Source organism: Prionailurus viverrinus, chromosome X (genome assembly GCF_022837055.1).
Source record: "Prionailurus viverrinus isolate Anna chromosome X, UM_Priviv_1.0, whole genome shotgun sequence".
Lineage (NCBI taxonomy): Eukaryota > Metazoa > Chordata > Mammalia > Carnivora > Felidae > Prionailurus > Prionailurus viverrinus.
Window position 1 is genome coordinate 82,599,155 of NC_062579.1, and position 67,380 is coordinate 82,666,534.

Below are 67,380 nucleotides of genomic sequence, written 5' to 3' on the forward strand. Positions count from 1 at the left end.
TATCCACAAGCTCAGTCTTCTTTCTCACCTGATCACTGAGAACCTCCTCTGGACAAATGCCCTCTGGCAGGCATTTATGTAGGGCATAACCATCTTCACACTCTGTGCCCATTTTGAGAGGTCCATCTACATTTCTTGTCCCTAAATCTTGTGTCGTCAGTTGTCCAGTTATGGTCTTTCCACATCCCTGACCAGCAAGTACATACCTCCGGCCATTTCTCCTTCCACACCAAGGGGATAACTTGGTGCTTCACTGTATTTCAAGGCCACTCAGAGTGGGCTTATAGTGCAGTGATATCCACTTCTAGCTGGTGATGTCCTACTGTGCCGATCCATGCATAAATCAGGCTTGTACTTCCTCTTTGACCTTTACCTGTTCGTAGGGAGCTCCCCATGAGGCCATAGGAAGGGCTTGAAGGGACATGGTGAAGGAGTGAAAGCAAGTACCATAGGATTATTGGATCACCTGCTCAAGCAGTTGCCTTTCAGACCTGATTGTGTTCAGTCCTGTATATAGCGCATCAATTTTATGGTGGAATACTGATGCCTATATTCATTTTATGATCCAGTGAATCAGTTAAATATGATCCAGTGAGTCAGTTAAAATATCCAGTTCATGATGGGAAATTTCAAGTCACATGATCTCCGTGTGCTGCATCATCAGGACTTCAGTCCCTCCAGGGCTTAGTAATGAGCCAGGAGCTCCCTTTCAAATGGGGAATTTTTGTCAGTCAGGGAGATCATGGCCTTACTCCAAACCCTTATGGTCTGTGATGTGATTGTATTTTTTTTTTCAAAAAAAGTTTTATTGATTGACATATAAGCATTATATATATTTAAGGCATGCAATGTGATTTTTTATATATATGCATTGTGAAATGATCACCACAATCAAGCTAATTCATATATCTATTACCTCCTCATAGTTACAATTCTGTGTGTGTGTGTGTGTGTGTGTGTGGTGAGACCACTTAAGATCTACTTTGTTAGCAATAGATAATACAGTATTGTTAATTATAGTCACTGCTGCATATTAAATCTTAAGAACTTCTCGTCTTGCGGTTCATGGCTTCGAGCCCCCCATTGGGCTTGGTGCTAACAGCTCAGAACCTGGAATCTGCTTCAGATTCTGTGTCTCCCTCTCTCTCTGCCCCTCCCCTGCTTGCACTCTGTCTCTCTCCCTCTCAAAAATAAATAAACATTACAAAATTTTTAAATTAAAAAAGAACACATTCATCTTGCATTACTAAAACTTTGTGCTTTTTGACCAACACCACCCACTTCTCCCTCCCCACCCCCCAGCACCAGCACCTGGCACCCACCATTCTACTCTCTGCTTTTTATGCGATGTGATTTTCTCTTTTTCTAATGTTTATTTATTTTGGGGGATAGAGAGAGCACATGTGGGGGAGGAGCAGAGAGAGAGGGAGACAGAGGATCCAAAGCAGATTCTGCACTGACAGCAGAGAGTCTGATGAGGGGCTCAAACCCACAAACTGCGAAATCATGACCTGAGCCAAAGTCAGACATTTAAATGACCAAGCCACCCAGGTGCCCCTGAGATGTGATTTTCTTATTGGTACTCGCCAGAGGCTTCATTCAGAAATTACATTTTCCACAGCCCTTCCTTATGACCCTCTATTTGTCATAAGGCCAAAGTGGTGGACAGCTTACCCCACACTCTGGACCCTTTTCTGTTCTGGGACCTACCTCCAAATAGGCAAGAATATCATACTCAAATATAGTTGGTGTATATTGCCTTCAAAATCCAAACGGGCCCACCAAGCACTGAGCCGCTTCCTTTAAGATGGACATTGGGAAGTACAGCAACTTTTCTCTTCTTTTAGAAGGATCCCTCAAGATGCACCAGATTGGATCCCTAGAAACATAACCTATTTGGCAGGATCCTGAGCCATCTCCCACCCTATCTATGGATATGTCTTCCCTAGGTATCTATGTTTCTTTCTACCTAGCGATCATCACATCTAATAGGTATAATATTGGCAATTTAATGGAACCGCGTGATCTTCTGTGAGATATAAAGATGATCAACCTCCCCCCCCCAAAAAAAACTATATTGTGACCAAGAACAGGAAAATTAGATTCACTCTGGGGTTAAGGCAGTAAAAATGCATAATCATACCTACTTCTGATTTTCATCACTGAGAGGATGGGAGGAAGAAGCATTTTCCGGGTCAATGGCTGGATACAAAGGGCCCAGAGTTGTGTTCATTTGCCTTCGCAAAAACACTACATGCAGAACTACACCTGTGGTTGATATGACCAGTAGATTAAGTTTGTAATCATTTGTTGTCATTCCCCTGAACCTGACTTTTGTACTGGTCAAGCAGGTAAGTTAAATGGTGGTGCGGTAGACATCACCACAGCTGCTTCTCTGTACCCTTATCTCTGCAAATCCTTCAGGGGTGCAGTATTGCTTTTGGTTTAGCCTGGATGTGGGATGGAGGAAACTTCCAGGGGCTTTTACTTGGCTACTTCCTAGCATAAGAGCGCTCATCCCTCAGGTCAGTGAACTAATGTGTGGATTCTATCAGCTACTAGGTATATCTAGTCATACTCTACATTCTGTGGCTATGGGAGAGAAAAAAAAACACACAGAATGGATCTCTCGTCCCACTGTAGCAAAGCCAGTATTTAATAGACAATCCAAACGTCGGGCATTTTCCCTGTCCCACTGCACAGTCACTTCCCCCCTGGGGAAGGCTTAGGTAAACACTGACAGTATATAACTGTGGTCATGTTGTGGGGTACCTTTTCAAATGGGTCCAACAGCCTCCTTGGTTGAGAAGCCCTAGGTCTATTAACAAGTGTAAAAACTGAGTAAGAGGTTGTGATTCCCCACTTTGGTGACTCGTGTTACATTTTTTTCCAACAGATCTAAAATTTGTACACCTATATAGAACCAGAAGCACTATAGTAAGCTGTCCATATATTTCATTTTGAGGGATCCTATTATCAATTAGCCACCACCACATTTCCCTCCATTCCAAAACACTCCAGTTGCCATTCCATCCCTGTGGCTCTCTGTAATGATCTGTTTCTGGTGGTTGTTACCATTAGGGATCTATCACGCTGGAAATCCATTATTCCCAATGTTATCAGGGAATCCAGCTGCACACCAACTGGACTCCTTCCTCTATAGTGCATCAAGGAAGTTCAAATGTTTCTACCTTAATAATTAGGCCATCATTGAGACATTGAGACCAAGGCTTGATTAGTAGACTACTAGTGCCAGTCCCCAGTACTTGAGTCCCATTCAATCTTGAATCCTGGGAGAGTGCACTTCCATCGATATATTTCCCTCAACCAATCTTAGGTTTCCTCCTCTTTTTTTTTTTTTAAATTTTTTTTTCAACGTTTATTTATTTTTGGGACAGAGAGAGACAGAGCATGAACGGGGGAGGGTCAGAGAGAGGGAGACACAGAATCGGAAACAGGCTCCAGGCTCTGAGCCATCAGCCCAGAGCCTGATGCGGGGCTCGAACTCACGGACCGCGAGATTGTGACCTGGCTGAAGTCGGACGCTTAACCGACTGTGCCACCCAGGTGCCCCGGTTTCCTCCTCTTTGATCTAACACATTTGGCAAGTGGTAAAGGGGTGCCTGGGTGGCTCAGTTGGTTAAGTGTCTGGCTTCGGCTCAGGTCATGATCTCACATTTTGTGAGTTCGAGCGCTGTGTCTGGCTCTGTGCTGACAGCTCAGAGCCTGGAGCCTGCTTCGGATTCTATGTCTCCCTCTCTCTCTGCCCACCCCCTGCTAATGCTTTGTCTCACTCTGTCTCTCTCTCTCAAAAATAAATAAACATTTAAAAAGGGTAAATATGTGAGTAAGCCAAAATAAACATGGACTCCATAAAACAATAATAATGTCTGATTTGTGGTATCAAAAAATGATAAATAATAAATATATACAAATAAGAACAGAGTGATCAGAGTTATAGTGTTCTATGCTCCTTGGGGGGATGGAAAATATATTGATTTACTTTAAACTTTATTAAATAAGCATGCTAATATTTCTAGGATAAGCATTAAAAGAATAGAAACATGGCATTTAACTTCTAAAGAGAAAAGGAAAAAGTGAGACAAACAGACACATATTTTTAAATATCAATACAAATGGAAGCAAAAAGTGAGGTAGAGGAAGAGAAACAAGAGAAGTAAGATAATGAGAAAGATCAAAATTAGATGTTATAATGTAGAAGTAAATCCAAATATACTAGTAACCACAGTAAACATAATAGACTAACCTCTTCAGTGAAAGCCAAAGACTGGATGTGAGAAAAGACTTCCAATTCCAGGTGTAAAGGAGTAGCATTTAGCAGACTAATTCTCCCCCTGGAAAAAGTTATAAAAATTACACAAAATATATACTTTAAAAAGTGTTTGGAGATACTAATAAGCAACCAACAAGAAAGTGTCAGCAGTTCTGGGATAAAGAGACCGATGTAGAGTTCAGGGCTACCCAAGTCTCTGAAATTTGGGGAGAAAAATCACAGAAAGAAAGGACTCACAGAGAAATGAGTTCCAAAATATGCATACGAATTCCCCTCAAATTGTTGGGAGACTCCTAAGCTACACATGTGCAGAGGGAGACTCCAAGAAACAAGAGATATTTTGGAGCCAATTCTCACCAGATGTGTGATTGTGCACATATCTTCCCAATTTCGCATTCCACTATGTCACATTGGTAACTTCACATTACCCATGGTGGGTGTATGTATGCCATGTAAATCAGAAAATACTACAAATCAAGGTTTCTTCAACCCCTGGAGAGCTGACTTCTCAGAACACAAAGGCATCCAACAATATATAGCCCTCTGGTAAAGATAAATATGTGGACAGGGGCGCCTGGGTGGCTCGGTCGGTTAAGCGTCCGACTTCGGCTCAGGTCATGATCTCATGGTCCATGAGTTCAAGCCCCGCGTCGGGCTCTGTGCTGACAGCTCAGAGCCTGGAGCCTGTTTCAGATTCTGTGTCTCCCTCTCTCTCTGCCCCTCCCCTGTTCATGCTCTGTCTCTCTGTCTCAAAAATAAATAAACGTTAAAAAAAAAAAAGATAAATATGTGGACAAATACAGAATCCTGTAATACTGCAATCATAGTGCAAAAATAACCTTTAACTCAGGTATGGAATTTAAAAGATAAAACTATAAAACATAACTATAATTATAAAACTATGTTAATGGATACAAAAAATAAAAAGATATATTTTATGGCATCAACCATAACACAATAAAACTAGAAATCACTACCAGGAGGAAAACTGAAAAATACACACGTATGTGGAGATTCAACAACACATTCTTTTTTTTTTTTTCCTGTAACTTTTTTTTTTAATGTTTATTTATTTATTTATTTTTTTATTTTTTATGAAATTTATTGACAAATTGGTTTCCATACAACACCCAGTGCTCATCCCAAAAGGTGCCCTCCTCAATACCCATCACCCACCCTCTCCTCCCTCTCACCCCCCATCAACCCTCAGTTTGTTCTCAGTTTTTAACAGTCTCTTATGCTTTGGCTCTCTCCCATTCTAACCTCTTTTTTTTTTTTTCCTTCCCCTCCCCCATGGGTTCCTGTTAAGTTTCTCAGGATCCACATAAGAGTGAAACCATATGGTATCTGTCTTTCTCTGTATGGCTTATTTCACTTAGCATCACACTATCCAGTTCCATCCACGTTGCTACAAAAGGCCATATTTCATTTTTTCTCATTGCCACGTAATATTCCATTGTGTATATAAACCACAATTTCTTTATCCATTCATCAGTTGATGGACATTTAGGCTCTTTCCATAATTTGGCTATTGTTGAGAGTGCTGCTATGAACATTGGGGTACAAGTGGCCCTATGCATCAGTGCTCCTGTATCCCTTGGATAAATTCCTAGCAGTGCTATTGCTGGGTCATAGGGTAGGTCTATTTTTAATTTTCTGAGGAACCTCCACACTGCTTTCCAGAGCGGCTGCACCAATTTGCATTCCCACCAACAGTGCAAGAGGGTTCCCGTTTCTCCACATCCTCTCCAGCATCTATAGTCTCCTGATTTGTTCATTTTGGCCACTCTGACTGGCGTGAGGTGATACCTGAGTGTGGTTTTGATTTGTATTTCCCTGATAAGGAGCGACGCTGAACATCTTTTCATGTGCCTGTTGGCCATCCGGATGTCTTCTTTAGAGAAGTGTCTATTCATGTTTTCTGCCCATTTCTTCACTGGGTTATTTGTTTTTCTCAACAACACATTCTTGAACAACCAATGGATCGAAGAAATCACAAGCGGAGTTAGAAAATATCTTGAGACAAAGGAAAATAAGAACAAAACATATCAAAACTCACGGGATGCAGCAAAAGCAGTGCTAAGAAGAAAATTTATAGCATTAAATGTGTACATTAACGACGAAGAAATATCTGGTCAATATCATAACTTTACACCATAAGGAATTAGAAAAAGAAGAACAAACTAAACCCACAGCCAGCAGAATAAAGGAAATTGTAAAAATTAGAGTAAAAATAAATGAAAGAGAAAAATTAGATCCGAAGAAAGCTCCAGGCTCTGAGCTGTCAGCACAGAGCCCGACATGGGGCTCAAACTCAAGAACTGCAAGATCATGACCTGAGCCGAAGTCAGAGGCTTAACCTACTGAGCCACCCAGGCACCCCAATAAGGGGAATTAAACTAAAAAGTTGTCTCCTCGAAAAGAGTGATAAAATTGGCAAATCTTTAGCTAGACTGACAATGAAAAAAGAAAGAACAAAGGTCTACTCTCATAGCAACTTTCAAGTATACAATACAGTATTGTTAACCAGAGTCACCATACTGTTCACTTTTAAAATGGTTAATTTTGTGTATGTGAATTTCAACTCAATTGAAAAAGATATTTTCTTTTTTATAATTTTAGAGAGAGAGAGAGCACATGTGGAGGAGAGGTGCAGAGGGAGAGAGAGAATCTTAAGCAGGCTCCATGCTGAGCAGGGAGCCCGACATGGGGCTCAATCCCAAGACCCTGGGATCATGACCTGAGCTGAAATCAAAAGTCAGACGCTCAACCAGCTGAGCCACCCAGGTGCCCTGCAAAAAGAGATATTTTCAAATAAATGGGTTTTTGCTTGTTTTGGTTTGGTTTTGCCAGCAGATGTGCACTACAAGAAACATGAAGGGGGACAACTTTAGGCTGAAGAAAATGATCCAGATGGAAGCAGGAAACTGCAGGAAGGAACAAAGAGCACTATTTACAGCAACAATAATAATATCCTGTAGGGTTCTTTTATTGTAATATAATATACATAACATAAAAACCAACTCCCATACAAATGTAAACACACATAGAAATACAATATATAATAATAGCACAAAACTTGAGAGATCAGAAAATGGAGTGAAATTGTTATATGGTTCTTACATGTTCAGGAAATGGTGAAAGTATGAATTTAAGATGAACTGGAATAAGTCGAAGACACATATAATAATCTGTGGGATAACCACAAAAGGAATTTTAAAAGAATGAATAACTAAGAAGTTATACGTGATAAAATGGGGTAATAAAAATACTTGAATAATAAAAAGAAGGCAAGAATGGAAAAATAAAGGATATGGCAAATGAACAAGCAGCAAGATGGTAGCTAGAAACCCAACTGTATTCAAGAGTTACTTAAAATGTAAATGGACTAAGCACTTCAACTAAAATTCAGAGACTAGGGGTCCCTGGGTGACTCAGCCTGTGCTATCAGCACAGTGCCTACTAGGGATTCTCTCTCTCCCTCTCTCTCTGCTCCTCCCCCTCTATCTCTAAATAAATAAACTTAAAAAATAACTAAATAAAATAAGGGTGACTGGGTGGCTCAATGAGTTAAGCATCTGACTCAATTTCAGCTCAGGTCATGATCCCACAGTTTGTAGAATTGAGCCCCATGTCCGGATCTCTGCTGACAGTGAGGAGCCTGCTTGGGATTCTCTCTCCCCGTCTCTCTCTGACCCCCTCTGCCACTCACGTTCTCTCTGTGTCTCTCAAAAATAAATAAACATTAAAATAAATAAATAGATAGATAGATAGATAGATAAAATACAAAGATTATCAGACTAGTTTTTCTTTTTTTATTTTAGAGAGAGAGAACATGACTGGGGGAGAGGGGCAGAGGGAGAGAGCAAGAGAAAGAGAATCTCAAGCAGGCTCCATGCTCAATGTGGAGCCTGACTTGGGGCTCAATCCCATGACGGTGGGATCATGACCCAAACTGAAATCAAGAGTCAGATGCTTAACCAACTGTGCCACCCAGGAACCCCTCCTTTCTTTTTTTTTTTTTAATGTTTATTTATTTTGAGGGGGTGGGGCAGAGAGATATGGAGAGAGAGAAACCCATGCAGGTTCCATGCTGTCAGTGTAGAGCCCAATATAGGGCTCGATCTCACAAACCGTGAGATCATGACCTAAGCCCACATCAAGAGTCTGACGCTTAACTGATTGAACCACCCAGGCACTCCCTGCCATTTTACTTTTATAGAAAACAAAATGCAACTACATACTGCTTAAAACTCAAATTATGGGCACCTGGGTGGCTCAGTTGGTTAAGCATCCGACTTTGGCTCAGGTCATGATCTCACAGTTTGTGGGTTCCAGCCCCATATCAGGCTCTCTGCTGTCGGCACAGAGCCTGCTCAGGATCCTCAGTCCCCTCAGTCTCTGCCCCTCCCCTGCTGTTCTCTCTTTCTCTGTCAAACAAATAAATACACTTTAAAAAACCTCAGATTAGGGGCTCCTGAGTGGCTCAGTCGACTAAATATCTGACTCTAGATTGTGGCTCTGGTCATTATCTGATGGTTTGTGAGTTCTAGCCCCGCATTGGGCTCTGCAATGGCAGTGTGAAGCCTGCTTGGGATTCTCTCTCTCTTTCTCTCTACCCCTCCCAGCTCGTGCTCTCTCTCAAAAAAAAAGTAAATAAAAATAAACTTAAAATTTTGTTTAACTCAGATTAAATAAAAGGATACAGAAAAGTTGAAAGTAAAAAGGGTATTACTATATTGTATATATTATATGTATATACTATATATTACTATATACAATGCAAATAGTAAAAAAGAAAGCAGTGCAGTTATATTCAAAGAGGCCAGCAGAACCCTAATACCAAAGCCTAACAAGGATATACCAAGAAAGTAAAATTGCAGGCCAATGTCTGTCCTGAACATAGATGCAAAAATCTTAAACCAAACACTAAGAAATGAATCCAGCAATGTATAAAATGAATTATGACTAAGTGAGGTTTAGCCCAGTAATGGAATCTTCATTAAATATTTGAAAGTCATCCAATGTAATTTATTATATTGGCTGAATAAAGGAGAAAGCTGCCAATAGATGCATAAAGGACATTTGATAAAATTTGACACCTGTTCATGATTTAAAAAAAAAAAAACATCAAACTAGGAATCGAAAAGAACTCCTCTAATCTAATAAGGGATTTTTTTTTTTAAGCTAGGATCATACTTAATGGGGAAATAGTGAATTATTTTCCCCTGAGATCAATTTATTTGTTCATTATCCCATTGATTGACATGTGCATTGTTTCCAGTTTGCAGCTATTATAAATAAAAAATGCTTAAAATGCTTAAGCCAGGGGCGCCTGGGTGGCTCAGTCAGTTAAGCGTCTGATTCTTGGTTTTGGCTCAGGTCATGATCTCTCAGCTTCATGGGTTCGAGCCCCACATAGGGCTCTGTGCTGACAGTATGGAACCTACTTGGGATTCTCTCTCTCTCTCCTCTCTCTCTGCCCCTTCCCCACTTGTGCTATCTCCATCTCTCTCAAAATAAATAAATAAACTTAAAAAATAAAAAAAATGCTTAAAGCCAGCGCTACAATGCAACAATATGGGTGACTCTCACACTATTTTTGAGTGAATGAAGGCAGATGTTAACGAGTACATACTCTATGAATCCTTTTATATGAAGTTATATAACTGACACAAACTATCCATGATCTTAAAAGTCATTATAGTGGCTACCTTTTGGGAGTACTGACCGGGAGAGAATAGGAAGGAGCCCTCCGGCACAGGAAATAGTCTCTGTTGCGATGCAGTTAGTGGTTATATGGGTGTATACTTTTTGAAATCCATCATGCAGTACACTTAAACTTTTTGGACATTAGGTAAATTATATACCATTAAAAAAATAGATATCAGGGGCACCTGAGTGGCTCAGTTGGTGAAGCGTCTGACTCTTGACTTCAGCTCAGGTCACGATCTCACAGTTCATGAGATCAAGCCCTGCATCGGGCTCTGCTCTGACAGCACGAAGCTTGCTTGGGATTCTCTCTCTCCCTCCCTCTCCCCTGAACTCTCTCTCATTCTCTGTAAATAGGCATTTTTAAAATAAAATACAAATACAAATATTAAAAAAACAGATACCAGGCCAAAAAAAAAAAAATCCACCTACATACAATTTACAAAAGACACAGCTCAGCATAAGAACTCAAAACATTGAAAGTAAAATGATGGAAGGGCACCTGGGTGGCTCAGTCGGTTAAGTGTCCAACTTCGGCTCAGATCATCATCTCACGGTTTGTGAGTTCGAGCCCGGCATCCAGCTCTGTGCTGACAGCTCAGAGCCTGGAGCCTACTTCAGATTCTGTGTCTCCCTCTCTTTCCCTGCCCCTCCTCCACTCACGCTCTGTCTCTCTGTCTCTCTGTCTCTCTGTCTCTCTCAAAAGTAAATAAACATTAAAAAAGGAAGTAAAATGATGGAATAAAAGTTTCACAAAGCAAATACTAGCAAAAAATTGTGGAGATCTATGTTAATATCAGGAAAACATATACATAAAGGTAAAAGGAATAGAGAAAAACTAAATGACTACAGGAAGCCCCTAACATTTTCCTTCTTTTTTTTTTTTTTTTTTGGAGGGGGCACTTTTTGGTTTGCTTATTTTGCTTATTATGGTGGGAGCAGGAAGAAGGTTGGAACTAGATGGGAGGGAGAAGTTAAGGAAGAAATAGATGTTTAGTATGAAGGTGACTTCTCAGATAGAGCCAAGTAAGACAAGGAGATTTTCAGATTTTAGTTTCTCATCTTGCTAATTAAATGTATGCCCCTGCCTGAACCTTACATTATGATGTTCTGACAATGATAACTCACATTTGTCTAAGAAATTTGCCGAGTGGTTGAGCCAGGGTCTTAGTGGAACTTCCCCAAACCTGAGAGTTCAACCAATACAAAAGCCTTATTGTACGTTTTGCTTCTGGAAATAATTACTTAAAGAAAAAGAAGTTTCCAGCAGAGTTGAAAGAATTGTTCTCCCCTGAATATAAGACTTGTGAATACCCCATAGAGGAGGCAATTGAAAAGTAATGAGGTGAAAATGGATTATTTTCTCACTTCTTTCCTGAAAGGAAGAAAAAGTTCCCTTCATAAGAAATTAGTTCACACCTTCACTTCCTTCAGAACTGATTCAGAATGGGGATAAAAGCAAGCTAAAAGGAGGAGAAATTTTCATTTGGTCATTCTCTTTTGACCACTTACTTTGCGTAAGTTTTTTTTACTCAGTGCCAGTGGTATGAGTAAATGTTTAATATATGAGAAGCACATAAAGTTAGCCCCTTAAAATCCAGTAAATATATAAATAATAAAAGGCATACCATAACAGTGTCTTTCAAAAGGTATACCAGAGTGGTATCTAGACAGAGCTCTGGAATGGCAGAGTTGAGGACCTCTGTAAATTCACTCCTCCATAAAAGCAATGAAAACACTGACAAACATTGACAAAATTAAGTTTTTCAGAACTCTGGAAATTAAGCAAACACTTGCAAAAGTGTGAGGAGCATGTATTCAAGAAGGACATCAGGGTTTGTAGTGTTGTAACTGGACCTACGCACCCTCTCCACCGCTCTATGGTAGTGAAAAGACAAACCACGGAATGAGACAAAATATTTGCAAATCACATGTCTGATCAGAGACTTGTATCTAGAATATATAAAGAATAACTAAAGCACAATAATAAAAATACCAGTTAATTTTTTAAATAAACAAAGGATCTGAATAGACATTGCTCCAAAGAAAATAAACAAATGGCCAATAAGCTCAGGAGAAGATGCCCTAGATCATCAGGCATCAGGGAGATACAAATTGAAAGCACAGTGAGCTATCACTTCACACCGACCAGGATGGCTATAATAAAAAAGCTAAGCAATGGCAAGTACTGGTGAGGAAGTGGAGAAATTAAAAACCTGACACATTGCTGGTGGTGTAAAATGGTGCAGCCACTGTAGAAAACAGTCTGGCAGTTCTCTAAAACATTAAACAGGTTTAAAACAAGACAACAGGCCCCAAATGAGTTGCTTATCCTAAGCCCCACATCATCAAACCAAGACTTAATTATGCTTTTGGCTCTCCCGGAACTGGAGTCTCAAGCTAGTCACCAGGAATTGCCTGATCAACTCTAGCTGGGGAACCAGCACCAGGAATCGCCTGATGAGTTACTACTAGCAAGTAACCTTGGAATAACGAACCTGCTTTTTTGCCTAGGAGAACTTCCTGGTTCCTTTCCCTTTCTGCCTATGAAAGTCTTTCATTTTGCACGGCTCCTCAAAGCTCCTTTCTATCTGCTAGATGGGATGCTGCCCAATTCATGAATTGTTGAATAAAACCAATAAGATCTTCAAAATTTCCTCTGCTGAATTTTATTTTTTTAACATATAAGTTACCATATGACCCAGAAATTCCACTCCAAGACTCTCTATCGAAGAGAACTGAGGACATATATCCATACAAAAAGTCGTACACAAATGTTTATAGAAACATTATTTATAATATCCAAAAATTGGAAACCACCTAAATACCCATTAATGGATGAATGGAAAAATAAAATGCGGTAGATCCATACAACAGAACATTACTCTGCAATTAAAAGAATTGGAGTTATGGATAGATGCTACAGCATGGATGAACTTTGAAAACATTATGCTAAGACACATATTGTCTGATTCTATTTATATGAAATGTCCAGAATAAGCAAATCTATAGAAACAAGAAGTACACTGGTGGTTCCAGGAGGTGGGGGGCAAGAGGAGAGGTAACTGACTGCTAATGAGAAGGAAAGGGGTTAGGGGTGCCTGGGTGGCTCAGTCGGTTGAGGGTCCGACTTCAGCTCAGGTCATAGTCTCACGGTTCATGGGTTTGAGTCCTGCACCAGGCTCTGTGCTGACAGCTCAGAGCCAGGAGCCTGCGTCGGATTCTGTGTCTCCCTCTCTCTCTGCCCCTCCCCCACACACACTCTGTCTCTCTCTGTCTCAAAAATAAATAAACATTAAAAAAAATTTAATGAATAACCATTATATAAAAAAAAAAAAGAAGGGAGGGGGTTCTTTCCAGGGCATTGAAAATGTTTTCAAATTTCATGGTGGTGTTTATGTGACTCTGTGAATATACTAAAAACCACTGACCTGTTCACATTGAATGGGTAAAATGTAAGGTATGTTACTTGTATCTCAATCAAGCTGTTTTTAGAAGCACTCTCTGATGTGAACAGGACAAGGGTGACTAGCCAACTTAGTTGGTAGGGCATGAGACTTAATGCGAACAGTCTGGCTGCCAATCAGAGACCGAAGAGGAAGGCCCTGACTGCTCGGATCACTTCCCTGATTGTTCTAAACTAGCCCATCTCAAACTCAGAGCAAAGTGAAGATTCAGATAGGGATGGTAGTAATTCCAAAAGGCCTTAATTCCATTAGGTCTGTGGCTGGCCAGGAAAAATGGCTGCACAGCATAGCCATAAACAATCCAAATCAACCCAGCATATTGTTACTAAAGAGCACCCAACCTTCTCCCAGACTGTACAGGTGCCTCTCAATACACCAAGGCTATCTAATATGTCCCAACTTCATACTCTCGAATAGATGGCTGCATAATCCCTGCTGAGGGTAGAGGAAAATTATATTCCTCGAGCAGGGACTGTATACACATAACAACAATGTTATGAAGTATGTGTTAATATTATTATTTCTATTTTACAGATTGGTAGACTGAGGCATGGAATAGTTAGGTAATTTGGCCAAGGTCACAGAGCTCCTCAGTGTCATGGCGAGCATTTGAACCCACGGTGGTACCAAGAACAGTATGCTTAACTAGGATGCCATTCTGTGTCCCAAGAAAAGCCTTTTCATACCCTTCCTAGTCAATCTCCCTGCTTTTTACACGTGTGCAATTATCTAGTGAAGAGCTATTCCATGTCTTGTTTGCCTGGTTCCCATTTGTCCCCCTAAACATAGTTTTCATTTGGTTTAAATTCACGGTTTTGAGCAACCAGAACCCAACATTGTAGGAAACAATGATGTTTGCCCAGCATCCTGCCCTTGTAACACATCAATAAAAGTGCACACAATTCTGTGCAAACATTCAGGGCAAAACTCTGACCCTTACCACCACCTCTAGCTCAGCTTTCCCCTTTCAGTACTCCCAACACTCTAGTTCCCAGCACTATTGTTCCCCCACCAATAGACAACATGGCCATAGAACAGGCCACAGCCTTTGGTGTTCTGGGGACATGAAATGAAGGAAGGCTTCACGGAGAAGGTTGCATCTTCTCTGGTCCCTGAAGGGCAGGTAGAAATGTAGGGAACAAACATTTTAAAAGAAGCATAGTTTAAGCAAATGCATGACTATCAGAGTGTTCTGAGAGCAAAGAGTTTGGGATCAGACAGCTGTGGGTTGAAAGCTGGGCCATCTTAACCAACTTACTTAACCTCTTTGAACTTCACTTTAAATTCTTAAAAACCTAGATAATAATATGTCTCTCTCCAGGGGTGAGGATTGAATGAACTTATAATAAAAACTAGACACATTCTAAGCTCTCAGTTAAGAAATACAATCACCTATAAAGCAGTAAACATGACATTTTTGGCAAGCAGTGGTAGTTAACTTTGCCAATGTTGGTAAATAATGGCAGAGAAGTCTGGAAAGGCAAATTGAGACCAGATCTTTAAAGATTAGGAAAATCTTGGAAAAACGAAAAGAGTTATAAAGTTTGTATATAAAAGAGAGAAAGAAAGAGAGGAGAGAAGAAGAGACGGGAGGGGAAGGGAAGGGGGGAGGGGAGGGGAGTGGAGAGAGAGAGGTTGCTTGAAAAAAATGACCAGAATCGAGCAAGTTACTTGGAATTCCTCTGCAGTTCATTAATGTTTTATTGTGTAGCCTTCCCATTATATTGTGAACTATATGAGGATACGAATCATGTCTATTTTGTTTACCACTCTATTCCCAGAACCGTGCACAGTGTCTAATCGATAGTATGTGCTCAATATTTGTTGAATGAACAAATGAATTATGATGATGGGGGTGGTAAAAATAAAGATTACAAGAATTTAAGCACAGATCACTAAACGAATGCATAAGATTGGAAGTGCGGAGGAAATAATGAGTTGAAATTTTGGACTCAAGCAGTTCAAGAAGCCTGTAGTGCATTTTGGTGTTCACATCTAGCGAAATTCCGTATGTGGCCCTGGAGATCAGAGAAGAGGTGGGGGCTGGAGATGTGTTACTATGTATGATTCATTAGCATACGAGTAGCAATTGACATCACGCGGGAAGAGAGAAGTTTTAAAACGAGACATCCCCCGGAAGTGACGCCACTAAGCGGGGGGTGAGGGGGGTGCGCAATAGAAGGAAGCTGGTGCGCTGGCAGTTGAAGCTAGTCTGAAGAGGGGAGAGCCGCGGGGGAAAAAAAACACGTTCAAGTATGAGAAGATACAGAAGAGACTGGTCTCGTGAAGATTCACGAAGATACCAAGGAAGGAGGGACTATTATGATGAGGAGCCACAAACCAGTTATGGGTGGTAAGGCTATAGAGATATCTAACTGATTTGATGACCCACAAGTTGTTGGTGTCTTTGAGGTGAACGGTTTTAAAGGATGCCGGAGAGTGTAGGCAGTTTGTAGTGGTAGTTAAATTGTTTGAACTTGAACCCCAACTAGTTTGTGACCCTGAACAGGTTAATCACACTGTGCCTTAACTATAAAACGGAGATGACTGTCTCATATTGTTATTGAAGTAATAAGTGAAGTAATATGGATTAAAATGCTTAGAAAAGTAACTTTGCTCGTGGTCACCACTCAGTAAAATTTTAGCTGTTAAGAGAGTAGGTTGCAGAAGGCGGGTGAGTGGTGGTGTATACTAATCTTCATTTGAGGTCTGAGAGACAAAAAAAAAAAAAAAGCCTCCCAGAATGAAGTAACTTGATAAGCCTTTCCTTATGAATAGCGCAAAATCAAACTGTGAATAATTTCACAAACGCTACAGAGACAGGTAGGATTCAATTCAGTGAGGCTAGATTCTTCCAGAATGTTCCAGAACTTTAAATCTGTCTCCACCAGTCATGCGCGGTGTGATTTCCATCCTTTCCCCAAGCTCCACCCCTTTTTCCTATAGGCTACTGATACAGGTCTCTCCGGGCGTTTCTCGTTGGTCTTCGGCCAGCTTTGGCCCCGCCTTCTGAAGCAAAGAAGTCCTCCTATTGGGCCATTCAGATATTTTTAGCTTGTCCCACGTCCTTGGGAAAATGGATACTTTCTGTCAGAGTATCCAATTAACGAAAGCTGAGTGATTTTTCTTCCCGACGAAGTAGAGAAATATCAAACAAGCGAATACAGGAGACGGATGGGAGGGTACGGTCGGAACTGAAGGGAACTGTACTTAAGGTTGGAACGTCGGGCTGCTTTTAACAACGGACCGAGCTACTTCCGGGAGAGAATGGGCGGGTGGAGAATTCGGCGTTTGGCGGGTTTAGCTGTCTCCCTAAATATTTGATCCTCCCGCAGCCGAGGGAGACGGACACGTGAGGAGGCAGTGACGCCGCCACCGCCGGAAAAACCAGCTTCGAGCTCCCTGATGGCCACGTCTGTGGTGAGTGCCCGGGCCGCGGCAGGGTGCCGTGGCGCCGCGACTCGGCCGGCTGAGGGGAGGGGCACTGGGCCGGGCTGGCTGGTGGTCACGTGGTCCAGTGGCGAATCAGGGCCTGGCCCGCTGGGCCTCGGGGCGGGGCCCGCTCTCCGTAGCCCCCTTGGGTCCCTATTCCCCCACTCCCCCCAACCGCCCGGACTCCCGGAGTCTGTGCAGTTGCTTTGGGTTGCTGGAAAGGACCCCGAGATGAGAATTGGTGGGAGGCAGGAATGTTGGGGTTTGTTTATGGCTTGCGATCTTTTTTCTCCATTATCTTTCCATCACCTGGTAGAGAAATGAAACTTAAATCTTAATGCAAATAATAGGGTGGGTTCAGTGAATGGCTGGGGGAAAAGGTACTTAATCTCCCGGCAGGAGAAAACCCCCGACAACATCTCTCTTCGTCTTTACAGTTGTTTACAAATGCCAGTGAATTTTTACGTAATATGAGGAAGTTTCCTGTCTTGTTTTCAAGTATTTTATTGAACTGTATTTGTACCGTTTTTTTTCCCCACTGAACAACTCCTTGTGGTAACTTCTGGCTTAGAGAACTCAATGCTCCCCCCCTCCTTTTTTAAAGGTTCAGACCACATCATTTTTATTAAAGTGAATGTTTTGTAAAATACTGGAAGCCTAAAAAGCCTTAACAGTACCAGTTACAAAGCAAAGATTGTAAATTCATATTTGAGAAAAACATTCACTAATGAGGGATGAGATGCCCTTAATATATGTATCTTAAAATGGTGAAAAATGTAAAAACTGGAAACTTTTGAGCCCCGAACTTTGCAATGTCCAAATTTATATGGAAAAATGTGAGCTGTGTATAGAGCTACAATCATCAGCTTCTGTTGGTTTTCTGTTTGTTAGGAGTTGGAGGCGGTGGTAATGTACACTTACGAATTTTTTCTTGTAGGATTTTAAAACTCATGTAGATCAGGCATGTAGAGCTGCTGAGGAATTTGTCAATATTTACTATGAGACAATGGACAAAAGAAGACGGGTGAGTGTTAGAGACTCTATTACTCTTTATTAAGTACCAGGTTTTTTGGTCTTTTCTCAGTCAGTCATTCATCTGACTTGCATAAGCGATGATTGTAGACTTGCTCTTTAATAAAGTGCATTGTTTAGGGAAGGATTGGTGTGATATCATGGAAGTGTGGGCTCTGGAATCCTAACTCAACTTTGAGTTGAGTTTACCTAGTTGAGTGACCTTGGGCAAATTGCCAACGTTTCGTAACTTCATTTTACTTTTATGGTGGTAAATGGGAACTAACTTACTGCACTTGACATGGCACCTGACATATTTACTTAAATATGTTACCTTTTTTAATCCCATCATTCAGCCAAGATGGTTAAAATAGTATTATAGTGCTAGTGAAGGAGCTTGGCACTACAGGGACTATTCCTTGATTTGCCCATTTAATTTCGTATATTAATAATTTCTGATTAAAGCTCATGGCTATAGTTGGTACTCAGAAATAGGATCCACATGGTTTGGATACTTTTAGTATCCAACAGTGCAAGTTATCATTTCGTCAGCTTTTTTGTTGTGATTTATCCCTGAGCGGTATCTTCTCAGTGATTTTTTCAGTGTGTGCTCCAGCCTTGCCTAGGTCTTTTATCCACACAGGATTGCCTTAGAGAATGTTCTTTATGCTGCAGATACAGAAGTTAATATCTTATCTCTAAAAATGTCTTTTTTTTAAGACAGAAGATAAAAGAAGTTTCTGGTACTTGATGTTTGATGACATGGACAGGGGCAAGGGACCTGACAATGGATGTTTTTTGTGTCTTGCTGCTTTCAAAAACAAAGTAGCAAAAAAAAAAAAAAGGCAACATAGTTTATTACCAGAGTCAAGATAATGGGCTTGTGTTTTAATCCAAGTGAAGTTATAGAATTAAGCAAATAATGTGTCCTGTGAGACACTAAACTCCTGTGACCAGGGAGTTAACTGTTGGATTTTGCCTTATTTCAGCCTTAACTACTTGACTTATCGAGGACTCTGCTTTACCAAGTACTCGTGATTCCTTTGAACAAAATATGCTGTTTGCATAGTAGTAAAAGGAATTCTTCCTAACCTACAGCAATAAATGGTTCAAACATTAAATGACTCACACTTACAGGAACCCTAGGGTTGGAATGTATGGGTAGGACCTGATTGGCAACTTTGTTAATTCTCAGAACTAGAAAACTGAGGGAGACTAAACCTGGTTTGGGGCTGCGTGTGCTTGAAATTTGTGATGGTTTACTTCATTTTAACACAGAAAGCAAAACTTTACATTTAAAACTTTCTTCCAGTTGGGAGGCCAAGTTTTTTTTGTGGCTAAAGTGAAGTATCTATTCAGGCCAAGAGTCTATAGAAGGCAGCCACCTTGCTCACAGTGTCTTCCAGCAACAGGGGGCGAGAGGAGTAGAGGTGGAAGTAGCACCGTGGAAATGTTTATCTGCCACCTGTAACCCTTCAACCCATTTCTGTAAGATGCTTCCCCAGAAACAAAAATCCTCATCTTTTTTTTCTTTTCTTTCTCTTTAGGCACTAACCAGGCTGTATCTGGACAAGGCCACTTTAATATGGAATGGAAATGTTGTTACAGGGCTAGAAGCCCTAACCAATTTCTTTGATATGTTGCCTTCTAGTGAGTTCCAGGTCAATATGTTAGATTGCCAACCAGTTCATGGTAAGATCATGGTCTTTCTGTGTCTTTTGTCTTCCTCTAGCGAGCACTGAGCTTTAACACCAAAAGCAAACGTGCAACTCTTAGCCACAGAAGTAATTACTTTTTTGAGCAAGTTAAAAATGAAAAATTCAGGGGTACCTGAGTGGCTCAGTCAGTTAAGCATCCAACTCTTGGTTTTGGCTCAGGTCATGATTTCACGGTTTGTGAGTTCGAGCCCTGCGTCGGGCTCTATGCTGACAGCTCAGAGCCTGGAGCCTGCTTCAGATTCTGCATCGCCCTCTTTGCCCCTCCCCTGCTCATGCTATGTCTGTCTCTCTCAAAAATAAATAAACATTAAAAAAATTTTTAAAAGGAAGCAAACTAAGAAACAGCTCTGTTAGAAACCCAATGAAGTATGGATAAATGCAGGAACCAAAGGGTCCTGTGCTAGATATAAGCTCTTCACTTAGAAACTTTAGTGTACCCCAAATCTTTCCGGACTGCAAATAATTTTAATATGCTTTGAAATGATTATTTAGTTTTCTGCTTTTTGAGAGCACAGGTTCAAGATTGTGCTCAAGGTCGAGAAAGTTGATGAAACTCTTTTGCTGTGTCAAATTATAAGCATTGTAGTTTAAGCCTGAAAATCTGTTTATTGAGAGAAACTGTGACCTCTTCTCTTTTTTTTTCCTTAATGTGGGTGAAGAGCAAGCTACTCAGGCCCAGACCACAGTTCTTGTTGTGACCAGTGGAACTGTGAAGTTTGATGGAAACAAACAACACTACTTCAACCAGAACTTCCTGCTGACCGCCCAGTCTAATCCTCAAAACACCGTGTGGAAGATTGCAAGCGATTGCTTTCGTTTCCAAGATTGGGCTAGTACTTAAAGTCCATTCTTCTTTGGTCCATTAGTTCCAGCAACAGAAATTTATGTGAAGTAATTCATTTCATTGTGGAAGCACTAGAAACTAGTATGTGCCGAAACTGTGTTTCTTTAATACTTTTTTTATTCATAGCAGCGCCTTTTCTAGCAGCTGCCAGTTTGGATCGTTGCCCTTAAGAGCTTTAATGCTAGTTTTTTACATGCCTTATATGCATTTCACTCATGACATTCTTACAGTTATATTGTACACATGGTCTCTGTATTAACATACTCACTGTGAGCCCAGCCTATTGCAAAAATGAAATTCTTTTATAATATTATCTATGGGATTTCAGCACAACATAACTCTCTGGGAGAAAGCGGAGTTTTTCATTGTTATTAGATTAAGTTTTTAGTAAGACATAGAGCTATTGCCAGTAAATGCTGGTAATGCAGTTTTAACCTAAGGCTTTTCCAAATCAGTTCAGTGAAAGTATTACTAATACAGGTTTGCATAGCTGCCCTGATGTACTAGCATTTAGAGATGTTCAGTCGTCTTTTTTTCATGTTAAGTATTTGTTTTATGTCGGCATGTTTCCCTATGGAGTGAATTTATTTACTAAAATGTTCCCAGTTGATACTTGAGCATTAGATATACTCAGTGGTTTTCAAAGTAAAACTACTTAAAAAGATTTTTTGTGGCAGCTCCAAGTTTATAACGTTAGGTACCGAATGGTATAGTAGGACTAATATAGCTTTATTGGGAGAATGGGGAGTGAAAAATGGAGAGATCCAAGGTTGGCCAAAAGTTAAGAAGGGTGGCCAAATGGTACATTTTTGGTACTTGTTTTCTACCTCCTGAAAATATCACCTGTTTTTAGGGTTTAAGTCATAAATTGTCCTTGCCAAATGGTCCCGAGTGTCACTTTTGTTCTAAGAATGATTTTGAAAGGTTCTTCCAGTTCGCCTCATACTTCCCACCAATATTTATCTCAAATGTATTCAAGAACTTATGGGGGTTAAATGTCAGCAATAAGCCTGACCCTGCAGGGTCTGACAGGAAAGTGGGAAACAAAGTCATTGCTATATATTTGGGACACTCTTACCTGCTAAGTCTTCCATGTGAACTTCAGGCGAAACGTCTCCTGTGTATTACCCACCCCCAAAGTAAGTGATTTGTTCTCTGTTGTTTACACTGTCGTCTGCATTTTTTTCAATTACTTATTTAAAGTTAAAGTTATTTAATTTGACGCGCTGTTCTTCTGTGAAGCAAATGGAACTATTTTTAAACATGTTCCTGTTATGTGGCTAGGTCTCTGTCTTTTTTAAAGAGAGAAAAGAGGAAGGCAGGTTTTCATCAACTCCTAGGCTTCAAAAGAACAGACTGATTCATGTTGCATCTCGACATCTAAAGAGAAAAGGCTAGCGTTGGTTTTTTGTTACACTTTAACATTTTTTCCATTCTTGTGTTTATTGTTTCAGTGTTTTTAAGCTACACGTGCCAGCTTCATTTCTCCATTGCAACTCAGAGTCCCTGTTTCTCACCACTTACTTTGAAAACAAGCAGTTCATTTACTGTTGCCCCAAACTACTCATTTTACTTCTGATAATAGAACCAACTAGGAGAAGGAGGTGGAACAGAAATTTAGACCACACTCCGTTGTGGTACTGAGCAAAGCTTACATGGTATATTCTACTCAAAGTGAGCTTATTCTAATCTGGGGTTGGCCATTTAACACCTGTATCAGCAAAAGCCAGTGCCCAAACACTGCCCTTTCCCTTGTAGAGAACAGTCTCAAGTAAAAGCTGCATATAACTAGCAATAACTGAATTGAGCAGTTATACTGTATTGTTTTACGATTCCTATATACATTGATTTTTCCTTCTGTATAACTTTTAAATGGCTGGAACTACTCTTCTGTGGACTAAGACTGTATTTTTGACATGCACATATTTTTGTAACTTGAAAAAATAAAATAAAATTTTCCTTGTGACAGGTTTTCTCAAGCTTGTTTTAAGGTCTTTTGGTTTTTCTTTTGAAGACTCCAGAAATGACTACCTGTATAATATAAAGTTTCTGTATGATGCAAAGTTTTCAAATTAAACATACACACACACACATTAGAGTGTTGAAAACAATGGTTGACAACCTGGATTTTGTCTCTTCTCTAACCTGTGTTCTTTTCCTACCAAATGTTCACATCCTGATATCACCTGTTTGAGGTAGCAGGATTCTGGCGAGATGTTGAAAATTTTAACCCTGAGAAACTAGCCAAAATGCTGGATTCCATAGGCAGTTAAACCAAAAGAGTTGGTTTCCAAAAAGAATGGTCTCCTTAAATTCAATTCTACATTAAAAATATGTCAACAGAGGGGCGCCTGAGTGGCTCAGTCAAGTGACTCTTGATTATGGCTTATGTCATTGTCCCAGGGTCATGGGATCAAGCCCCATGTTGGGCTCCACAATGAGCGTGGAGCCTGCTTGGGATTCTCCCTCTTTGCCTCTCCCCCTACTCACGCCTGCACTTGCTGTCTCTCTAAAAAATGAAAAAATAATTTAATGTCAACAGACACTTGGAGAGGAGGGAGAAGATGCAACACCCCTTGAAACCAACTACCATTTTTCATCTTCAAAGATGCACATATTTTTCACAAGTTAATATCCCTGAAATTGGTATGGATCATAAACATGTCAAATCATAGTTTAATCACCTTTTTTCCTTTTCTCAGTAGTACACAAAATACTGCTGAGTCTCAAATTGATGGCATCTTAGATTAGACTGATGAAGTCCAGTAAGGAGTTGCCTAGATAAAAAATGGTTAGGAATCTAATCTACTTAGGTCTAAATTTGTAGGCAGTGGAAGTAATCAGCTATCAGCCTAGGAGGCCTGTAACTCAAAACTCAAATTCTGCCAAGTTACTTGTGTTTCTATATGGCTAGAAGAGCCACAGACCTTATTTAAACGTACTTGAGCCTTGGAGAATTGGAGTCAACATTTTCCTGATTTTTGAAAGTCACCTAGTGATATAAGATGTGTCTAAAAAGATAGTACCAGTGAGATTAAAGGGCACATGTGTTTGGGGAAGGAGCAAGCAGGCAACAAAAAGCAAGAAGCTAGCATGTGTTTTATTGTGGAATGTTTCTGGATTAACTTGCTTGAAACTAGTGAGGCAGGAAATTGGTAGAAGGGGACTTCACTTGCTGATTCTTGTTATAATATGATTTAATACACGGTATAAAGGATAAGGCTGGTATAAAGGATAACCTGTCTAGGGGGGAAATGATAGGGCAGATTTGGCTTTTTGGTTTAACAGTTGGCTTGATACAATGAAAACATTTCATCAAAACACTTGCCTCCCAAACTTCTGTATTCTATTTTTTCCCAGAGCACCTGGGTGGCTCAGTCTGTTAAGCGTCAGAGTCTTGATTTCAGCACAGGTTGTGCTCTCATGGCTCGTGAGTCCGAGCCCTGCTTCCTGCTGTATGCTGACAGCAGGGAGCCTGCTTGGGATTCATTCTCTCCCTCTCTCTGCCCTTCCCCCACACACACACTCTCTCTCTCTCTCTCTCTCAAGAATAAGTAAAGAAATATAAATTAGTTAATAAATATTTGCCCTTCTTTGCCAAATGCAGGTTTCTGTACAAAAGAGTTCTCAGTGACTATCAGTGGCCTATATAGATCAGTCTTGCTTCCTAGAGAAGCACTAAAAGGAGGAAATATGTTGTTGGAGGGTCTTAGGATACAGCCTGCATCTCAAATTGAGGTGTATATATCCTCTAGATCAGTGGTTTTCAAAGGTTTTGCTCTAACGCACAATAAGTACAAAATAGCACAATCCAGCACGCAGATGCATAAATGTAACAAACTAATTCAAATGTTATGTCCAAAATAAAACTCATGTTTCCTACTTTCAGATTGTTTCTGGTAATTTCCATTTCATTGTATTGATTTTATTTTATTTTTATTTTTTTGAAAATTCTGTTCACAGCCACTGAATAGACTTTTTCCAACTTCTTAATGGATTATATCAGCAGTTTGGAAAACACAAAAATAGAGCAAATATATTATTTTCACTATCACTTTCTAGTGTAGGCTGGGGTCGGGTCGGCTTCCAGAAAGTGGTACCGTGGGTCAACAATGTCACCCTGACTTAGAAATGATCAAAAACTTCCTCCTCCCGGGTGTGTCATATTTGTGGAGGGCAAAGAAGGGGAGCACTGTTTTCCTCCTATTCCTTATCTTGCACCCAAAGTCCAGAGCTAAGAAAGCAACTGTTTAGGCAGAATCTGAGAATAGCATGTGTGGTGATGAAAAGGATTCAAAATGGGGAAGCTGCCCTATTTCAGGTGTCCAAGAAGAGAATGGAGTAGGCATTCTAGCAGAAACACTTTTGAACATGGTTTGAGACTGCATAAACTGTATTTTGGTCTATTTCAAGTCAATTTCGTGTGGGTTTTTTTTTCCTTTCCCTCTCTTCTTGGACATTCCAGACATTTACATTATCAACTCTCTGGTTTAACAAAGGCTGTGGTGTTCCTGGCTGTGTAAATCCTGGTCCCAGACCCAAGGAGACCCGTATACTAAGGCTGTTCTGCCCCTGCTGTGCTTTGTGGCCTTTGGTAATTCACTTAGTCTGGGATTCTGTCTTCAGATGTTGAGAATGGACATTTGCCCTATCTGGCCCACCAGGCAGTTGTGAGGTTCAAATAAGAGAACAAATGAGAAAACACTGCACAAAACGGTATGTTTTTGGCTTGGGGATTGGCTTCTCCCTCTCCCCAAATTCTGTTTCTTTTGCAGTAAAATCAGTTGATAGAGACTGCCATCCACAATCACAACTTGCCACTGCCTGTGCAAGACTTCTTCCAGCTCCACAAAAAGGCTAACGTTAGATCCAGATAACGATGACCAATTTACTGTATATTAAAAAAAGGGATTTAAGGGGTGCTGGGGTGGCTCAGTGGGTTAAGCATCCAGACTCTTGATTTCAGCCGAGGTCACGATCTCATGGTTTCATGAGTTTGAGCCCTGCGTCAGGCTCTGCACTGACAGTGCGGAACCTGCTTGGGATTCTCTCTCTCTCCCTCTCTCTGCCTCTCTCTATCTCCTCTCAAATAGGTGAGACAGATAGATGATAGATAGATTTAGGCCCTTAAAGGGAAGCAAGAATAGCAATTCGCAAATGTATTTTTGAGAGGTCTGTCTGCACCAGGGAAAAAATGGACTGGAACATTATTGATTCCAATTCTCTTACTCAAAGGCAGGAAATCATCGAGAGGTGTCTGCAACACTAACTGCAGGTGCTTCCAGCCCCCCCTTCCTCGTTCCCCACCCCTGCCCCCTGCAGCCCTCAGCTTCTGGAGTGGCCCACATGAACTTTGTTCCCCTTCCCTTTTTGTGCTGTTTCTAAGACAAACAAATCTTTGGGAGACCAGTGACAAAACTAGGAACTAGGGGCCCTCCTACCTCCACACCCCTTCCTCCCATCCTTCTGGGGCTGTACCTCGTTTTGCGTTCCAAGGTCCCCACAGTTGCAGACTCTGGAGTCTCCTGCCCTCTCCTCAAACACCCCTCCCCATCCCATGGGGACATCTTTGCCCTAAGACTCATTCTCTCAGGCCCCACCCTCCATTTTCAAGTTAAGCTTGTTAACTCCTAAACTCAACAGGGAAGTGACTAGCTTCCGTCTCCTGGGGTTTCTGCATTTTTTCTGGAAGCAACTGGAATGATACTATACCTCAAAGATATGGCCCCTCATCGTGGCTCTTGGGACATATGTTTCGCGTGTGAGGGATGAGAGTAATGTGATTGGTGCCCCTCAAACTATACCTTGCAGAAGGCCAACTTCTATATGCTATTTATCGTGGGATATAAATGAGCCCAGCATATAACCTCCAACGTATCCTATTGATTAGGCATTCTTTTGACTTCCGTTCACTGTGAGAAATGTCTTCTATTCCACTGCTGCTCTCATCCAGTTGTTAGTGGGCCGAGAACCCTCCCAAACCCCGTTTCTGCCCCATGCTGTTTATCAGCCTGCAGAACCCCTTTGGCACCAGCCTCAGAAAACTCTAGAACATAGCGTGGTGTGAGCTAATGGGCCGGCTTGGAATCAAAGAGACACAGAGGTGGATTGTGGGCTTGCCAATTGCTGACTGCGTGATCCTTTGGCATGTTATTAATCCTCTACCAGAGCCTCCACTTCCTCATCTATAAAAGGGAGATAATAATAATTACCTTGTGGGGCGCCTGGGTGGCTCAGTCAGTTAAGCGCCCCACTTCAGCTCAGGTCATAATTTCATGGTTCATGCGTTCAAATCCCACATTGGGCTCTCCACCCTCAGTGAGGAGCCTGCTATAGATCTTCTGTCTCCCTCTCTCGCTCTGTCCCTCCCCCACTGGCTCTCACTCTCTCTCGAAAATAAACATTAAAAAAATGTTTTGGGGGCGCCTGGGTAGCTCAGTCGGTTGAGCGTCCGACTTCGGCTCAGGTCATGATCTCACGGTTTGTGGGTTCGAGCCCCGCGTCATGCACTGTGCTGACAGCTCAGAGCCTGGAGGCTGCTGCAGATTCTGGGTCTCCCTTTCTCTCTGCCCCTGCCCTGCTCATGTTCCATCTCTCTCAAAAATAAATAAAACATTAAAAAAAACGTAAAAAATTTTAAATACTAATACTTACCTTGCAAGGTTACTGTGACACTTGAATGAGGAAATAGCTGTACCAAACCTGGCACACGGTAATGACATAGCTAACCGTCATTAAGCACTTACACGTGCCGAGCAACACTAAGCACCTCGCACATTATTATCTCATTTGACCTCACCGTAACCCTAGGAAATAGGTGCCATTTTCATGACCAGTTTGAAAATTAGGAAACTGAGGTTCAGAGAAAGAGTCACTAGTCCAAAGCTACCCCGTGGCAGAAGCAGGGTTCAACAGCAGGCCCTTATGACTCTTAACCATTACAGTAGAATTACAGGCATGTCATGAATGGCAGTGATCACAACTGCTGTGTTGTACATTCTTGGAGCCAAGCCTGAAGGAGATTCCACTGCTCAGATGCCCAGTGTATCTATGTGCATGCTCATTGTCTTCGGCAGAATCTTCTTTACTTCCCTGGCCAGAAGGCTCCTAGAGCTGAGGGTTAAACGTGGAGAAGCATCAGAGGCTGGAACCTGCTTCAGATTCTGTTAGTCCTTCTCTCTCTGCTCCTCCCCCACTCATGCTCTGTCTCTCAAAAGTGAATAAAGGTTAAAAAATATATTAAACGTGGAGAAGCATATTCAGTACATAAGTCACAAGTCGGGGGGAATCTTGAGCTCATGTCTGGAGGGAAAAATACAATAGAACAGGGTGGGAGCCACTCTCACCCCCAACTCCTTATAAGGCAGGGAGCCAGCCCAAAGCTGCAAACCCTGTCTTGGGAGTATCACCGGGTGTTACCTTGCATTAGCACTGATCTGCCTTGACGCAGGGGTGTTGGCCATTTTTTTGGTGGTTAGAAATGGTTAAAGGTGTGGCAGCTTAGGGACACTGTTCAATTTACCTTTCTGGAAAGAACTTACCTTTCGGCTGTGAGGACAGCCAAGAACCTCTATATAGTTGCAGTGGGCTGCAACATCTGAGCCGAGGCCATGCTCCTTTGGGGCAGCCTTGAGCCAGTGACTGAACACAGGAAGGTACTAAAGCCTGGCCATTTCAGTCCTCTGCTTCACTAAAGATCTATCTTTTCTCTGCAGCTGCCTCATGGAGCAGTCCAGGCTTCCAGATCCATATCACAGCCTACCTAACTATGCTTGTGTCCTTCTATCCTCTCACCAATGTTGGATATACAGCAATGTCTGGAGATTTACTTGCCCAATCCCGCTTCCTTCTTCTTCATCTTTCACAGATGTCAACCCCCAATCAACCTTTCTCCCCTAACTCCATCTTGATGTCTGCTTCCTAGAGACTCCAAGCTGACCCAGGAGTTTCTGTCACCTGTCGTTTGTTGAATTGAAGCACTGATCAATATTGACAGTATCTGGTGGTTTCTCCAGCAGGTATCCTAGTAGCTTGCTTGACATGGAAACTTCCACGAGCAAGGGAAAAAAAAGAACAGGAGACAAAGACTCATTGCAAAGCCCTATACCCAGGCTATGGGAGAGGCATCCCAGGCACTTGGGCATAAGATTAGAGTCCTGGCTGACTGCATTTGGTCTAGGGAGGGTTGGAGTCGAAGAGGGGATGGAGAGATACTTGGGCTGTCCAGGCCTGGCAGGCAGGGAAAAAGATGGGTGACGGGGAGGGGAAAGTTGGGGAATGGGAGTGCATGGCCCAGATAACACTGTTAATATTCACCAAGGGACCCCAGCATCCTGGTATGTTAGCATCCTGGCAGCAAAATCTACACCTAACCAGTACTTTCCAAATACAAACTAGCCTGCCAGTCAACATTGTTGATCTGTATACCTTGGCCTTCTTTCCCATCCCACCTCCCACTCTTGCCTTCTGTGTCATCTTGCCCAAGAACAGAGATTCTGAACCTGATCTGGGGTCCACAGAACTCCTGGAGCTTGGGGAGAGTGGGCTGTGATTTCCCAAGCAAATGAACATTTATCTAAGGACAGAGGTTATAGGTTTCACTAGCATCTCAAAGGACAGGAGAACTGAGTGCTAAAGAGATTAGAAACTATTGGTCCAGAGTAAGTGAGTCTATTTTTATGGATTTTGTAGAGAAAACTGGCACAAAGTAGGTGCCCCAAAGTAATTGCTACATGAATGCATGCCTAGAGAAAGGAAATGACCATGGGTAACAAAAATTCACTCAGAGATAAAACCTAAAACACTTGGCATGGTACCTGATACACAGTAGGGCTTCAGTAAAAAATATATATATATAATTATCACCATCATCACATGGTCAATCTTTTGAACAGGAATCTGGACTCCAGGCTGACTGAACAATAACGTATTTAACCATTTTCTATCGCTGGGTATACCAATTGTCTCCACTTATTTTCCATCACACACAGTGCAACACTGAACACCTTATATACATACAGTAAAACCTTGGTTTGCAAGGATAATTCATTCCAGAAACATGCTTGTCATCCAAAGCACTTGTATATCAAAGCGAATTTCCCCATAAGAAATAATGGAAACTCAGATGATTTGTTCCACAATCTAAAAATGTTCATATAAAAATGATTACAATACTGTAATAGAATACAAATAATAAAGAACATACAAAATATAAAGAAAAATAAACAAATTAACCTACACTTACCTTTGAAAACCTTCATGGCTAGTGTGAGGGAGACAAGAGACAGGAGGGGTATTGTGTAGGATGACTTTCACTATCACTAACAGAATCACTGCTATCTCTTGGCTGAGTGGAATCTTTTTCTGCATGGGACCATTAAATACACTCACATCAATGTTGACTAAAGTATAGTATTAATAATCTCTTGTCTTATACTGTATTTAATGTAACTGGCAATAAGGCAGAAGAGGAAAGGGTCTATATCTGCAGGCAGCCTGACCTAGAATGAAGCGCAGCATACCTAAGCTTCCTCTTGTATGGAAAAGCAAAGGACTTTCCATAGGTGCTTTGGAGTGACAACAAATACACTAGTGCCAGTTGTGGGCACCTTCCAACATTCTGAAAAATCGCTGATTTCTGCCGAACACTGCAGCCTGAGACTAAGCATCTGAGCATGGGAGATGATCACCCACAATCCTGCAGCAAAAGAGAGAGAGAGAGAGAGAAGAAGAAGAAGAAGAAGAAATAAAAGAAGGAAGAAGAAGAAGAAGAAGAAGAAGAAGAAAGAGGAGGAGGAGAAGGAGAAGAAAAGAAGAAAAGAGAAGAACCACCATTAGCTCAGTTGTGATCATGTGACATTCAGTGTTCTGTACTACTCATATTGCAAGACATCACTCATTTATCAAGTTAAAATTTATTGGAACTGTTTGCTCATATTGTGGAACAGTCTCAGGGCAAGTTACTCAGAATCCAAGGTTTTACTGTATTTTTGTACACACCTGTGAGTATATCTAGAAGATTGAATTCTAGAAGTGCAATTGTTGGGCTAAAGGATATGCACATTTTAAATCTTGATTAAAACTACCAAATTTCCCTCCAAGAAGGCTCTATCAATTTATACTCTCACAACATGTATATGAATTCTTATTTTCCCATACCTTTAGCCACATTGGACACTATTAATTTTTAAAAATTTGCCCAAGTTATTAGTGTGAAAACGGTGTTGTACTTCAGTTTGTAATTCTTCAATTGTTAGCTAATTTGGTAACTCCTAAACTGATACCTCTAGTCATGACCTCCAATGCTGTACTTAAAACCAACAGCCTATTCCAATGTCTAATGGACAACTCTAACATAATTTAGCATGCCCATAATCAAAATCCTAATTTGGAAAATTTTCTTAAATGTAAAACTAAAGTATAGACAACAAAACATTTAAGATGGGAAGGAGTTAACATGTGTAAATTAAACTCCCCATCTTATCCTCCAACCTGCTGTATCTACACAATGTCCCATCTCTGAAAATGGCAACTCCATTCTTCCAACACTCAGGCCAAAACCCTGAAGCTATCCTTACCTCCTCCCTGTATCTCAAATCCCACAAAGTCTGACAACATCTCACTACTCCACCAATACCATCCTGGTCTATACCAGGATTATTGTTTAAACCTCCAACCTCATTTTCCTGATCCCATCCCAGTCTATTCTCAACACAACAGCAAGAGTGGTCTTTTATTTTTTTACTGTTTATTTATTTTTAGGGGGGTGGGGCAGAGAGAGAGGGGGAAAGAGAATCCCAAGCAGGCTCCGTGATCAGCGCAGAGCCCAACATGACTGTGAGATCATGACCCAAGTCAAAATCAAGAGTTGGATGCTCAACCAACTGATCCACCTGGACATCCCAAGAGTGGTCCTTTAAAAAACACAAGTCAGGTCATGTTACCCCTCTGCTCAAACCCCCCGCCCCCAGTGCCTTCCTAAGTAATTCGCAGTAGGAGCCAAAGTCCTATTCAATGGCCTTCAAGGGCCTTATGGTCTGACTCCTGCTCATCACAGTCAAGGTCTCTCTGATCTCATCTGCCTTGTGCTCCCTCCATTCCAGCCACTGGGCCTCTTTGCTAAATGTGGACCACTCTAGGTAAGACTCCTTATGGTTACAGCCTTTGCCCCTGCCCACAACATTGTTTGACCAGATACCTTTGTGCCTCATCCTCATAGTTGAGGTCTCTTCTGTTAAAATGTCATCTACTCAAGAGATTTCCTTACCCATGTGTATTAGTCAGGGTTCTCCAGAGAAACAGAACCAATGTAGAGAGATATAGATACACATATAAACTAGATCTATCTATTTATCATCTATCTATCTATCACCTATCTATCTATCATCTATCTATCAAGGGACAGAGAAGGAGAGAAGGAAGACAGGAAGAGGGAAGCGAGAAGCAAAGCAAAAGAGATGAAGAAAAGGAGAGAGAGAGAGAGAGAGAGACAGAGAGAGAGAGGAAGAGAGAGAGATACTATAATTGGCTCAGAGGCTGAGAAGTTCCAATATCTCCAGTCAGCAAGCTGAAGACCCAGGAAAGCTGATGATGTCAGTTCCAGTCTGAAAGCCAACAAGCTCGAGACCCAAGAAGAACTGATGTTCAGTTAGGGTTAAAATGCTGGAAAAGACCAATGTCCAGCTCAAACAGTCAAGCAGGAGGAGTCCCCTCTTTCTCAGGCTTTTTGTTCTATGTAGGCCTTCAACTGATTGGATGATGCCCACCCACATTGGGGAGGGCAATCTGCTTTACTCAGTCTACCAATTCAAATGTTAATCTCATCCAAAAACATCCTCACAGATACCCCCAGGATAATGTTTGAACAAATATATGAGCACCCATGGCCTGGTCAAGCTGACACATAACCATCACACCATCCTTTCTACAAAAGCACTTTCCGCATCACAGTCTATCCCCTACTCTGTTCCAGAGCATTTTTAACCACTAATATATCATATATCTCAGTTTTTACTATTTGTCTCCTTCCACTGTCCCTAGCACCTATTACAATACTTGGAACATAGTAGCCACTCACAAAATATTTGTTCAATAAATGAGTGTTTGAGGTTGAGCATTAGTGAGTATGACCACTTATAGTGCTTTGTCTGTGAACTGCCGCTTCATGTCCTTTGCCAAGTTTCTCGCTGAAGTTTCTTTTTCTTTTTCTTTTTGTTGTTGATTTTTATAAGAGTCTTTTGGAGAAAGTGTATATCAACCCTTTGTTATACACTTTGTTACATGTGTTACAGATATTTTCCTGTCACTTACCTTTTGACTTTCTTTTTTTAAGTTTACTTATTTTGAGAGAGAGAGAGAGAGAGAGAGAGAACACAAGCTGGGGGGGGGAGCAGAAAGAGAGGGAGAGAGAATTCCAAGCAGGTTCCATGCTGACCCAGTACAGAGCCCAACACGGGGCTTGAACCCATGAACTGTGAGATCATGACCTGAGCCAAAATCAAGAGTCAGACACTTAACTGACTGAGCCACTTAGGCGCCCTTTGACTTTCTTCATACGTTTGGCCATGCAGATATTTTATGATTTTTATCCAGTCAAACATGGCACTCTTTTCTTAATTTCTGATGTTCATGGTAAGTTTAAGGCAGTATTCCCTACCCCCAAATTATAAATACTTCCTTTCATATTTTCCTCAAGAACTGATAGAGGTTTGGGGATATTTTATTTTCATGGGCTTTTATAAAGTTTAGATTCATCTGAGTTTTTTCAATAGTTATAAACTGTAAGACAGAGTTCTGACTTTATTTTTGCATTCCTATTTTAGGAAAATGTATGTCAAGTTCACTGATAGAACTGGCCAGCAAGCACTGAGTTCGTGATTCCCACAATGGAACTTCCTGCCAATCTGTGCAATGGAGAGAAGGGAGATATTCTCATCCACCACCACTCCCTTCTATAATCAGATGAGAAACCAAGGGGTTATGGAGAAAAGCTTTGAAATATAACCCTGGACAGAGGAGGGGGCAAGTGCTTTATTACATAATATATGCTGTTTATTCCCAAGAGACTGTCCTTAGACCTGTCCTCTGACTTCCAGTCTCATGTATCCAACTGTCTGGATGGATTTCTTGGACGGATAATCGCCATCTCTAACTTATGTTCAAAATTTATCTCACCATCTCCCCTATACCCCTGTTCCTCTCAGTGTATGACACCATTGTTGACTTAGTGGCCTTATTCAGAAACCTGGCAGTGCACCTGAACACCTTCACCCTCACTTCCCACATTTAATCCATCATGAAATTCTGTCAGTTTCCATATGCAGACCATATAAAACATCTACAGTCAATCCTTACTGTTCACAGATTCCATACCTGTGGATTTTTCTACTTGCTAAAATGTAACCCCAAAATCAATACTTGCATAGAGTGGTGAAAAATAAAAGTCAAGCAATGTGCACATTCCCAACTGAGGTCAAATGAGGCGATGCTCTGCCTTCTTTTTTCTGTTCTCATACTATAAATAAATGTCCTTTTCACGGTCTACTTAGTGAAATGTTTTTCACATTTTTGTGCCTTTTGTTGACAATCTCACTGTTTGAAATGGCCCCCAAGTGTAGTGCTGAAGTGCTTTCTAGTGTTGCTAAGTACAAGAAGGCTATGATGTGCTTTTCAGAAAAAAACACATGTGTTACATAAGCTTTGTTTGGGTATGAATTATAGTGCTGTTGGCCATGAGTTCAATGTGAATGAATCAATATTATATATTAAATAAGCTCTCTTTAAACAAAACATACATATGAGGTGATTGGGTGGCTCAGTTGGTTAAGCGTCCGAATCTTGAAATCAGCTCAGGTCTTGATCTCAGGGTCGTGAGTTCAAGCCCTGCATTGGGCACCCAGTGCAGAGTCTACCTAAAAAAAAACACTTAAATAAAACATAATCAACTGATATTCATCAGTTGATGAAAATGTTATGTCCAGAGGCTTGCAGAAACCAAATCCTGTATTTCCCCTAGGAGCAATGTTTCAATCTTCATTAATGCAGTGTTCATGGTGACTTTATAGAACATAACTACCACTAATAATGAGAATCAACTGTACTTTACTCAATTTCCAGTCTTCACCCTAGACCAAGCCACTATGCCATCATCTCTTGGGTATGCTGCTGTAATATCTTCTTGCATATCTTTGCTTCTATTCTCGCCTCACTAGAGCCCATTCTCCACCACACAGCAGCCAAAGTGAACTTCTGAAACAGTAAATCAGGTGATGTTACATCCCTCATAAAACCACTGGGGGATTTTCTTCTAAGTTTCTGCTCACAACCTGGAAGCTTTTCACCTCTACAAATCAGTTGTGCCCAGGCCCTGGAGCAATGTGTCAGAAACTAGTTGTCTCTCAATATATATTCTTCACTTTTTCTTTTAATAATAGAAACTCCAAGTTTTAGCTGGGTATTGACCTCCCAGCTGAAGACAACATTTCCTAATCTCCCTTGCAGCTAGGTTGAGGTCATGTGACTGGAAAAAAGCATAAGTGATATGTGCAATCTTCTGAAAAATACCTTTAAAGGGAAAGGACATATAGATATGATGGTAAGAGCTGCAGAAACCATCTTGGATCATGAGATGGAAGTTGTGTATTAGAACACTCTACCTCCATTTCCCTTTCTTCTGACCTGTTACTATCATCAAGTACTTTAATAGATTGTGCATATTATTTTGAATCCACGAGATATTACTTTTATTATTTTTTAAGTGGATATTCATTTAGATTTATCCTTTCCATTGCTATTCATTCTTTCTTGCACTTTTGTGTTTTCATCTGGGATCATTTGGCTTCTACCAAAGGATGGCCTTTATTATTTCTTTTAGCATGGGTCTGTTGATTTCTCAGGTTTTGTTTGTTTGTAAAAGCATTTTGCCTTCCTGACTGAAGATATTTTTACCATACATAGAATTCAGTATTGGACATTAATCTCTTTTAGCACTAAAGCCAGCACTTTTTCTTCTCGCTTCCATTATTTTTATTGAGAAGTCAGCTAATATCTTATTATTGCTCCTTCAAACATAATGTGTCTTATTTTTCCTTTTGGCTACTTTGGAGATTTTCTCTTTAATTTAGTTTTCAGAAATTTTAATATGATGTACCTAGGTGTGGGTTTCTATGTATGCTTGGTGCTTGTGGTACTCTTGAGTCTGCAAACAAGTTGTGTTCATTCATCTTCTTTATGTCCAATCTGCTGTTAACATCTGTTGACTTGTTTTTATATAATGTACGTTTTAGTTCTAAAATAGTCATTTGGCTTTTTTGTAGATTCCAGTCGTCTGGTGATGCTCTCCACACTGTCACCTATTTTCTCAGACATATTAATCACATTTATTTTAAAGTCTGTGTCAGATAACTCCAAGGTCTGGGTCACTGAGCTTGTTTCTAGTTCCTGCTTTTTTTTTTTTTTTTTTTTTGGTCTTGTTTCTTTGTATGCCTGGTCATTTCTCATTGAAAGGCTGGAAATTGTGTATGAAAAGTAGTAGAAACTCTGAATTATGCTTTCTCTAGAGAGGGTAACCTTATCCTGTAATAGTCACTGAGGGGGGGACAGAATTCACCTTAACTAGATCGAGGACTAAGCTGACTTGAAGCTGAGTCTCAGTCTTTGTAAGGTTTAGTCTACCCCTGGTTCACTGCCATTCCCAAGGTGTTGCCCCTTGGTAACTGAGAGTCTGAGGGGTCTTACTAGGGGCTCTCTGTCCATCACAAGTACTGAACTCAAAGGTTTTCCCCTTCAGTATTATAGGGCTTCTGAAAACTCCAGACTACTTCTCAGTGGCTTTCTACTTGGTTCCTTAGCCTCTCGCCCTCCTCAGGTTAAGAAGTTAACAATTGTCTTAAGTACAAAAAGCACTGAGGGGCACCTTGGGTGGCTCAGTCAGTTAAGCATCCAATTTGTGGTTTCGGCTTGGGTCATGATCTCACAGTTTGTGAGTTCAAGCTCTGCATTGGGCTCTGTGCTGGTAGCATATAGCCTCTTGGGATTCTCTGTCTCCCTCTCTCTCTCTCTCTGCCCCTCCCCCGCTTGTGCTGTCTCTCTGTCTCTGTCTCTCTAAATAAATAAATACACTTTTAAAAAAAGCACTGAATGCCTGGCTACCTTCTTTATGTTTCACCTCTGTCTGGGTTGTTAGCCCTTTGGCAGCTCCAAACTCCAATTTTTATCTCCTCAGCTCCGTGAGATTTCTGAAAGTTCTGGTGATTTCTTTGCTTCTTAACAGAGAACTGGGTCCAGACTCTCAGTTTCTTGTCCTGCACCAAGAGTCAACAAATGCCCGGAGGCTTAAGCCAGTTCTCTCTGGGATCTTGGACACTCTGACCTTGACTTTATTGGCAGTTCTTGATGCCTTCAAAGAGCCTTTTCTAAGTTGTTTTCATGCATTGTTCTGCAACAATGCACTCTATCATAGGTAGAAGCAGATATCCCTAATGAATACATGCATTTATAAAGCCATTAATAAAATATTCTCTAATAGGTTTCTGATGTATGGTCTTTTTTTATGTTTATCTTTGAGATGGTGGGGGGGGGTGTGGTGGGAGCGGCAGAGAGAGGGAGACAGAGGATCCAAAGCAGGCTCTGCATTAGCAGATCTCCCCCCCCCCCAAATACATAAATAAACTTTAAAAAACATTTAATTTTACACTTTGCTCAGGTAAATATTCATGCAAAAATTACTAGCCACTAAAAAAATCAGAACTAGCCACTAAAAAATCAGAAATAGAGTATAAATTCCAAACCAATAGAGGAAAAACAATATAATCTTTAAAATAAATAGACATAACAGTAAAATCAATCCTTTCCAAAAAGGTGAGAGGAGAAAAGACAGGACATAAGATGATAGACATAAGCTCAGAATAATCTGAATATCACAATAATGTAAACGGACCTAACCAACTAGGTAAAAGAGATTATCAAATTGAATTTAATTTTTTAAATGTATTTATATGCTAATTGTGAAAGACCCATCTAAAACAACACAGAAAAGTTGAAAATAAAAGGTCAGGAAAGCAGGGGTGCCTGGCTGGCTCAGTCAGTGGAGCATATGACTCTTGATCCTGGGGTCATGAGTTCAAGCCCCCCCATCGGGTGTAGAGGCTACTTAAAATAAAAATTTTTTTACAAGGTTAGGAAGATATATAAAAAACAAATACTAACATTTTCTCTTTCTATATTAATATCAGACAAATTAGGCATCAGAGCAAGAAGCACTATTAGGGGTACAGATTGTCACTACATAATTATAATTTTTTAAATGTTTATTTATTTTGAGAGAGAGAGTGCGAGAGGAGCAGGGGAGGAGCAGAGAGGGAGGAGAAAGAGAATCCCAAGCAGGCTCCACACTGTCAGTGCAGAGCCTGATGTGAGTCTTGAAGTCATGAAACTGTGAGATCATGACCTGGGCCAAGATCAAGAGTCAGATGCTTTAAAAAAAAAAAAAAAGTTGGATGCTTAGTCAACCGAGCCACCCAGGCACTCCGGTCACTACGTAATTATACTTCCCCAGGAAGACACAGCAATCCTAAACTTGTATATACAAAATTAAGTAGCCTTGAAATATATGAAACAAAAGATAAAATTACAGAAAGAAATAGACATATCCACTATCAAAGTGGAAATTTTCATTCCACCTTTCTCAATTATTGATAGGTCAAGAAGACAAAGAATGAGTGAAGATATAGGACATTTGAAGAATAAAATTAACATGTATTAAGTACATGGAATGTTAAAAAAAAATAATCACGTTCTAGGCATTTTTAACAACCCCCCAAAATAACTATCATGTAAATCACATTTCTTGACCAGCATGCAATTAGTTTTGAAATCAATAACAACAAGAATGGAAAAAAAACCTTCCTGCACATGAAAAATTTTTTAAAAGAACACTTCAAAAGAACATCTTCATAGATCAGTGTTGCCTGGGTGGCTCAGTTTGGCATTGGATTTCAGCTCAGGTCATGATCTCACAGTTCAGGAGTTTGAGCCCCGTGTTGGGCTGTGTGCTGACAGCTCAAAACTTGGAGCCTGCTTCGGATTCTGTGTGTGTCTCTCTCTCTGCCCCTCCCCTGCTCACAGTCTGTCTCTCAAAAATAAGTAAACATTAAAAAAATTTTTTAAATCATTAGATATTAGGGGAATACATAACAAAATCATAATGGGATACATTTTATACTCCCTAGGATGGCTATAATAAGAAACACTGACAATAACATATGTTATAGAAGATAGAGAGCAAGTAGAACTCTCATACATTGCTGTTGGTGCAGCCACTTTGGAAAAAAATTTGGTCATTCCTCAAAATGTCAGCATAAAGTTATCATACGATTCAGCAATTCCAGTCCTAGGTATATACCCACAAAAATGGAAAACATGTCCACACAAAAATTTGTGAACAAATGATAACAGCATTATTCACAATAGCAAAGGTTCGAAATAACCCATGTCCATCAACTGATGAATGGACAAATAAAATGTGTATCTATTCAGTGGAATATTACTCACCTATAAGAAAGAATGAAATTATGACTCCAAGTTCTATTTTGGGCCACCTTATCAGTACCAATCTGTTAGAGCTGCCCATATCTCATGCAGACATGAGATCTACCCTATCAGGGTTAGTCTATTAGAATTATCTAATTTGTGTATATGTAAAACTCACAACCACTTGGGGGAGGAAAGGGCAGAGCCATTGTGTGCACTAAATCATATTTAGAACCAATATATTCAGGGGCACCTGGATGGCGCAGTCTGCTAAGCATCTGACTTTGGCTCAGGTCATGATCTCACGGTTCATGAGTTTGAGCCCCGTGTTAGGCTCTGTGCTGACAGCTCAGAGCCTGGATCCTGCTTCAGATTCTGTGTCTCCCTCCCCCTCTGCCCCTCCCCTGCTCTTTTAATTTAAGAAAATTAAAAAAAAAAAAAAGAACCAACATTTTCAGATTCAGTAACCATTAAAACCCTGAGCTTTCACATGACACTTGCACCCACTGCAGGGATACATGCTGTCCTTCTGCTGTCCTCACACTATGAAGGCAATTGTCTGGACAGACACTGTAGACTCCTTTCTAAGGACAGTCCTCAGGGTGGGTTACATCCACAAAGAAGGCCTATGCAGCAACTGGGGAGAGGTAGAGACAGCATATACCATACCTGCAAGGGAACTCAGGTTATGTGTCCTTCTACCCAGATCCCAAACAATGTGTTTACATGATGTACAAATTAATAGAAAATTCTCATTTAAGAAGATTATATAATTTTATGTTGGAAAATATTCGGGTTACACTGAATAATTTTATAATACCTGCAATTTGAAAAGTTTACCTCTGGTGAATTTCAACTTGATTACATCGAATCTAATGGAATGAATATAATGGGTTTCACTCAAGGTATCAAGACCTTCCATAACTTGAAAAGCTGGCTACACAAGTGTGTTTACTTTGCAAAAAAATTCCTAAAGTTGTACCCTTTTGATTTGTGCACTCTTTGCTTTTCCTTTGATTTTTGTATCTATGTTATACTTTAACAAAATTATACACACACACACACACACATATAGTCACCCACACATGGAAAGATAGATCTCCATGTTCCAAACCAGACAACAGGACTAGATGATTTTAAATGTTACTTATGTCAAAATTTCAAGGAACAGGCTACTCTAACTTCACACGAAGTATTCCAGAAAATACAAAAAGGGAGGATCCTCCGCAGCTCATTCTGAGGTAGGTATAACCTTGCTATCAAAGCTGAATAAACACTTTTATTTAAGTGATGAATCACGAGAATCTACTCCTGAAGCCAAGAGCAAACAGTATACACTGTATGTTAGCCAACTTAACAGTAAATTATATTTAAAAAATAAACTAAAAAAAATCAATTAAAACAAACTGAATAAACACTGTATGAGAAGAACAATATAAGCCACTCTTTTTCATGGATATACATGAAAACATTATAAGCAAAAATATTAGCAAACTGAGCTCAGCAGTTGGTAAAAAAGAGAATATACCATAAACAAATTGGGTTTATTACAGGAATGGAAGAGTAGTTTAACATCAAAAATCTACATGAACGCAATCCCTATCAAAGTAACACCAGCATTCTTCACAGAGCTAGAACAAATAATCCTAAAATTTGTATGGAACCAGAAAAGACCCTGAATAGCCAAAGCAATCTTGAAAAAGAAAACCAAAGCAGGAGGCATCACAATCCCAGACTTCAAGCTATACTACAAAGCTGTAATCATCAAGACAGTATGGTACTGGCACAAGAACAGACACTCAGATCAATGGAATAGAATAGAGAACCCAGAAATGGACCCACAAACGTATGGGCAACTAATCTTTGACAAAGCAAGAAAGAATATCCAATGGAATAAAGACAGTCTCTTCAGCAAGTGGTGCTGGGAAAACTGGACAGCGACACGCAGAAGAACGAACCTGGACCACTTTCTTACACCATACACAAAAATAAACTCAAAATGGATGAAAGACTTCAATGTAAGACAGGAAGCCATCAAAATCCTCGAGGAGAAAGCAGGCAAAAACCTCTCTGATCTTGCCTGCAGCAATTTCTTACTCAACGCGTCTTCGGAGGCAAGGGAAACAAAAGTAAAAATGAACTACAGGGACCTCATCAAAATAAAAAGCTTCTGCACAGCAAAGGAAACAATCATCAAAACTAAAAGGCAACCGACAGAATGGGAGAAGATATTTGCAAATGACATATCAGATAAAGGGTTAGTATTGAAAATTACAAAGAACTTACCAAACTCAACACCCAAAAAACAAATAATCCAGTGAAGAAATGGGCAAAAGACATGAATAGACACTTCTCCAAAGAAGACATCCAGATGGTCAACCAACACATGAAAAAATGCTCAACATCACTCATCATCAGGGAAATACAAATCAAAACCACAATGAGATACCACCTCACACCTGTCAGAATGGCTAACATTAACAACTCAGGCAAGAACAGATGTTGGCGAGGGTGTGGAGAAAGAGGATCTCTTTTGCATTGTTGGTGGGAATGCAAGCTGGTGCAGCCACTCTGGAAAACAGTATGGAGGTTTCTAAAAAAACTAAAAATAGAACTACCCTACGACCCAGCAATTGCACCACTAGGCGTTTATCGAAGTGATATAGGTGTGCTGTTTCGAAGGGACACATGCACCCCCATGTTTATAGCAGCACTATCAACAATAGCCAAAGTATGGAAAGAGCCTAAATGTCCATCGATGGATGAATGGATAAAGAAGATGTGGTATAGGGGCGCCTGGGTGGCTCAGTCGGTTAAGCATCCGACTGAGCATCGGCTCAGGTCACGATCTCACTATCCATGAGTTCGAGCTCCACGTCGAGTCTGTGCTGACTGCTCAGAGCCTGGAGACTGTTTCAGATTCTGTGTCTCCCTCTCTCTCTGACCCTCCCCCATTCATGCTCTGTCTCTCCCTGTCTCAAAAACAAATTAAAAAAAGTTAAAAAAATTAAAAAAAAACAAGATGTGGTATATATATAAAGTGGAGTATTACTTGGCAATCAAAAATAATGAAATCTTGCCATTTACAACTACGTGGATGGAACTGGAGGGTATTATGCTAAGTGAAATTAGTCAGTCAGAAAAAGACAAAAATCATATGACTTCACTCATATGAGGACTTTAAGAGACAAAACAGATGAACACAAGGGAAGGGAAACAAAAATAATATAAAAACAGGGAGGGGGACAAAACAAAAGAGACTCATAAATATGGAGAACAAACTGAGGGTTGCTAGAGGGGTTGTCGGAGGGGGTGTGGGGCTAAATGGGTAAGGGCCATTAAGGAATCTACTCCTGAAATCATTGCTTCACTATATACTAACTAATTTGGATGTAAATTTTAAAAAATAAAAAATAAAGTTAAATTATAAACAAAAAAATTAAAAAAATTAAAAAAATTAAATATCAATCGCCAAAATATGCAACAAAAATAATTCCTAAAAATATTTTTAAAAATCTACATATGTCTCAAGTGCCTGGGTGGCTCAGTTGGTTAAGTGTCTGACTTCAGCTCACATCATGATCTCGAAGTTTGTGGGTTTGAGCCCCTCATCGGGCTCTGTGTTGACTGCTCAGAGCCTGGAGCCTGCTTCGGATTCTGTATCTGCCTTTCCTCTGCTCTCTCTCTCTCTCCGCCCCCTTTCTCTTTCAAAACTAAATAAACATTAAAAAAGATTTTAGGGGCACCTGGATGGCTCCGTTGGTTAAGTGACTCTTGGTTTCAGCTCGGGTCATGATCTCATGGTTCCTGAGTTCAAGCCCTGCATCGTGCTCTATGCTGACAGCGCAGAGCCTGCTTGGGATTCTATCTCCCTCTCTCTCTGCTCCTCCCCTGCTTGCTCTCTCTCTCTCACACACACAATAAATAAATACGCTTAAAATTTTTTTTAATTTAATCTACATATGTCATTCACTATAAAACTGACTCAAGGAAAAATAAAACATTACTAATTCAACAAATAGAGAAAAAAGCATTTAATAAAATTCAGTGTATACTGACGATAAAAATACTTAGCAAGCTGGGAAGAGAGCTTCCTTAATATGATAAAGGTAATCTTCTAAAGACACAACAAAACAAGACCAATAGGGGCACCTGGGTGGCTCAGTTGGCTACGTGTCCAACTTCACTCAGGTCATGATCTCACAGTTCGTGAGTTTGAGCCCCACGTTGGGCTCTGTGCTGACAGCTTGGAGCCTGGAGCCTGCTTCAGATTCTGTGTCTCCCTCTCTCTCTGCCCTTCACCCACTGTCTCTCTCTCTCTCTCTCGCTCTCTCTCTCTCAAAAATAAATAAACATTAAAAAAATTAAAAAAAAAAAACAAAACAAGACCAATAGTGAATATGATTTTTGAAAGGAAAATGTTGGGAATATTTGGTTAAAATCAGAAACAGGACATGGATGTCTACTATCACTGCTTCTATTCATTATTGTACTGAAGAACTAAGTCAGAAAAGTAAAATAAGAAAAATAAATTAACAGTGTATGAATTAGAAAGGAAGAACCTAAGACATCATTATTTGCAGGTGATACAATCATCTTCATTAAAACACCCTTAAAAATCTACAAATGATAAATTATAAGAGATTTAGCAAGGTAACCTGCTAAAAGATCAATATTCAAAAATCATTTGCATCTCTATGTTAGCAACAAAGAGGTAGACAATTCAGTGATTTTAAAAAACACGATTTATGGGGCGCCTGGGTGACTCGGTCGGTTAGGTGTCCAACTTCAGCTCAGGTCATGATCTCGTGGCTCATGAGTTTGGGCTCTGTGAGGCCAACGTGTGGCCCCACGTTGGGCTCTGTGAGCTTGGAGCCTGGATCCTGCTTCGGATTTTGTCTCCTTCTCTCTCTGCCCCTCATCCACTCATGCTCTGTCTCTCTTCCTCTCAAAAATAAATAGACATTTTTTTAAAAAACACCATTTACAACAGCAATGAAAATATAAGGTACCCAGAACAAAGTAGAGCAAAAGAATGCAAGACCTAATCGAGAAAATTATACCACTTTTCAAAAAGACATTAAAGAGGCTTTAAATAAATGGAACAAAGTACAATGCTCATAAATAGGCACACTCAGTAACCATCAAAACACCAACTCTTCCCAAATTTATTTCTAGAGCCACTGAAATTCCAATCAAAATCCCTACAGGATTTTTCACTGAATTTGGGAACCGAGTGTAAAACTTATATGGGGTAACAAAGTACCAAGAACTTCCAAGAATCCTAGAGAAGAATAAAAACGTGGGGAGATTTGCCTGAACAGATATTAAGACTTATTATAAAATTATAGTAATTAAGACAGTATGCTACCAATGCAGGAATTGACAAGTTAACCAATGGAAGTAAATGAGGACTCAGAAATAGACCAAGACATATATGAAAGTGTGATATATGAGAGAGGTAGCACTGCAGACCATTCAAGAAGCAGCGGTTACTTAATAACTGGTCTGGATCAAGTGGTTCTCCACATGCCAAAAAAGAAACTAGATCCTTGTTATACACCATACACAAAATAAAGTCCAGATGCATTAAAGACCTAGATGTGAAAGGTTAAACTTTTAAAACATAACAGAATGTCTCTGTGACTTTAAGGTAGTAATGGATTTCTTTTTCTTTCTTTCTTTTTCTTTTTATTTAAAAAAAATTTTACATTTATTTATTTTTGAGAGACAGAGACAGAGCACAAGTGGGGGAGGGGCAGGGAGAGAAGGAGACACAGAATCCGAAGCAGGCTCCAGGCTCTGAGGTGTCAGCACAGAGCCCGACGCGGGGCTCAAACCAACAAACCATGAGATCATGACCTGAGCCGAAGTCAGACGCTTAACTGACTGAACCACCCAGGTGCCCCCTTATTTTCTTTCTTTCTTTGTTTTATTGAGGTATAGCTGACACACGATGTACCATTAGTTTCACGTGTACACCATAGTGATTTGACAACTTTATATGCCATGCTATACTCCCCGCAAGTATAGGGGGGTAGTAATGGTTTCTTGAAAAAAACACAGAAGAACACTAACCATAAAAAAAAAAAAGACTGATGAGGGGCGCCTGAGTGATTTTGGCTCAGGTATTGACCTCACAGTTTGTGAGATCAAGCCCAGTGTCTGCTGAGGCCGCAGAGCTGTGAGCACAGAACCTGCTTGGGATTCTCTCTCTCCCTTTCTCTCTTCCCCTCCTCGGCTCATGCACACATGCGCCCTCTCTCTCAAAACAAATAAATAAGCTTTTTAAAAAATGACAAATTAGGGGCGCCTGGGTGGCGCAGTCGGTTAAGCGTCCGACTTCAGCCAGGTCACGATCTCTCGGTCCGGGAGTTCGAGCCCCGCGTCGGGCTCTGGGCTGATGGCTCGGAGCCTGGAGCCTGTTTCCGGTTCTGTGTCTCCCTCTCTCTCTGCCCCTCCCCCGTTCATGCTCTGTCTCTCTCTGTCCCAAAAATAAATAGACGTTGAAAAAAAAAATTTAAAAAAAAAATGACAAATTAGATTATATTAACACTGAGAACTTCTAGTTGTCAAAATAGACCATAAAGAAAATGAAAACGTAAGCAACAAATTTGGAGATATTTATAATATATACAACCAAAAAAGGGTTCTTAACGAGAAATATAAAGAAATATAGAATTTTTGAATCACGATATTGTATGCCTGAAACTAATGTAACACTGTATGTTAATTACATTAGCAATACATACATACATACATACATGTGTACATAAAACAGATATAAAGATGGGCTAAGGCCATGAACGGTCATTTGACTGAAGAAACACAAATGGTTGGCAAGCCTAGGAAAAGAGGCTAAGCTTCATTAACAATAAGGACAATGCAAATTAAGGCCACAGTGAAACAATATTTTAAGCTCATGGCAAAAATTAAGATGTCTGATACTACCAACTGTTGAAGAAGATGTGGGTCAATAAGAACTCTTATACATTTCTTGTGTGATTGTCAATGGTCCAACCACTTTGGGAAACTATTTGGCATTACTTTGTATTTGCACACTCTACAATCCAGCAATTCCACTTTTTGATCTACTCTCTTGCACACGTGTATCAGGAGTCAAAAATAGAAATGCTCGGGGGCACCTGGGAGGCTCAGTGTGTTAAGCATCAGACTTCGGCTCAGGTCATGATCTCATGGTTCATGAGTTCAAGCCCTGCATCAGGTGAGCCCCAGTTCTCTATGTCTCCCTCTCTGCCCCTAGTGGGATTCTCTCTCCCTCTCTCTCTGCCCCTCACTCATTTGTGCCTTATCAAAATAATTGTTTTAATTAAATAAATAAAATTTAAAAAAATTTTCATAAAAGTACTGTTGAGGAAAGCAAATATTTGGTAGCAACCCAAAGATTTATGAACAAGGAAATGGATAAATATATTATGGAATATCATGCAGAGTAAGAATGAATGAAATATAGTTACACTAAACAACACGGATGGATCTTAGTAACATTATGTTCAGGAAGAAAGAAAGTCCAAGAAAAAGACCATATCCAGGAGGATATAATTTATATACCTCAAGATATATTCTTTAGGCATGCATAAATATGTAACAAAACTATTCTTTAAAGCAAAGTATGAAAACACAAAATTCAGGATACTGATTACCTCTAGATTTGAGAAGAGAGTAGGATGGCATAGATAGGTATAAATCATTAATAATCTTCTATTTCTTGAGTGCTGAATTTGTGGGCACTTTCTATATTATTATGAATTTTTTAATGTTTATTTATTTATTTTTGATAGAGATAGGGTGCAAGCAGAGGAGGGGCAGACAGAGGAAGAGAGAGAATCCCAAGCAGGCTCCTCGCCCTCAGCGCAGAGCCCCACGCGGGGCTGGAACTCACAAACTGTGAGATCATGACCTGAGCTGAAACCACGAGCTTAACTGACTGAGCCACCCAGGTGCCCATTATGAATTTTAATATACATGTGTGTTGTGTTTATAGCTATATGTATCAAATAATACACTGAAAGCAATAAAGAAAAATTAAGTGTGAGAAATAAAATAATTCATGCTTCAATATGTACATACTTGGTTATGATTTCACTAAAGAAATACTGAAGTACTCAGTTATTTGCACTTTTATGTCAAAGCAACCATGACTGCAACAGACACAAGTGTAGACTGATAAAAGATTTGTGGTATTTTCAACTCAAATACCACGACTGATCAGTGTTGTTCTTTTCCAAAATGGCAAATAATTCTTGGTAACGTTTCAAACAAAATGTAGCACAATTTTCTCTCAAATTACATGGTAGTTACATTCTTGGAAAATTCAATACATATCGAACCCTTTTAAAACTTCATTTGTATTTGTACTGTTCTGTACTCAGATAATCAGATTTTGCACCCACTTAATTATCCAGCAGAACATTAGAAAGTCTTACGGGACAACCTTTCGTTGTGTGGGAAGATTCTGAGTGTTACTGAAGTTGAGTATCCTCAGCCCCCATCCACTTAATATTGATAATGTCTCCCAATCATTGTGACAACCAAGAGCGCCCTTATAGATTTCTCGATTGTTCCCTAGAAGAAACAGTATCACCAGGACCACTGCCCTAGTGGAAAAGGGGTAAAGGGGGGGAAACTAGCAGCTTTTCTGCTATTCAGGTTCTTATTTGAATAAACCAATGGGCTCATCAGAGAAGCTTCCACACCTGACCATTGAGGACTGAAGCGGGTGGTGGGGTAAGAGAGAGAGAGAGAGAGAATTTGGAACGATAAAACGGGCAGGGAACAGAGGCAGAAAATGGCAGAGAAGAAACATAAGCCTGAATGCCAGGTCCCCAAACTGGTAAAGTTATCCAAGAGAGCGCGCTGCAAATCTTTGGTCTAACACTGTAAAACTCCTCCATAAGGGGCCTATCTACCAGGACCACTTTAAGACTCAAGGGGACTTTGCGGCACCTGATAGGGTGAGGGGGAAGAATCTATACCTGTCTTTGGAGTGGGGGAGGGGTGGAATTGGATCCCAAATATGAGAGTATGCCAATCTGGGTTAGTGGAAAATGGACCTCACAGTTACATAACTTTGTTAAATGCGTGGGGATGTTGTGCCCTGAGCAAAAGGGGCAATGAAGTCAGCATGTGGCTTTCCTGGCAGTGCCCACAAATGACATCAGGAAGGACTCCACACCACCAGCTTTACTCACCCTTTACTGATATTTGCGCAGAAGCCCCAGCTGTCCATTGACCTCAGCTTCGGGGTAGGGGGCAGAGTGAAGAAGAACACAGGCTTAACAGATATGCAATTGAGCCAAAGGATAAGGTGGCCCAGAATAACCTAGCAAGACAAATAAAGCACTTGATATACAGGTGCGGTGCCAGGAGTCAAGGACCGGAGATTGGGTCCAGTTGCGGAAACTGGGCATCCTGAGTCTAAGATAGCTAAGCGTTGGAAGGGCACACGGTATGTGGTAGGGAACAACAAGAATGACTGCCAACATATCAAGTCCAGCCTGGGGGAAGCCAGGAATGGGGGGGAAGCAGCTGTCGAGGTAATATGTTGTAATAATCATCTGCCCCTTAGGCAGCTGGAAGGGAAGGGTCAGGTGAATGCACTGTGAGGCCACAGTTATTGGCTCACAAGAAATAAGTTATAAATTATGTTAAGAGAAGAAATATGAATCTTTCTTACAAACCAGAGTGGGGGAGGGGAGTTGAGAAGAAAACATATCCTTGTAGAATACACACTCTAGAGTGGAAGGCTTCCTATCCACACATCAGAGTGCATTCAACCCCGCCACTCACAGGATCAAAAGACAATGAACTGGCATATTGTTTGGAGGGGCAAGTTGCAGAGTAATGCATTGGCTATAATCTCATTTAAATATTTTTATCCACCATGGGGAGAACAAACACATGCCCACTTACACACTTGTAAGGAAGTAGAGAAAGATGTGAAATGATATGCGCTAAGCTCTCAGCACTGGTTACTTTAGGGGGAGTGATTTAGTAATGGGGGTGGACAAAGAAGTTGATATTTTTCTTTATATACCTTGATGTCACTTTACTTGTTCAACTAGCATGTGAACATTTTTTTAAAAAACAAAATCCGATAGAAAGACTTGGGCTCACCCATCCTCTCTGCAGATGCAGCAGACGTTGGGCTGGGGATGGAAATTCATTGACATTCGGCAAACACTGGAGGCAGCAAAAGACAAGAGACATGATCACTTCTGTAGGGAGGGGTGGGTTGGGTTCTCAAAAAAAAACTAAAAGGAGAGGTAGGGACGTGGGGGAAGAAATGGGGAAAAAGAAGAGGACTTAAGAAAGGGATAAAGAAAGGGGCAAATCAGAAGGATGGCCAACCTCTGGAGGCCCGGGGAACTTCTCCAGGTGATGCTCCCATCGACCAAGGCAGTGAGGGCTTGTGCCTTTGTGCAGAAATGAGGCTAAGGGCACAATGCTTACCCTCACCCTCAGCCTAATGTGACTTTGGATCAGTCATCTGAGCGCTGATGAGTCCGAGGTACATGGTATACTTTAGAGAAAGGCAAATGTGGCAGCAGAACAGGGAACAGAAGAGGGAAATGGCTGCCTCACTCCCTCTATGGATATCAACAATACTCTTACTGTGGACTATGGGGAAGCAAGGAATGCCTACCTGCCAACGACTGTGGGTGATAGGGTTTCAAGGATTATCCACCTGTGGATGGCAATCCAGCTGGACAAACAGTAAGGTACATTTCCCCTCTTCCCCCCACCAGTGGTAGCTAGAGACTCACCTTGAGGGTCAAAAAAAATAGAAGAGACCATCACCCCCAGGCAGCTGTGTTTGGAAGCCAACTAGATCCCTAAGTGACCTCTGCCTCATCAAAGAAAAGATTATCTGTTTTAGCACATTCCCAATGATTTTTTTAATTTAATTTTTTGAAAATTATGGGTGTGATGTATCAGCACAGTCACTCTCCTCGAGTACAGGGTGTACAGAATTATCTGAGGGTGGGAGTGAGGGCTTTTTGAAACCAAGTATCCTGGGGACGCCTGGGTGGCTCAGTCAGTTAAGCGTCCATCTTTGGCTCAGGTCATGATCTCATGGCTTGTGGATTCAAGCCCCATGTCAGGCTTTGTGCTGACAGCTCAGAGCCTGGAGCCTGATTCAGATTCTGTGTCTCCCTCTCTCTGTGCTTCTCCCCTGCACGCGCGCGCTCTCTCTCTCTCAAAAATAAACGTGAACAAAATGTTTTAAATAATAAAAAAATAAAACCAGATATCCTAGTCCCCAACCCTAGGTGGGAATCCTTACCTTTGAGAGTCAGCTCTGAGCAGAAATGTGTCAAAGCACTCAGATGTGTTGGAACAGAAATGAACAAACAAAAAGGCAAGAACCACTCGACTAGTCCAGTAGTTTTCAAAGTATGGTTCCCAGACCAGCAACATCAATATTACCTGGCAACTTGGAAAAATGTGTATTATTTTCGCCCTTCCCCAGACCTTACCAAATCAAAAACTCTGGGTTGAGACCCAGCGATCTGTCTTTAACAAACCCTCCAGGGGATTCTGATGCATGCTCAAGTTTGAGAATCATTGCTTTAGCCAAATGCCAAGCCTTAAAAAATTATCAACTCCTTGCAGACCATCCACCTCTACACTTCCCCGTAATAATTGAGCCCATTAGACCCACCTCCTTTTGCTTAAATACCTTATCCTTGAGTTTCCCTAATTCCTCCTTTTTTTAAAAAAAAGTTTATTTATTTTTGAGAGAGAGAGCGTGAGTGAGCGCGCAAGAGCTGGGGTAGGGCAGAGAGAGGGAGACAGAGGATCCAAAACAGGAACTATGAGATCATGACCTGAGTCAAAGTCAGACGCTTAACCCACTGAACCACCCAGGCACCCCTCCTCCTATCTTTTATTTCACCCTTGATGTTTCCCTTTCCCCTTCCCTTTTCCAAAATGTGAATGTATGCCCAATGCTCAGTCATCTACCCCATATGCCTTCTTCTCCGTTCTTCTCCCTTAACGATTTCAATGATCATTTCTTTAAATATTTTTTAACATTTATTTACTTTCGGGAGACATTTAACATTTATTTACTTTCGTGCTCTACAGAGCACGAGTGGGGGAGGGGCAGAGAGAGACACACGGAATCTGAAGCAGGCTCAAGGCTCTGAGCTGTCAGCACAGAGCCGGACATGGGGCTTGGACCCAAGAACTGTGAGATCATGACCTGAGCCAAAGCCGGACGCTTAACTGACTGAGCCGCCCAGGTGCCCCTCAAAGATCATTTCTATGTTGATGTAGCTTGACCTCTAAGCCTTCAGTGACCAAACACATACAGACTACTATCACATATTTCCCACCAAGCAAATATCCAGTCATGGCTTCAAATTCAACATGTTCAAAGTTCCCCATTCTCCACCGTAGCCTCTCCAAACTAAAAAAGCTCATGTTTACCTTCTATAGCCCTTTCTTTCTTCTCACCTAATCTATCCAAACATCCTACTGAATGTTTCTTCACTGAGTGTTCTGGCTATGTCACTCTCTATTCCTTGGCACCACCCACGTCTAAATTCTCACCATCTCTGAGGCAAACTTCTTAAATGATCTTTGAGATCGTTTTCAGACTCTCCACCTTCAAACTCTTCCAAACTGTCAGACATCTTATTCACAATAACATTGTTTGCAGCATGTTAACTCCCTGGTTTAAAAGTCTACTGAGGGTCGCCTGAGTGGCTCAGTTGGTTAAGCATCCAACTCTTGGTTTCGGCTCAAGTCATGATCTCACAGTTCATGAGTTTGAGCCCCGTGTCGGGCTCTGCACTGACAGCACAGAGCGTGCTTGGGATTGATTCTCTGTCTCCCTCTCTCTCTTCTTCTCCCTAGCTTGTGGTCTCTGTCTCCCTCTCTCTCTTCTTCTCCCCAGCTTGTGGTCTCTCTCTCTCTCTCTCTCTCTCTCTCTCAAACATAAATAAGTAAACCTTAAAAAAAGATTAAAAAATTAAAGTCTACTAATAGGTTCCTATTATTCACTGCTTCAAATCTAAATTGCTTGGCCCGATTTTAGAGATCCAGCACAATTTGGCCTTTTTCTTCTCACCCACCCATCCCTCATCCAGTGAGCATGTCCCTATTGTAGGTGCCATATTGTAGCAGACACTTAAATGTTAGCCATGACAATGACAAGTAGTCTCCCTGAACTATTCCTGATTTCTCTTAATCAGCTGCTTCTTTTCTTTCTGGATCTCCAATCCCTGACCCTTGCTCTCTGTATTTTTTTTAGCCCCTTGGCTTTGATGAATTGGTCCAAATCTCTCTGCTTTACTGGACTCAGCTCCCTACTTGACCCTTGTGTGTGCATACTGCTCTGGCTTCAACATCATACTCCTTCAGCTTCAGGAAAGAAGTCTGTTGCACCACCATTGATCCTAAAGAATCCTTTCAGCTATACAGCTCATCCTCCAGCCCCCACTCCTTCTCCATCAGAGGAACTTTTTTTGGACATTGCCTCTACATTAAACCTGCCATTCAAGTAAAGCTGGCTACTCACTGATAGCACCCCACACACATACACGGTTATAAATAAGCTGTTGAGTTTTTAAATCGGATTGTTACATGCTGGAAGTAATAGCAGGCCAGAAAAAAATAAAGAAATATCTTGGAGCCAGAAGAAGGTGGAAATATTTTCCAGGAACAGTGTTGGACATCCATGGCTTACTTTACAGGATGACAGAAGGGTGAGGATGACAAATGGGTTTAAAGTTTCAAGGTTGAAACAGATATCAATTCCACCTCCTTCTTGACTTCCAGGTTATGGCACAGCACTTGTTTTTTCCTGCTCCTGTTGAAGTCTCCCTCTGTATGTTCTTTTATTCCTACGATCTGTTTAATCATCACTGCCTTTTTCAGTTCTGTCCCTCTCTCTAAATATCACTCCATTTTTTCCAGTCTTCGTAACTTTTTTGGGTTTTATTATAAATTTAATGATAAATGCAATTCATATGTATTAGATTTAATTTGAAGACATAGAAGAAGGGTCCCTGGAGGTCACAATAAAATGACTGCCAAATTCAAAACTTTAGGAGAGACATGGTTGCCACTGAAAAAAAAATTGGCTTTCCAGAGAATGAACTAGAGAACTAGCCCACAGAGTTAGAGCAAAAGCACAGGGAAATTGAAATTATGACTGAAAATATAAGAGATATAGATCTAGCCTGACAGCCTGACATGAAAATAAAATAATAAGAGTTCAGGACTGAGAAAAAATAAACAGGTGTAAAAATGATAATCAAGGAAACGATTGAAGAAAACTTCCTTGCATTTACAAATTCCACAAATAAAGGAGAAAAACCATACAAACCTTCAAAGAATAGGGTGTTTTCCATTTGGTTTTGCATTTACTAAGGAAAGCAGCAGACTGGAATCAGAATTCCCATCTTCCTCAGTGAAAGCAAGAAAATGATGAAATAATACCTATACACAACTGAGTCAACTATCATTCAATATTTGTATATCAGCCAACATATCACCGGTCTGCCTGAGAAGAAGCCATTTTCAGACACCCACTGACTCATAAAATTACAGAATAAGCAACTCTAATCAGATATTAAAGTGAAATCAAAAAGAAGATTTCAAGATAAGTAAAGATTTAAGGCCCAAGAAACAATGGTTGTAATATTTACAGCTAACTCTAAAAGGATGATAATAAGGTGACAGTTGACTGTAGCGTGTGATAAGAGTACAAACAAAAGATAGATAGATAGATGATAGATAGAAAGATAGATAGATAGATAGATAGTTATACTTGAAGAGAAAACTTCTTATCTGAGCTAGAGTAAATTACTGTGCCATTGGTCTCCCCATCTCCTGTTGAATCCTCTCTAATCAATTCACCTTGCAATAGCCATTGATCTTTGTCAAATGTGTGGCAGAATGGGGCGGGGAGGCATGCTCATATTTAATGTTGACATCTAAGAGAACATAGCATAAATACGGTTGTTAAAAATAAGCATGTAACCACCAGCAAAAATAGAGCTATATTTATAAAACTTCTCAATTCCTTGGGGAGAGGAAGATGGCAAATAAAATGTTTTACAACTTGATACATCTAGCAAAAGGAAGGAAACAAGAAAAAGAAAAACCAGTTTGATGATCAAAACATGAGGGAAGTAATAAGATGAAACACATTTGTTATCAAAGCAAGTGAGGTTGGGTTAAACTATGCTTTCCTCAAGAAAATAAAAAATAAAAGGGACTCTCTCAGTTTGGGTTTTAGAAAAAAACCCAACTATATGGTATTTCTAATGAATACTCCTGAAACAAAATAACAAAGGAAGACTTGACAATAAGGCTATAGAAAGACTGTGTCAGTGCAAGCAAAAATAAAGCAATATTAAAATTAGATAAAGTAAAATTCAAGGCCAAGAGAATTAATCAGAACAAGGATACATTCTTGTAAGGATAAAAGGCACATTCGCAGAGAATTTATAAGTGAATCTTATGCACTAAACAATATAGTAGTTAATATGTAAGGGAAAACTAAAAGCACAAACACAAACACAACTTAATAGAAAACTGTAATTTCAATGGGAAAAGTTTTTTTACCTCTAAATATTTTTTTTTTAATTTTTTTTTTCAACGTTTATTTATTTTTGGGACAGAGAGAGACAGAGCATGAACGGGGGAGGGGCAGAGAGAGAGGGAGACACAGAATCGGAAACAGGCTCCAGGCTCCGAGCCATCAGCCCAGAGCCTGATGCGAGGCTTGAACTCACGGACCGCGAGATCGTGACCTGGCTGAAGTCGGACACTTAACCGACTGCGCCACCCAGGCGCCCCTTTACCTCTAAATATTTAACAAAACACAAAAATTAACCAAGGGTATAAAGAATCTAAATATTGTAATTAACGAGTACAATTTAATATTACATTGAACTTTAACAGAAAAGACACATTCTTAACCTATATCCATATAACATTTCTAAAAATCAGTCATGCACTTGGCCCTAAAGCGATCCTAATAATTTCCAAGAGGGAGAAATTGATAGTCTGCATTTTCTGACTAAAAGAAAATAAAACAAAAATTAACAAAAAGATAACTCCCCAAAATTTAATATTTGGAAATGAAGAAAGACTCTTCTGAACAGGTACTGGATCAAACAGGATAGCAAAACTGAAGTTACAAACTATCTAGAAATAAATCCAAGAAGCACATTTCATAAAAGAAAATCTATGAGATGTAGCTTAAGAAACTTTAAGGAAAATGTATAGCCTCAAATATAATTGTTGTTACAAAACAGAGTGAAAATAAATGAATGAAGAATTTAACTTAAAAATTAAAGGGAGGGGTACCTGGGTGGCTCAGTCGGTTAAGGGTCAGACTTCAGCTCAGGTCACGATCTCACCGTTGGTGGATTCGAGCCCCGTGTCGGGCTCTGTGCTGACAGCTTAGAGCCTGGTGCCTACTTTGGATTCTGTGTCTGCCTCTCCACCTCTCACTCTCGCTCTCTCTCTGTCAAGAATAAATAAATATTAATTTTGTTTTTAATTAGAGAAGGGGGCACCTCGCTGGTTCGGTCAGTGGAGCATGTGACTCTTGATCTCAGGGTTGTTGGTTCAAGCCTCACCTTGGGTGTAGAGATCAGTTAAAAATAAAATCTTTAAAAATTAAAGAAAACGCGATAACTTAAAGAAAGTAGAGAGAATAGTAAAGATAGAATCTAAAATTAAAGAAATAGAAACTACAGCTACCACACAGCACCCCCTCCACACACCTCACAAACACAGACACACATGGATATGTGTGTGGATAAATAAAATCAAAACCAACAGCTCTATAAAATAAACCACCTCTTTCAGCAGCCTATTGTTTCCAAAAGAGATTAAAATGTATACTAATAGGAATGAAAAATGCAGTATAGCCACTTAAGTGAAACACTGAAGTCACTATGAGACAAAATTATAAGCAACTCTGTCAACAACTTTGAAAATGTAAAGAAAATGAACGAATTTCTACCAAGACACAGAATATCCTAATGAGCACAAGACATGGTAGGAAAGATGAACAGAAGGGTAAGCACAGGGAAAAAATATTGGAAATTGTTGAGTTCTATTTATCCTTAAAAAAAAAAAGAATTTGCATTGCTCAAACTGTCCTAGATTTATATAAATCACCCTAATATATTCTGCACATAAGTTTTTAAAATGTGATGAAAGAATGCAAGAAAGAAAAAACTACAGACCACTTTTACTTATGAATATACATGGAAAATGTTTTTATAAAATATCAGCAAATAGATTCCAGTGGTAGTATTAAAAACATTATTCACTCTGATGAAGCAGGGTTTATTTGAGGCACGTAAATAAGGCTAATTAAGCCATAGATCAGAATAATTCATTACATCCCCAATTTTTTTAAAGATTCTGCATTAAAATGTTTTTTAATGTTTATTTATTCCTGAAAGAGAGAGACAGTGTGAGCAGGGGAGGGGCAGAGAGACAGAGAGAGGGAAACATAAAATCTGAGCTGTCCGCACAGAGCCCGACTCAGGGCTTGAACTCATGAACCCTGAGATCATGACCTGAGCCGAAGTTGGACGCTTAACCAACTGAACCAACCAAGAGCCCTGATTCTGTATTTTTTTTTAACGTAACTTCCACACCCAATGTGGGGCTTAAACTCACAACCCAGAGACCAAGACTCATAGGCTCTACCAACTGACCCAGCTAGGAGCCCCGCATTAGGCCCACAAATTAAAGGAGATGAATGTTATCTAATTGTATCAAAAGGCAACAAAGAAGTATTTGATATAACCCAGCAGGCATGGATAATAATAAAACTGTTTAAAAAAAAAAAGGAACTTAGAAACAAACCATCTCAATCTGATAGACTGTTTAGCAAAATCCAATGAACGTTATGAGAAATAACTCAGAAATAACACAAGAGAAGTACATCAGACCTATGCTGCTTCAGGCCTGCTTGAGAACCACGTGGATCTCTCCTAGTGCTGAACAGAAGAGTTAAGATAAAGGAGAAATGTTGTGTCTGTTGTGGTAGTTGAATGGAACATTCCCACCCCCCAACTCCCATTTTGGCTAGATTAACTGGGAGCAAACTGTTAAGACTGCTACCTTGTTGCCACACATGAAACAAATTCCAGATGGATTAAAGATTTCAATTTTCACATGAAAACCTTGGAAAACAAAGAAAAAGAATAGTTTTAGAACCAGAGTGAGAGGGGCCTTCAAAAGCAAGATAGGAGGCTCAGAAGCCATCAACGGACAAATTGGACAACATAATTTAAAACTTTCTGTTAGAGCAAAAGACTCTGTAAAGATCCCACTGAGAGAAAATGGCTACAATAAAAGAAAACAGATGGGTAGCCTTATACTAGAAACAATTCCTAAAACTTTCTGTGAAAAGGACAACAATCCAAAGATTATGCAAACAAATCATAGAAGTGAAAATACAGATAAGCATATGAGAAATAGATGATAGATAGATACACATAGGAGAAGTTTCAAACCTCATAGGTTGTCAAGCATAAGTGATGGGATGGGACTTCTTTTTACTCTTCAGAACATTTAAAAATATCGATAATAGCGGTGCCTGTGTGGCTCAGTCGGTTGAGCATCCGACTTCAGCTTAGGCCATGATCTCGAGGTTCATGGGTTCAAGTGCTGTTTCGGGCTCTGTGCTGACAGTTCAGAGCCTGGAGCCTGCTTCAGATTCTGTGTCTCCCTCACTCTCTCTCTCTCTCTCTCTCTGCCCCTCCCCTGCTTACTCTCTTTCTCTCTTCCTCTAAAAATAAACACTAAAAAATATTTTTAAATATATTGATAATATTCAGTCCTGACAAAACTATGGGGAAACAGCAACACTCTTAGCCTACCTCTAAGTAGAAGACTGAGTTGCTACAACCATTTTGGAAGGTCATCAGGTGGTAACTACCAAAAATCTAAGTACAAGCCTTTGATCTGGCAAGATCTCTTCTAGCAATGTATCCTAACATGTTATTTTTACCAGTGAGCAGAGGCCTATGCCTAAGAAGTTTCGCTACAGTTGGTAGTGTTAAAATAAATAGAGGAAAACAATCTGAAGGTCCATCAGAAGGGGAATAATTGAGTGAGTTACAGGACAGCCATATACTGGAATAATGAAACGCTGGAAGAAAGCATCAGTTATAGCTCTGTATCTGTTGGCCAGGAAAGTTGTTCTTGATGGATTATTGTTGTTGTTGTTTTAAAAGAGGCAGATGTATGGGGCTCCAGAGTGGCTCAGTTGGTTAAGTGTCCGACTTCAGCTCAGGTCATGATCTTGCGGTTCACGAGTTTGAGCCCCACATTGGACTCTGTGCCAACAGCTGGGAGCCTGGAACCTATTTCGAGTTCTGTGTCTCCCTCCTTCTCTGCCCCTCCTCTTCTTGCTCTCTCCCTCTCTCTCAAAAAATAAATTAAAATATTAAAAAATAATTTAAAAAAGAGGTAGATTATTAGGGCACGTGGGTGGCTCAGTCAGTTGAGCATCTGACTTCGGCTCAGGTCATGATCTCACAATCCTTGAGTTTGAGCCCCGTGTTGGGCCCTGTGCTGACAGCTCAGAGCCTGGAACCCGCTTCGGGTTCTGTGTCTCCCTCTCTCTCTGCCCCTCCCCCACTCACACTCTGTCTCTGTCTCTCTCTCTCAAAAATAAATAAAGATAAAAAATAATCTTTAAATAGGTGGGGGAAAGGGCCATACACCCACGTGCATAAATAACTACATTGAGTAGAGCTCAGGGACGATCTGTCCACCCTCACAGATACTAGTCCCAGATCTTCCTCTGAATTCTACTCATTGCAGTTCATGAAATGTGTTTGAATAACAAGCTACAGTGGGATATTTATATGGTAAATGTGCCCTTGTCTCTCCAAGCAAAATGCTACCCTTCTGTCACAAGATTGTGATATCATGGCTATGCCGACATATTTATTAAAGGGATATGTGACAAGGCAGAAGTTTGCAAATAATCGCGAACAGTCTGCAGTTTAGGTGAGGTCTTCAAAGCTGAAGAAAGCCTGAATCAAAAAAACTTAGCCCGTTTGTGTGTGTGTGTGTGTGTGTGTGTGTGTGTGCGCGCGCGCGCGCAGGGCAGGGGGCTTAGTATATTCCTGGAGAAGACAACAAACTATTAACACTGGTTGTACTCCAGCAATTACAGAAGAAGGGGAAGCTTTTTGCCCAAGCATATCTTTTAATTGATTGATGATCTAAAATAGCACAGAGTAACATGAAATTGAGAAAGGAAGAGAACGCAAGGCAGAAGCCAGCCAGAAAGAAAGAAGGGGTGGGGGCGAAAGAGAGAGAAGGAGAAAGAGAAAGAGAAAGAAGGAAGGAAGGAAGGAAGAAAGGAAAGAGGAAGAAAGAAAGGAAGGAAGGAAAAAAAACAGGCAGGCAGTGCATGGGAGAGGGGGATGGGCTGCAGGACGAGGAGAGCTGGGCGCTGGGAGCTCAGCGGAGCCCGGTGGGGGGGGGTGGGGGTGGGTTCTAATCCCCATGCACCTGCGGCCAGCTGCCTGCAGTGACCTGGAGCGACCAGGGCTCCGCTAACGTGGAAGAAGCAGGAGCTCACGGAGTCATTTTCGGAAGCCGTACCTGAGGCGAGGAGAGCAAGCCTCCGGACACATGCAGATGGGAGTGGCTGCTGCAGAAAGCAAAGCAAAACAGCAGGCGGGGGAAGCCCTCTGAGACACCCCGCTGAAAGCTCGGGCTGTACCACATCCTGCTTCTGCACAGGCAAGGGCCACCCACCCTTTAAGCCATTAAGCTCAGATGCAGCAAGTACCTCTTGTCACAAGAAGGTGAGAATCTGGAGGAGGTGAGGAAGCACAGATGATCACAGAGCACAGGGCAGGAGCAGGGACCAGACAGGCCAGTTATCGCCATCCTGCAGCCAGCTGCACGCTGCCCCCCCCCTTTTTTTTTTTGGTAATTGAATGATAATTGACATACAATATTATATTTGTTTCAGGAGCACAACAGAGAGATTCGATATTTTCATCCATTATGAAATGATGACCAAGATACGTCTAGTTACCATCGACACTATACAAAGTTAGTGCAATATTATTAACTGTATTCCTTATGCCTAACATTGAATCCCTGTGACTCATTGGTTGTATAACTTCAAGTTTGTACCTCTTAATCTCCTTTGCCTATTTCAGCCATTCCCCACCCCCCGCCCCGGCCCTCTCCACTGGCCATCACCAGTTTGTTCTGGTGTCTATGCCTTTGAAGGGGACTCGGTGGAAGGTTCCTCTCTCCACACCCTGTGGATGGACAGGCCAGGGAGCTGGGGATGGAAGGACCACTACTGGGGAGAGGTAGAGGCCCACCTCTGGGAAGGAAAAGCGTGGAGCTGGAGACAGCCGGGAGCTGAGCCCTCTTATCCTGCCAGCCCTGACCGTCCATGTTGAGGCCCTTCACCTAAGGAAAGAAGGGGAGCACCCAGGCCCCACACTCAAACCCCCAGCTCTGCCACTTGCTAATCATGACCTTGGGCAAGCTACTTGACCTCTCTGGGATTCAGTGTCTTATTGGTAAATATTATCACCCCTCCCCCAGGGTATTGAAGAAGCAGGGAAGCAAAGAGAGAGAAAAAAAGAGAGATTGAAGATGATCATGTACATGAAGTATAGCGCCCGGGAAAACTTGAGTTCTCAATAAATCTTAGTTATTATTAGAACATTAATTAATGTGTCATTTGTGTACAGAGCCTTAGACCAGGTGCTGAGCTTTAATAGCTGCAGAGGCTCCTAGATTCCATCTCCTTCCACCGTCTCCAACCCCTCCCCATTTCTCCTTCCTGCCCCCACCAGTGCCGGAACTAAAATTCTATCTTGCCTTGGAGTGTCTCCAGCTGTTTGCTCATTTTTCCACCAGCCCGCTGTGGACCCCCCCACACACACATTTCCTTGGGGGCGCACCTTCCCTTGGAGAGTTAAGCACCCGTGCGCACACACCCCCCTCCAAGCCTCCTGTCTTCCAAGTTGCTAGGGAACCTAGGGAGAGTGGAAGGATTTTAGGTGGGGGGAGTCTTCAGCCCCAGACAGACACCCGGAGAGAACCAAGCAAGGACACACGGAGTCCTGCTTGGGAGGCCTTTCGAGGTGCTCTGCTGGAGGCAGCCAGCAAATAGCAAATGTTTAAGGTTGGGTTGTTGTTTTTTTTTTCCATCGAGCATCTGCAGTTGCTGGGTGTAACCCTAGCCTCCTTCCTCTGTGAAATGTGTGAATGTGCCATCGTCAAGCATTCCACATATCGATTCGCTCACATTTCACTGACTTGATCCCTCTCTGCCCCCATTAACCCCATATAATGGGCACTTGCTGTTTCAAATCCAGGTCGACCCCCACAGATGGCCAAGTGTTGTAATGGTTAACCAGCCAGCCCAGCACTCTCCGTCTCTGTTCCCGAACCAGCTACTCTGTAGACGAAAATGTGGGGTGTAAGGAGGAAGCCAAGGATTATTTCTTTGAACCTTCACTTGTTTTGCCAAAGTATAAATATGATGCTGCAGAATATGTCCAAATGTTCCTAAAATAGACCCAGTGCTGAGGCTATGTTCATGCTGGGCCATTCCCAGAACTGGTCTCACTGTCCAACTTGAAGTCACTATCTGCGCAGAAGGTGGTGAGGAATTCTCACTTGATGTGGTGCTGAATAGTCAATCCTTCAAGATTAGGAAAGCTTCTTGATTTAGGAGACATTTGTTTCGGAAATATCTCAGTTCCCTTTGGGGAATCTCTCCCCTCATATATCCTACCCTACTTCTCAGGCAGATTATAGCCATGGCAAGGATGTGTCTGCCCACGGACAGCCTGGACCACCCTGGGCAACCATAACTTTCCATATTTTCATTTGTTATCTCCAGGTTTCTCAAAGTGGACATGCTTCTTTAAATTACATTTAAAATAAAATAAAATAAAATAAAATAAAATAAAATGAATGAGATATTTAAAACAAAAAACAAACAAAAAAAAGCTTATCAGCCACCTCGCTTGTCCTCATCAGCACCCACCATTGTGCCTTTAAATATTTTTATCTTTATGGGGTGCCTGGGTGGCTCAGTCGATTAAGTGTCTGACGCTTGATTTTGGCTCAGGTCATGATCTCACGGTTTGTGGGATGGAGCCCTGAGTCAGGCTATATGCTGACAGTGTGGAGCCTGCTTGGGATTCTCTCTCTCCCTCCCTGTATCTTTCAAACTAAATACATAAACATTGAAAATCTATCTATCTATCTATCTATATCTTTATTAAGTATGACTACAAAAGTTAAACACAATTGTTATAAATATAGAAAAGTTACGGAACCTAACCAATGAGAAACACAAGAGCCACACCTAAACTGAAGGACATTGCAAAAAATACCTGACAGGTACTCCTCAAAACTGCCAAAGCCATCAAAAACCAAGAAAGCTTGAGAAACTGTTACAGCCCAGAGGAGCCAAAAGACATATGATAACTAAATATAATGTGGAATCCTGGATGGCACCTTTAAACAGACAAACTAGTGGAAAAATTAGGGAAAGACTCATGAAATCTGAATAAAATGTGGACTTCGGTTAATAATAATGTGTCAATATCAGTTCATTAGTTGTGACAAATACACGATAGTGATGTAAGATGTTAACAATGGGTGGGGGGGTGCTTGGGTGGCTCAGTCAGTTGGGTGCCCGACTCTAGATTTCTACTCAGGTCATGATCTCACTGTGGATTCAAGACCCATGTCGACTGGCACTGCGGAGTATCACTGACACTGTCAGTGACAGTACAGAGCCTGCTTGGGATTGTCTCTCTCTCTCTCTCCCCCGCTTGTGTGTTCTCTCTCTCTCTCTGAAAATAAGTAAATAAAATTTTAAAAATAAATAAAATCTTTAAAAACATATATATATGCATATATTCCAAAATAAAAGTTTATTTAAATCTTTTCAGAGTGACAAAAGGGGGTGGAGTGGTGATTGACCAGAATGGGCACAAGGGAACTTTCTGTGGCTATGCTAATGTTTGATGTCTTGAGAGAGACTTGGGTCATGTGGGTGTATCCATTTGTCACAGCCTGTTGAATCAGGCACTTAAGATTTGCTCAATTCATTGCATATAAATTTTATCACAGAAAGGAAAAAACTGTAAAGAAATATTGAAATCCAGTAAGTAATATGCATGCTGAAGTGTTTTTGGGAAAAGAGTACTGATGTCAGCAACTTTTTTTGAGGTTAAAGTTAATATAAAATTCTTTAAAATATAAGCCAGATGGAAGGGTCGGAGAGAGGGATAGATAGTTGGAGAGATATGTGATAAAGCAAGTAAAGTAAAATGACAGAACCAAGGTAGTGAGAATATTGGTCTTTCTCTTCTTCTGTATGTTTAAATTTTTGTCATGATGAAATGTGGAGAAAAAATTGCAGACAGATATAAAGGAAAATTCTTATAATCCCCCATCCCAAGAATAACCACTGTTAATGCTCTTGTGTATTTCTCCACATATTTGTCTACTAAACTCATCTAATTGTTATATGGGATGCAACTGGCCACATACAATTCTGCACTCATTATCTCCATTCAATCATTTCTCTTTTTTTAATTTTTTAATGTTTTAATTTGAGAAAGAGAGAGAGCACGAGCGGGGGAGGGGCAGAGAGAGAGGGAGACACAGGATCTGAAGCAGGCTCCAGGCTCTGAGCTGTCAGCACAGAACCTGACATGGGGCTTGAACTCATGAACCTTGAGATCATAACCTGAGGCGAAGTCAGATGCTTAACTGACAGAGCCACCCAGGCGCCCTTCTGTTCAATCATTTCTCTTGGGTGTTTTCCCATGGCATTCTCTTTAATATGACTGCATAATATTCTGTCTGGTGTTTATAGAATAATTAATTTTCTTTCCAAGGAAATTTGAGTTGGGCACAAGGGTTTTTGTGTGGAGGTTTGTTTTTTACTATGACAAACTTTGAAGCGGTGGCTATCATCACACATATATCTGTGTAACTGTGTGATTATACCCGTGGTATAATTTGCTAGAAATGGAATTCCTGGGTTAAAAATATTGTGCCAGTCTGTACTCCCACCACCATGGTATGAGAATGTTTAGGTCCCCACACCTTGACCAAGACTCATTATTCCTGATTTGTTTTAATTTTTGTAAATCTGAGAGGTGGAAATATATACATAATTGTTGTCTGTTTCGATTTTAATTTCTGCATTAGTGAGATGAACATCTTTTCTGTCTTTATGGCTCTTTGTAGTTCTGTTATTGCCTGCTCATTTTTTTGCCCATTTTCCTACTTTTTTTTTTTAATTTCTGAGCACTCTTTATAGTATATATTGCAGATGTTTTATTTGTAACTTTCCCACAATCTAGCTTTCAAAGTGTTTATGGTGGAAGTGTTTTGCGTTTTTTTTGGTTTTGCCATCTTCCTGCTTTGTGTGTGGCTTTTGTCATCCTCCATGCCCTTTCTTTCACATTACAGCAGCCTTTTGAGGTAGGTAAGACAAGAGATGTGAAAAAGTCACAGTTGTCTCAGGGTCACACAGATAATGATGAAACACGGGACTTGAACCCGGTCTCTTCAGCCCTCGTCCAGTACCTTTTCCATTACCAAGAAAGGGCAGGGATGGTTACTTCCAGTTAAGAGAAGAGAGAACTTCTTTCTGCATATGCCTGTTGCCAATCCCTGCTGGCAGACAGTTCCATACTACAGTCATGGCTGCCAATCTCAACTGGGCCTTCCTGCTGCCCCGTGATCCTTTTGGTTTCCTGATTAGTTTGCTCAGAACCTCTTCTGCAACAAAAATTTCAAACATTCTTCACTTTTCTCGAACCTCTGGTCACCATCCCTCGCCTTCCCACTGTCTCATTTCACAGACAGAATAGAAATTATCAGCTGGGAATGCTCAACTGCCTGCCTAAATCATCTAACCAGGTACGTCCTGTCCAGTGCTCCCTCTCTCCTCTGGTCATGAAAGGAAGGGGAGGGGGTCCCATCCTTTGCCATTCATCCCAGGACCTGGCTCCAGCTATTAGCCCCTTCACTTTTCTGCATCCTCACCTTTTCCCTGCCTATTGACCCTCAGCATTGAAACATGCTCAAGCTTCTCCCTTCTTAAGAAGTAGAAACATACAGGGTACCTGGGTGGCTCAGTCGGTTAAGCTTCTGACAGGTCATGATCGCACAGTTCATGAGTTCAAGTCCCGCATCAGACTCTCTGCTGTCAGTGCAGAGCCCTCTTTGGATCCTCTGTCTCCCTCTGTCTCTGCCTCTCCCCCTCCCTCTCAAAAATAATTTTAAAACATTAAAAGAAATAGAAACAAACACAAACACCTGTCTTTGACCACAGGTCCTCCTCCAAGTTACTTCTTCTAACTATGCAACCAGAAAAGCCAAGACTCTGCCTTTGAATGGAAATGTCTGAGATGCTATGTGTGTGGTGCAAGGCCACTACAAACCTGCCTTGAAGGTAAGAGAAAAAAGATTGCTTGCAGTAGGGGAGACAAGGCTGGTCTGGGGGGAAATGGGGTTTTAGCTGAGCAGAGAGGAGACCGACTTGGGAGACTAGCCTGGCTAGTGGTCCCCTTCTGGCCCACTGGGCTAGGTCGAAGCTCCTCTGGTGAAAAGACTGGACAGAAAGCAACAGACTTGGAAACTACTTGCTGAGCGCCAAGGTTCAGGGGCTGATGGAACAATTCACCAGTGACTTTATGAGACTCTAGCCATAGGCGGGCCTAGCTTTGGGCCCCAATAACCCAGTGTGGAAGAGAATTAGAGAAAGGATGGTTACTCCAGCCTCAGCCCACAGCTCAGCTCTCCAGTGGCTCCCAGAGGAACACCGATTCCTAGGACACCAACACGTTCCCAATGGCCACCCTCACCAACGATAGCAGATATAGACAATGGGACCTGGAATAGAAAGAAAAGAGCAGTGAGTACAGCCAGCAGACTAGTTTATAGGCACACGGAAGGCATCACTTTGGGGGGATTCTCAGAAATAAGTAGGGAACTCTCCGAGGAGGCCAAATTCTGACCTGGAGCAGCTGAAGGATGGGGAAGTATACAAACCTTGAGCATAACTCTAAATGTGACTCAGAGTCACAGGTTGAAGGGGTTGGGAGGCCTTTGGGTCACAGGACCGGGCCCAACCACCCAGAGAGTTGCCAAAGGCAGAACCCACATTACATTCAGAGGCTAGGGCTCTACCTCTCTGAAACATCCCTCTTCTTTCCCAAAGGATGACCAGCACATATTGAAGACAGGGCTCCAGCGGCCAGTGGATGGGGCCTCTCTGCTCCCTGAAGGAGTGAACACTAGAAGTACGCTCTGTCAGTGTATTTGGATTGGGTCTGGGCTTGGAGGAGAAATGCTGCTTTTCTATAGATAGATAAGAGCAGGCTTGTTTCACCAAAGCTTGGGACTCCCTTCTGATCAGCCGACAGGGCTACATGGGAGACTTCCCTGAATCTCCAGAAACTGCTGGCCCCCACATCTCCCCCTCCAGGCATTGTGCTTGGATTCCAATTCTCTGCCAAAACGGTCTTCACTTAGGAAAGCTCTGGTCAGTGTCACCGGATGTGCACAGGCAGCAACTTCAGCCATAGGAAGAAGTCTTTCCAACTGGCAATCAGCTCTGACCCTGACCTAGATGAGAGAGCAGGAAAGGTTGTCACTGCAGCTGGACTCAAGGGAAAGGAGCAGAAGAACAAAAGCAAGGTAGATAAAGAACCAGGGGTGGGGTACAGAGGGAAAATGTAGAGAAGCATAACATCCCTTTACGTGTTGGTTGCTTTTTGATAAAAGCCCCTAGAAGCCTACAGGTTGCTCAGACAGCACTTCTTCTCAGTGGCTCTATAAGATGGGCACTGACGTTAGTTTTGAGCCCAGCGTCTGGGCTTCATGAATGTCACTGTAGGCCTTGAGCACCAGCAGAATTTTCCATGGGGAAAGCATGTCTCTGATAAATTCCTGATCATGAACTAGAAGATCTCAACCACAAGTCTGCCTTTAGGTCACTATGCATCAAAATTTGAGGAGAAGAAGATGGTGGGAGAGATTTTTTTTTAATAAAAGCAACTTTCAAGTAATGATGTGAAGTCAACACAGATTTTAGAAAATTTTCTACAGCTCCTAGAGATACCAACCTGAACAACAGATACTTCTGACCTCTGAGTTCTTGCAAGATCATTAAACATATTCAGGAACCTGAAAGAAAAATTCACTAACATTTAGAATTTTAGCATTGCATGCATTCTTCCATATTCTCACTTAAAAATTTTTTGTTTAAGTTTATTTATTTATTTTGAGAGAGAGAGAGAATCCCAAGCAGGCTCAGCACTGTCAGCACAG

The 67,380-nt window shown here is 41.0% G+C and overlaps 1 protein-coding gene across 4 annotated transcripts; it reads left to right on the forward strand.

Moving 5' to 3' along the window:
• Nucleotides 1-15,660: 15,660 nt before the first annotated feature.
• NXT2 (nuclear transport factor 2 like export factor 2) lies at nucleotides 15,661-22,449 on the forward strand. Of its 4 annotated transcripts, none has more exons than XM_047844882.1 (5): nucleotides 15,661-15,826; nucleotides 16,809-16,893; nucleotides 17,843-17,929; nucleotides 19,464-19,608; nucleotides 20,294-22,449. In XM_047844882.1, exons 1-5 carry the CDS (start codon nucleotides 15,729-15,731, stop codon nucleotides 20,473-20,475), a joined length of 597 nt encoding a protein of 198 aa, XP_047700838.1. In that variant the 5' UTR covers nucleotides 15,661-15,728; the 3' UTR covers nucleotides 20,476-22,449. The 4 variants fall into 4 exon arrangements, with proteins under 4 accessions (XP_047700838.1, XP_047700839.1, XP_047700840.1 ...); XM_047844883.1 differs by lacking the exon at nucleotides 15,661-15,826 and adding an exon at nucleotides 16,500-16,655; XM_047844884.1 differs by lacking the exon at nucleotides 15,661-15,826 and adding an exon at nucleotides 16,542-16,688.
• The last annotated feature ends 44,931 nt before the right edge of the window (nucleotides 22,450-67,380 follow it).

Bases quoted from the DNA above. Each gene is read 5' to 3' on its own strand.
- NXT2 (XM_047844882.1), top strand. From the start codon at position 15,729: ATGAGAAGATACAGAAGAGACTGGTCTCGTGAAGATTCACGAAGATAC. The intron at 16,894-17,842 runs GTGAGTGCCCGG...TTTTTCTTGTAG, and splicing joins CCCTGATGGCCACGTCTGTG to GATTTTAAAACTCATGTAGA. The intron at 17,930-19,463 runs GTGAGTGTTAGA...CTTTCTCTTTAG, and splicing joins CAATGGACAAAAGAAGACGG to GCACTAACCAGGCTGTATCT.